Source organism: Podarcis filfolensis (genome assembly GCF_964270895.1).
Source record: "Podarcis filfolensis genome assembly, chromosome: 8".
Taxonomy (NCBI): Eukaryota; Metazoa; Chordata; class Lepidosauria; order Squamata; family Lacertidae; genus Podarcis; species Podarcis filfolensis.
The window spans coordinates 73297636-73367132 of NC_139611.1; the positions used below are offsets into that span (position 1 = coordinate 73297636).

Here is a 69497-nt window from a genome sequence, read left to right on the forward strand (position 1 = left end):
TGTACATCAGACTTTATCCATTCAATAGCTGCACATGCAGGCGTAAATAAGGATGTGAAGTCTCATGGAGCAACCTCGAGTTACATCAGTTAGGAAATTTGGCCCCCTCTTCCTCTGTGTGTGTGGAATATGAGTTTCTGATAAAATGTGATAAGCCTATTGACCTGTTTGCTCAAGAGTTATCTCATCCAAACGTGTTCTTTCTTGGAACACAGGCAATTGGCTGATTCCAAGCTGAGGAGGGACTCTCAGGCATTATAAAAGTAGCCCTCTTCTTTGCTTGGGAATAACACATTCTAGGCCTATCAGAGAGAGATCGTGACAGCCTGAGAGCGGGGAAAAGAGAGAGAAAAGTGATTGAAAAGAAAGGGACAGGACCCATCGCAAGAAAGGAAGATGAAACTGCAACTAGTCTGCGTGGTCTTCATTCTTCTCAGCGCTGCCACCAGAAACACTTGTGCCTTCAAACTTCAGGTGAGAATCACATTATAAATTATGAGGCGGAATTTATGAGACGATCTTCCTAGTCAAGTTCATCCAATGGAACTTAGGAGGCTATAGGAAGTCATGGGACTTCATAGGAAGTCAGATTATTGAAACATCTGGCTAGGGAACATCTGCACTTGCTGGACGTGTCTCTTCAAGGTTTTAGGCAGGAGACATTCCCAGTCCAACTTAGACATGCCAAGGTTCGGACCTGAGACCATCTGCTTGCAAAGCAGATGCTCTGCCAATGGTCTTTTGGTGTCGGCCAGTTTTGTATCATATAACTGAGCAAAGGCCCCCTTAACTAGGATAGAGCAGTCTATTTGTGAACCTCGTCACTTTTACATGTGTTCACTCATAAATCTGTTCCAGCCTGTTTCCATATATCATCAGCATCTTATATTGTTAGGTGTTTTTTTTGTTTGTTTTAATCTTTCAAAAAATCTCTCTCTCTCTCTCTCTCTCTCTCTCTCTCTCTCTCTGTGTGTGTGTGTGTGTGTGTGTATGGGATTGTTTGAAAAAGATATAAGCTGTAATTATTATTATTATTATTATTTTTAAAAAAATCCTTAGGAAATTTCACATCTCAGTATTATGTTTTGGATGCATTTTCTCTTAAAATGTGCATTTGTGGGGTTCTAAGGGACTCAGGTGGCGCTGTGGGTTAAACCACAGAGCCTAGGACTTGCCGATCAGAAGGTCGGCGGTTTGAATCCCTGTGACGGGGTGAGCTCCTGTTGTTCAGTCCCTGCTCCTGCCAACCTAGCAGTTCGAAAGCACGTCAAAGTGCAAGTAGATAAATAGGTACCGCTCTGGCGGGAAGGTAAATGGCATTTCCGTGCGCTGCTCTGGTTCGCCAGAAGTGGCTTAGTCATGCTGGCCACATGACCCAGAAGCTGTCTGCGGACAAACGTCGGCTCCCTTGGCCTATAGAGCGAGATGAGCGCGCAACCCCTGAGTCGGTCACGACTGGACCTAATGGTCAGGGGTCCCTTTTATGCACACTTACCCCACTGAACTCAGTGGAACCTACCTGAGTAGATATGGATAGAATTGCGCTGTGAAAGTATTTTACTTGACAGTAAACATTTATTCCTGTACATCATTTAAAAATACACTTTGGAGTTCTTTTTTCGAGCCAAGAACTATGAAATCTCACAGAAAGCTTCGTTCCGATCCACATATTAGTCTAGCGGTATGACTCAGTGGCGCATAGCTTCACAATTAATTGTTTTGAGTTGCGTCGGACTCCATGAACTTGCAAGCTGATGGAGCTACTCTTAGGCCAAGCAGGGATGCCAACTTGATTAAAATATATATTTTTTTGGTGGGGGGGGGAGGTAATCCCCATCCCGCATAATTGACCACAAGACAAGGTACATGCACACCATTTGAATGGCAATGCCCATCAGCTTTGTGGGGGGGGGCGGTCCTCAAAAATATTTGGGGGGGGGCTGAAGGGACCTTGGCCCTTAGGAGTTGGCTCCTATGAGGCCAAGCCTGGTGGCCACTTGTGACAGATCTGGGGTGCCATGAAAGATAGCAAATTGTTACTTTTTCTAGAAAAAAATGCCTGAACTCACCACGAGCACCTCCCTTGTTATCTTAGAATGGCAATGGTGCCCACCTGAGAGGTGCCGGAACTGAGTTCTGGAGAGTTCCTGTCCTGCAGAGCTACAATTCACAGTTTTCTGGGACGAGAGAGATTGATTGCTAACCCTCTCTGGGCACTGTAGCTCTGGGACAGGGGCTGGGATGGGGTCTCCTAAGAACTCTCAGCTACTGTTATAGACCTCAGATCCCAGGTTTCTTAGAAGGGAGCCAGCACTGCTGAAGTGGTGTAGTCGTGCTTTAAAGGCATGCTGTGAATCTGGCCATGGCTGAACCAGGGTACTCACTACACTGATACCAAGGGGAAGGCGCTGGCCGCTCCATCTCAGAGCACCAAATGTCTTGGGCTGGCTTTGCTTGAAGATAGCCTCACTTTCCTCAGCTTTAGCAACTTATCTACAATAAACGGGGACTGTAACTGGCTTTTGCAGGGTTTCGGCAAGGACTTCGGTTGTCCCAAGTCCTTGTTTTCTAAGATCAGTCCCTGAACAATCACAATTCTCTCCTCCCCCCTCTCCCCCCCCTTTCCTTTGAGGAAAACTTCATTTAGTTCTGTATTTTCAAGGCTGTTCCACATTCTCTAACTAGCCTTTCTCAACCTGTGGGTCCCCAGATGTTGTTGAACTACAACTCCCATCACCCCTAGCTAGCAAGGCCAGAGCTCAGGGATGATGGGAGTTGTAGTCCAACAACATCTGGGGACCCACAGGTTGAGAACCGCTGCAAGCAGTGGTGCAGGAAGGTCCTTTCAGACTGTGGACTTAATGGCCCCTCTCTTTAGATGGAAATGGATATTTAGGAACATAGGAATCTGCCTTACACTGAGTCAGACCATTGGGTCCATCTGTCTCAGTATTGTCCACATTGACCAGCAGTGGCTTTCCAGGGATTCAGATAAGGGTCTCTCTCCCGGTGAAGGAAATTTCACTGAAATGCATTGAGTTGAATAAACAGTTGATTATCAGAAACAGTATTTATCTTGGCTGCTTTTGGCTTCTCTCTCTCAGCCTTACCTGGAGACATCAGGGATTGAATCTGAGACGTTCTGCCTGCAAAGCAGATGGGTCCCACTGACCCACCGCAAAGAGAGAAGGGTGTTTATGAAACCTGATTCTAAACCAGGGTTTCCCAAACTTGGGTCTCCAGCTATTTTCGGACTACAAATCCCATCATCCCTGACCACTGGTCTTGCCAGCTAGGATGATGGGAGGTGTAGTCCAAAAAAACCAGCTGGAGGCCCAAGTTTGGGAAACCCTGGTCTAAACTTTCCTAACTGAGCCACTGTGCTGAGGGAGGGTGGGGAGAACAAGGAGGGAACCAGAGTTGAAAATGTGCCAAGTCTGGCTTTTCCCTAACCTGTGAAGTTTGGAAAGATTTCTCCCCTTCAGTAACAGATGAGCTAAAACAAATCCCCTCCTTCTTTCTCTTCACAGACAGATGTTGAGAAAGACCTCACGAGCTTGGAAACGTACAAGACAGAGCCCAGGGCGAATACCGTTCAGGTGAGACCTATATCCCAGTGGTGCTTGTACTACTCCAGTGTGAAGGCAAGGGGGCAGCATGGTGCAAGGAGAAATAGATGTCTCTCTCAGCACCACACTAAGATCCTTTGGTGTGCCAGGCTATATTCCTGAATCTTGCTTTAGAGTAATGCAGCCTCGAAGGAGAATGCAATTCTGGCTTCTCCTGCCCTTCCTTTTGTCCCCACTCCCCACTTAAATCCCTTAAAAACAAAACAAAAAAAACAAAATGCCCATTCAGAAGAGAGGTTCTCTGTACAGGCTCAAAAGCATTCAGCTTGAGATACCTAGATTTAGTAAAATAAAATAAAATAAATTGTGGCAGTCCTACCTAATGACAGCCGATTAGGACCCTGAGAAGTCTAATTTGTCCTGGAATATAGAAAGCTCTCTTCTACTAGATCAGATCTGCCTGACACCAGGGTGTCAGAATGATCATTTTCTCGTCATCTTTTTTAACAAAAGATGCCAGTGGTTTGAATCAGGGATCTTCTAAGCTATGGCTCTTCTCTCAGGGCTTGTCCATACTTCCTCAGTCTCACACCTAGAAAGCCTATCAGGTTTTGTTTCCCCCTCTGCTTTCCCTTTCCTGAGAGAAAACAGTAGCAACTCTTAATTCCACTTGTTTCAATTACACTATCGGTATTACTGATTTATTTTTTATTTATTTATGCTCCCGTGCTTTATATTATCTGTTGTTTCGTATCCGAGCCTAGTTGTAAACCCCCTTTTAACCGCATTTGGGAAAAAGGAGTATACAATCTGTACCTCTTTCCTTAATAAACAAAACCAGGCCAAGCCCGGCTCGCAAACTTTGGCCCGAAAAATGCCCGTAGACCCTTTTCTGAAGTAAACATGAGTGACTATTAATTTCGTTCATTTTAAATTGCACTAGTGAATAGACCATACCCTCCGACCTTTCTCCAATGGAAACAGAGATGTCCCATTCCATAATGATCATTTTACTATTTATAACCCCACACATCTGACTGGGTTGCCCCCAGCCACTCTGGGCAGCTTCCAACATATACAAAACATAACAAAACATTTTTTAAAAGGATTGCCTTCAGACAGCTCCGGAGTCAAATAACACCATACCCTCTGATATTTCTCCAATGAAAATAGGAGAAGGAAAAGCGGGACATCCTGGGATCAAATCAGAAACCGGGACGGCTTCTCTAAATCAGGGATGTCCCTGGAAAATAGGGACATTTGGAGGGGCTGCTATAGGTCTTACTGGTTTATTTATTTATTATTGTTTTACTTTATTTGCGCTTTGTATTCAATCCTCATTGTGAGCCTCATTTTAAGCATATATGGGGAGGGCAGACTGCAAAACGAATAAATGAATCCATTAATAACGGGCTCTTTCTTCTCGCCACCACAGGCATTGCTACGGAGAGCCAAGCGCTTCAACAGCCACTTCCCCACCTGCCGCTACTGCTGCAATTGCTGCAGAAACAAAGGATGTGGCATGTGCTGTTGGGCCTGAGGGCCAAGGATGACTTTGGCACCACCGGGCCGCGCCCCGTCTCAGCACCACACACACACCAGGCTCCCCAATCTTGCCCCCCACCCCGTACTGCTCCCTACCACCTTCAACAAATTTTTCCTTATTTATTAGTTTGGCACTGTTTTTTTCGTTTGCTCGCTTTGTGGGCTCTCATTTGTTACTGTTGGGAATTAAAGTGTTTTTACCACACGACTGTCTGCAAGGTTTTTTTTACCTCACGGAGTGTTTGCGATTACTTTTTACCTCACAACTGCCATAGCAGGGGAAGGTGGGAGTTTTAGTCTCAAGCGCATATGGGGAACATAGGTTGTCAAAAGGCTTGTGTCCTCTGCCGTCCTCTGGTGGCAACTCTCCAGGGCTCCAGGTGCAGATAGACTCGTCTAAATAATTCTTATTTTTTCTTCTTCTTCCTTATCTTCTACTGGCTGATGCAAGCAATCTACGACCATAGCCTCCCTGATAGGTAGCCATCCGTTTTTTGCATAAAAAAACCCTCTAACCATGAATAACTCCCCATCTCCCAAGGATGGTTGTTTCACGGTCGAACAGCTAAAGCAGTCAGCAGGTCATTCCTAACGTTTAACCAAAATCCTCTTGTAAATTGAACCCAGTGGCTGGGGTCTGGCCCTTCAGAGCATCAGAACATACACTTGCTCAATCACCCATATAAAAGCCTTTCAAATATTTGTAGATGAGTATCACATCACCTCTTAAGAATCCCTTCTCCAGGTGAAATGTTATTGAGTCTTTCAAGCTAAGGTTTGGTCTCCTCATGAGGTTTTGGCCTCCGGTGTTTCAGCTCAGGATACACATGTGATGAAGGCTGGCGTTAAACTAATGTGAGATTTCTGTGCGTTTGGATGAAGATATTTATACAACTGGATTCTGCACATTACCCCAATTGCAGTGCACTAGAAGTTTGAACTTATGGGGAGGGGGGGAGGGGGCTGCATACCCTCCAACATTTCTCTGATGAAAATAGGGACGTCCCATTCCATAATGAAAAATTTACTATTTATACCCCGTATATCTTACTGGGTTGTCTCAGCCACTCTGGGCAACTTTCAACATATATAAAAAACAATGAAACATTAAAAAACCCTTCCCTATACAGAATTGCCTTCAGACAGCTGGGGGGGGGGGAGAAACCTCCATACCCACCAACATTTCTCCATTGAAAATAGGGGCATCCTAAGGAAAAGCGGGACATTCCAGGATCAAATCAGAAATTGGGATGGTTTTTCTAAATCAGGGACGTCCTTGGAAAATAGGGACACCTGGAGGGTCTGGGGTTGTACGTGTAGTGCTGCCTTTCTGTATATCATAGTATTGCGTGTGAAAATGTTTCAACACCCTAAAATGCTTCATAAATTTATGAATACAAGGGAGATGTAAGCATGAAAAACCAAAGTGGGGAAAAGGGGAATTTCATGCATAGAGGCCCAGAATAAAGTGTACTCAGACCAGTGGGGGGGTTCCAGGCTTCCAAACCTAAGGTCACCCTGGAGGAGGTGCACAGAAAGAAGACTGAAGTGGGGTGTTTCTGTGTGCTCAAAAGGTAACCATTTAGGAAAACTTTAAACACAAGGTGCTTCGTTCTCAAGAGAACGGTGTGCAACTTTTGTCATGTACATTGCCACTTCGTGGAAAAAACCACTTACCAAAACGTTTGTCCATGTGTACTTGCACAAAAAATAGCAGATCTTGCTGAAAGGCAAGACATGGAGATCTGCACTGATTGTTGCAATGAATTCCTTATTGTTGTTGTTGTTATTGTATCATTATAATATTATTGTATAATCTTAGAAGGGGCGTGAGGGTGATTATCAGAAAGAGACCCTAAACTTCTGAATTTTCCACTGCGCTACTGCCGATGGGGACGCGGGTGGCGCTGTGGGTTAAACCACAGAGCCTAGGACTTGCCGATCAGAAGGTCGGCGTTTCAAATCCCACGACAGGGTGAGCTCCCGTTGCTCGGTCCCTGCTCCTGCCAGCCTAGCAGTTCGAAAGCACATCAAAGTGCAACTAGATAAATAGGTACCACTCCGGCGAGAAGGTAAACGGCGTTTCCGTGCACTGCTCTGGTTCACCAGAAGCGGCTTAGTCATGCTGGCCACATGACCCGGAAGCTGTGCGCCGGCTCCCTCAGCCAATAAAGTGAGATGTGCGCAGCAACCCCAGAGTCGGTCATGACTGGACCTAATGGTCAGGGGTCCCTTTACCTTTACCTTACTGCTGATGAGAGCAGTAGTTTTGGGAAAGTCCTGATCGCTGGGTCTAGAGGGACCTGGAGGGTGACATTTGACCTGTGTTATGCAGTGGCAGAAAGGGAACTGCTTTATTTCTGACCGTCCTGTAGCTGTTCAGACAGGAGCCTGGTTGGGAAAGGAAACACAGCAACCCCTAATCTTCTGTGTGCTCGAAGAAGTCTTCTCTTTAAGTAAGCCTCCTGCCGCCAGCCCCGCTGAGAGATCTCCATGGCACCCTCCCTGCCACCCCATTCCCAAATTAATCACAGTAATAAAAGCCACGGATTCATGCTGAAAGTACAAAAATAGAGACATATACTTTGAAAGTCTTGACAGTAAAATCCACTGACACAATGGGCTCAGCACAGCAGGAAAGACCTCAGCCATAGAAAGAAAGACGGGATTAGAACAGCACAACCCTCCAAACACCCTTCAGTCTTGGAGAGGCTCAGTGCCATTAGCTATGCTCCTCGCAGCAAGAAATCCCAGGGGTGAGGATCAATAATACTTCCTCAGAGAAAGGAGCCTCGGGGGGTAAGGTCATAAATATTCCCCCTCATGGACTGGGAACTGGGGTTCTACACCCAAGAACATATCCCTGGACACACACAAAAAGAGCAGGAAGTCCTGAGAGTTAATACTAGTATTTTGTTTTCCCTGCAGCAGGGAGTCCCGAGGGTTTATACTAACAATACTCCCCCAGGGAATTGTAGGAGGTAACCATTGCATGGAGGGAGCCTCAGAAGATTTATTTGGGTGTACGAATTTGACACCATCCCTCCCTCCCCCCACGGCTCTCCTACTCGATCACCCCCATTGGTCTAGCTAGCATTACTTCTAGTTATTATACAAGCACTTGTTAAATAGAAAAAAAAAGCAAAAGGAAAGCATTTGGACAAAAGTTCTCTCCTTCCTCGGGTCAGACGTTGGAGTAGATCTGGTCGGTTCCAGAGGTGGGCTGCCAGTTGCCCAGGTTCCCGTAAAGTCCAGTCAGCTCACCGGCTGATACATTTTCATAATCTTCAGCCACCGCCATGGATTCGTAGGCCTTGGTGCTCAGATCCTAAAAAGAAAAAAGAGAAAGGAAGTTTTAGTCCATTTGAAGCACGTGGCTTCCACTAAGAAGACTGGGAACTGTGGTTTACCCTTCTCACGGGGCTACAATTCTCAGCACTCATAACAAACTACCTTATATGAACATACCCAGTCCCTTAGATCACCTTTGGAGGCCCTTCTCCAGTTCCCCCATCTGAGGGAGGCTCAGAGGGCAGTGACAAGGAAGAGGGACCATTTTAGTTGTGGCTCCCCATTTGTGGAATGCGCTTCCCCCAGTGAGGGCCACCTGGTGCCTTTGTTGACATATGTTTTGGCAACTTATCTCCCCTCCTCCCTGTCCAGGCTGTCGATAGACTAAGATGGGCACTGTTTTGTTACTAGTGTGTTGCCCAAGCTTCCTGTGGTAGGGTTGTTTTGATCTGTTTTCATGATATGATGGTCTCAAATTAATAATAATAATAATAATACGATTGCTTTGGAGAAGCTGTATATTGTCAGTGGCAGACCTACACTTGGGGGGCCTTGAACTGCCATGGGGGCCCCTTCGCAACCAGCAACAAGGTCTGGGTAACCTCTATTATCACCATCAGTGAGGTTGTTCCACATCAGATCACCAAACCTTTACAACATCTGCACTACTGACTCTCAGACTTTGGGATTGTTGAAATATATACAACAAGTCATCTCCTTTTACAAGATAGCTCAGTTGGTAGAGCATGAGACTCTTAATCTCAGGGTTGTGGGTTTGAACCCCACATCAGTCATTGCAGAGGGGTCAGACTAGACCCCTTCCAACTCTAAAGGTAAGGTAAAGGACCCCTGGACAGTTAAGTCCAGTCAAAGGCGACTATGGGGTTGCGGCACTCATCTCATTTTGAGGCTGAGGGGAGCCAGTGTTTGTCCACAGACAGCTTTCATGTGGCTAGCATGACTAAACAGCTTCTGGCGCAACGGAACACCGTGATCGAAACCAGAGCGCACGGAAATGTTGTTTACCTTCCCGCCGCAGCTGTACCTATTTATCTACTTGCACTCGCATGCTTTCAAACTGCTAGGTTGGCAGGAGCTGGGACAGAGCAACGGGAGCTCACCCCGTGGCAGGGATTCAAACTGCCAACCTTCCGATTGGCAAGCCCAAGAGGCTCAGTGGTTTAGACCACAGCGCCACCTGCATCCCTAACTCTACAGTTCTATGATTCTATGAAAAAATAATAATCAATCTGAGTCATGCAACTCATATGGGGTCTCATAGTTTTTAAGCAATGTGGACGAAAGCAGCTTCTGGGGCTCCTCCAGAATTAGAAGCCCGAAGCTTAAGTTTCATTATAGAATTATAGAATTGGAAGGGACCCTGTGGATCATTTCATCCAGTGCCCTTCAATGAAGGAATATGCAGCTGTCCCACACAGGGAGCGAACCGGCAACCTTGGCATTATCAGCCCCACACTCTACCCAATTGAGCTATCAGGGCTGAGCTACTTTCACAGTAGACCCGCCCCTGAGTATTGAACTGCCCTGAGCCTTCCCCTACATTGTCAGCAGCTGGGCTCTCTCCTCCCTTCGACTTGCTGTACATGTTGAACTGCTCCTCTTTCTTCTTGGACCTGGAGGGCTTCTCTACTTTGAGCGACGTCTTCTGCTCTCCATTTTCATCAGTGACATACAGCGTAGGGTCCTCCTGCTCCTCGTCTTCCTCTTTCTTCTGCCCCTTTTTTCTAGCGGCAGAAAGGGAGGGGGGGAAGAAAGCCGTGATGTTATAAGTGGGGTGTAGGGTGTACTGGTTTTCCCAGTAGTGATGTATGGAAGTGAGAGCTGGACCATAAAGAAGGCTGATCGCCGAAGAATTGATGCTTTTGAATTATGGTGCTGGAGGAGACTCTTGAGAGTCCCATGGACTGCAAGAAGATCAAACGCATCCATTCTTAAGGGAATTAGCCCTGAGTGCTCACTGGAAGGACAGATCGTGAAGCTGAGGCTCCAATACTTTGGCCACCTCATGAGAAGAGAAGACTCGCTGGAAAAGACCCTGATGTTGGGAAAGATTGAGGGCACAAGGAGAAGGGAACGACAGAGGACGAGATGGTTGGATAGTGTTCTCGAAGCTACAAACATGAGTCTGACCAAACTGCGGGAGGCAGTGGAAGACAGGAGTGCCTGGCGTGCTCTGGTCCATGGGGTCACGAAGAGTCGGACACAACTAATCGACTAAACAACAACAACAGGGATAAGGTTGTCAACCAATAGCAGTGGGAGAATGTAGCACCGTTCATGGAAGATTGATGCAGGTGAAGCTTCCCCAGCCGTGGGGATCAACTGCTCATGTCTGCAGATCAGGCTTCTCTGAAAGGCGCAGGAGCGTCAGCCCGTAAAATAGTTGGCAACCCTCCACAGTAATGGAGACGGGAGAGGATGGGGGAAGAGGGTACATAAGCTGGTTTTTGCTAAATAATGAAAGCCAGCATCTACTTGCTAACAGTGTTGGGGATGAATCCAGCTGCTCACCTGCTCTTCGTCACCTTGTAGATCACCGTTCCCAGCAGGGAGAAGAAGAGGAAGCCCCCAACGGCACCCCCAGAGGCCATGAGCAGGAGGGTGGTGTCCCCTGCAAAAAGAGATGGTGAAACCTGGCGGCTGTCCTTTGCAAAGAGGCCGTCTGCATGCAGATGAGATGCAAGGTCCCTTCTAGCAGTCAGCTGACTGGCAGAAATCCAGGTGGTACCTTCTCCATGACAGCTTCACCTGTTGGATGCTAAGCCTGCCAGAAAGGTCAGCATCAGCCCCTAGTATCCTTGGCCATCAGCCAAGCCCTCCAAGTAACTGGTGGTTCCTGCCTTCAGTCCTCCTTTTTGGTCCAGAATTCCAAAATGTGTCCGATGGCTTGATTTAGCCATCCTTCTCATTTCCCACAATTCCTCTGGCTTACTGCCACTCTGAGGCATCGTGGGGAATAAAATGAGTGTCTAGACCAGGGGTAGTCAACCTTTGTTTACCTACCACTCACTAATGCATCTTTTTTGATGGTCAAATTTCCTTACCGCCCACCAGTGCTCGATGGAAGGATGATTCAGCTTGTGCCGTGGAACCCCCTACCGCCCACCTAGAATCCTGAAACACTCACTAGTGGGCGGTAGGGACCAGGTTGTCAACCTCTGGTTTAGACCTAGAGCACAGAGCACTGCCATTTCAGAAGTGCAGGGGTTGGGTGAGGGTGGGGATAGATCTGGATCTCAACCGTGGCATGGAGAAAGGGTTTTATAACTCTCCTCTGATATGGATTGTTCCCCACACCCCCCAGGTCCTGTGTCCCTCGTTTAGTAAATCAAACAGCTAGGAAGCAAAGGCCCAAACCCATCACATGTAGTTCAGCCCTTACATGTGGTGAATCTACTTAATTCGCACATCTTGAAACCATGTACTGTAACCCTTCCAAAATTCGCACCCTTCTGACTTTTGCAATGTAGTACTCCAAACAAGTAATGTGAGTAATAATAATAATAATAAATTATAAATTATAAATTTTATTTATATCCCGCTCTCCCCAGCCGAAGCCGGGCTCAGGGCGGCTAACAACAATAAAATAGTGCAACATTCTAAAAACATTTCATTATAAAAATTAATTAAAATCAAATTGATGGCAACCATTAAGCTAAAGCTCTGTGAAGATTGCCAAAGGAGGGAGTCAGGCTGCGCCCTGACCAAAGGCCTGGTGGAACAGCTCTGTCTTACAGGCCCTGCGGAAAGATGTCAAGTCCCGCAGGGCCCTAGTCTCTTGTGACAGAGCGTTCCACCAGATTGGGGCCGCAGCCGAAAAAGCCCTGGCTCTACTTGAGGCCAGCCTAACCTCTCTGTGGCCTGGGACCTTCAGGATGTTTTTATTTGAAGACCGTAAGTTCCTCTGTGGGACATACCAGTAAAACTGCATATACTAGTTAAGAGGGGGAAATGCATTCTATGAGGGGAATTTGCTTTCAAAAATGTGCACATTGGGACAGATTCATACTAATTCACACTGACGTATCCTCATACCAACTTTTTTTATATAATTGTGAAGTGATGTGAAGAACTGAGTATTGGAAAAACAAGAAACAGAGAGAAACCAAAAGTGACAGATTTGTCCCCATGTCTCATGGAGATAATTTGTTTTGCATGCAGAAGATCCCAGGCTCAGCCGGCATCTCCATATAGTGCTGAGAGCTGCTGCCAGCCAGAGCTGACAATATTGAGCCAGATGGACCAATGGTCTCACTTGGTTTAAGGCAGCTTCCTATGTTCCCAGATATCTCTTATTAGCACTTACCTGCCTGGATGGTGGGCAGTGTGATTTGGCTTGGCCCGTGTTGGTTGGTAGCTGTGCAAGACACGTTGGTGAGGCTGGAGGTGGGGCCTGTCAATATCCCAATGATGGCCTGTCCCCAGGAGACTGAGGCTGCCTGCAGCTCAGAGCTGTTGAACTCCCCAGGAACGGTACGGTTTGGTAGGCGCCACTCGATTTCGGGTAAGGGGTTTCCCTCGGCTATGCAGTAACACGTTACTATTTCTCCAGTCCGTGACAAGGTGCAGTTCCCTTGAGGCAGGATCACTGGCTTATCTGCAAGGATGGCAGAGGGATATTTTAAAAACTAGAACAACCAGACGTCACAGTGTGTGTTCCCATGGTCCAAGCTGCTACACTTCCAAAAGCTTAAAGGGTTTTAAAATGTGCACTTAATGCAGCCTTGCAAATAAGTACTAGCCTGCAAGAGGTTTTTTATACCAGTTTACGGAGGCTAGTAGAGCAGGGAAGAAGACAGAGACGTGAAGGGCTGAAAAAGTGGGTGGGGAAATAGTTTTCCCCATTCCCCTGTCCCATCATTCAAATCTCTAGACAGAGATTGAATATACCACACACCACACATTTAAAGCACAAAACTTTTCCTCAAAGAATCTTGGGAACTGCAGTTAGGGGTGCTGAGAACTGTAGCCCTGTGATGGGTAAACTATAGTTCTCAGGATCATTGGGGGAAGTCATATGCTTTAAACTGGAGCGCCCCCCCCAATGTTGGGCGCATCTCGATGCCTCTGCTTAACATGCATTATTGGGCTGTGCCTGTTGGGCAGAAATTAATCCGGCAAAGCTTTCTCAGGCATGGAGATGCCATAACAGCAGCAACAACAAAAATCACCCATTGTGTTTTTACAAAAGCATAGGAGCTCCAGGCGAAGGAAAAGGTGGCAACTTGACGTCATAAACATGAACTTGGTGTGACTTGCCACTAAGCCATAAGTAGGCCACAGATAAATACGGTGATATTGAAACAAGAAATCAAAGCCTCTCCTTACACTCCACGTTGAGGTAGGTGGGCGGCGAGTCTTCCCCCATCCCGACATCATTCTCTGCAACACAGTGGTATGGCCCCGAGTCCCTCCGCACATCTGCCAGGGTCACCTCTGGCCCCACACCTGCTGCCCGCAGTGGTGCTTTGCGAGGCCCGAAGAACCACCGGTAACTGACAGCCGGGGGGTTGCTCTGGCTGCTGCATCGGAGGGTGACGCTGTCTCCTTCTTTCAGGTTGGGGTTCCCCATTACGGAGACGACAGCGTTTTTGGGAGAATCTGGAAGAGTCCGTCAGAGTAGGGCAGAGGTCAATGGAAACCCATTTTTGCTGCTAAGGATGCACACTTCATCCTACGCCTCACCTATTGATCCCAACGCCTCCGTCTGCACCTGCTGAATTTCTACCTTTTTTCTAGGAATTAAAGGTGCAGGATCACCAAAAGGGGGATAACACCATATAGTTGCAACGGGTGAGAGGGGCCACATACACACCATGTATTGAAAGCACACAGCTTTCCCGAAAGAATCATGGGCTGCTAGGAATTGTAGCACTGTGATGCTATAATTCTCAGGATTGTTTGGGGGGGGAGCCATGGGCTTTAAACACACGGTGGGGGTGTGCTAAATTGTGCTATAAACATCTTGTTTCTATGCTTCAAGTGGTTTAGAAAATTTGTTCAAACCCCTCCACCCTTTCCCAGACTTTCCTAAACTGCAGGAAGCTTTTCACCTTAGACTAAAAAACTTGCCCACTTTTATTTATAAAGTTAGCAAGTAACTAGTCCTCATGGTAGCTGGAAGAAACCGTCTTAACAATTTAAAATCAGAGCCGACTTTCAAGGGCAGAGCATCCATTGCTTTGAAGTGAAGGGGGCATTCTGACCGAATTTCCACCCACAGTACTGTGTCCAGACACTCACATTTAACCTGCAGGTAGATTCCATTGCTAGACTGTTGCTGGTTTGGGAAGGTGGCTGTGCACTGCAGGTATTTGCCATGATCTTTGTGCGAAGGGATGTAGCTGAGCCCCGATTCCGTCCGCCAGGAACCCCCAGCAAGACGTTCCTGGACTGTGGCAGCCTTGCCTCCCACAAGGTTCCAGGTCAGAGTAGGTGGAGCCAAGGGGCAGGTGTGCAGGGTTGAACAGGTGATCAGGGTGCGGTCGCCTTCGGTCAGTAAGCCTGGGTCACTCATCTCCAGTTGCGACGGAGTGTCTGCAAGCAAAAAGGCTACAAATCAGCCCAAGGACCACATTCCATTGTGAGAAATATTTCAGGGGGCACATGCCAGCGGTGGACGGGGCCAGGCCAGAGGCAAAAGTGGGCGGAGCATTCCTCTCCCACACCCTTCTCAAACTTGCGTCCAGGCACGCAAGAGGCATGATCAGAGTTCAAGGACATATTCCAGCCAGGCAAAATCTCTCAAGGAGGGTGGGAAGAAAGGGCAGTGAGGGGTGTGACCTGAGGATGGGGTGTGGTCTGGGAAGAGTCCTGAGGGCCAGAAAGAGATGGCAGGGCCAAATTTGGGGACTGGTCATGAAATTCCTCCACGAGCAAGCGAGAGACCAGGATGCAGCAGGGATGGGAAGGCAGGGGCCAGGAAGGCGGGCCGAGAGTGAGCCGGGCAGCAGGATGGGAAGGGGGTCTTCCAGGAGGAACTATAGTCACGTGACGCAGGGAGGGGGGAGGCTGAGCTCCCACCTAATCCTCCCCACAAAAAGGGGGTGTCGAGACCCATGGGTCATGTGACATGGGCAAGGAGAGCTTGGGGGGTCCTGGCCAGGTGGGGGGTGGAGATTGGGTCAGGTGGCCTGAGATGGGGCAGCTTGTAAGGTGAGGCCCCTATTTCAGGGTGGGGGTGATACCGGGGGGAGCTTGCCTCTTAGCAAAGTGGGTGGGGGGCGTTGGAGGGGAGCCCATGTGGGGAGAGGCAGGAGCCTTTGGGGAGGGTTGAGTTTGGTAGGAAGTTCTGAGGGTGGAAAGGGGGAGGAAGAGGCTCAGGGTAGAGCGAGAGGTTCTTGTTTTCATTTTTACTATGCATTTTGCGTTTTTATGTTGTGAAGCTTCCTGAGACCTGCGGGAATAGGGCAGTATGCAAGTTTAAATCACCATCATCATCAAATCACCATCACTACTCCCTGGCCTGGATGCACGGGTCCACCTCACCTGCTACGTCCACCCGGACCGTGACGTCGTAGAAGCGGTGTTTAACCGAATCGGGGTTGATCCAGACATAGTAGCTCATGGCATCCTCGCTGCGAACGGGGTTGATGCTAAGGGTGCAGTTCCCCATCTCTAGGTCTCCCAGGACCTCCGTCCGCCCTTGGTAATCCGACAGGACGCTGCCCTGGCTTTTGCTGTTGTAGATTTCAGGGTACCCTCTCGACCGGTACTGGTACCAAGCCACGCTGAACTTGCCACCCCAGGAATCGCGGGAACCCGGGAAGGTGAACGAGCAGGGAATGACCACGCAGGAGCCCTTCAGGGCTTGGATGGAGCTAGGCAGCATGGACGTCCAGGCATCAGAAACAGGGCTGTAAAACAGAACTGGAGAAAAAGGTGCGGGGATCAGGGAGAGAGTCTTTCAGTGGGTCTTTAAGTGGTTGTGGAATACTCAAGAGTACACAACACCAGTACCACTTTTCTTAGAAGGAAAGCATTGCTAAAGACCCAGTTCTATATTGTGCGACATGGACTTCCTGATAAGACCTGCCAGCAACAAGGAACCTACCTAGGAGACATGCCAATGGGAGACCGTTGCCGGAGAGTCTCATGTTGTGAAGCACCTCTGGGTTCGCAGCCCTGAGAGAGGCTCAGGGCTGGGGGAATGGGAAATCCGTCTCTTCTCCGTCATGCACAGCGAAGCCCGCGGGTGAGTTGGAAGAAGGAAAAGCTGGAGGAAATTAAAGAGAAGTCAAGAAAATCAGATGTGCGCCAACTTTGATTCTCCATGGGAGCCAGCATGGTGTAGTGGTTAGAGTGTTGAATTAGGACCTGGCAGACTAGGGGATGGAAGCCCCTTCAGAGCTCTCTGTCCCTCTTTGGTCTGCCGCTAGCTGGGCTAGTAACTTCTTCCCAGGCTAGTAACTTTAGTGAGCTTATTTGCAAGGCATGACCAAGGAACAGATTTGTTAAATGTTCTGGATTTTCTGAATTGCTGCCACGATGTTCAGACTGAGAGCTGTGTGTGTAAAGAAGCGTAAAGAGGCAGCTTGTCTTTAATGGACGTCCAGGATTTCACAAACCTTTGAAATACACAGTTGGACTCATACTTTGGCCTCTTTGTTTGGCCTAATTTACATGGCCTTTCCCCATTTTTTCTCCTGCACCGAACACACGTCTCAGCTGTCTTACAATGCAATCCAAGCCATGTCTGCTCAGAAGTAGGGTTGAAGGAGAAATTCAACCCAGTTTGCCTTCACAGGGGAACCTACATAATGCACAGTTCCCAAAACAATATGCAAACTGAAGCAGCCGTCCTTCGAAATCTGCCCTTTGAATTTTGCAATGCAGTTCTCCATCAAAGTATTGCGTACAAAGATGCATATACTGGGGTAAAGGGTGCAGAAAGATACAAACAGAAGCAAAAAAAGCATACAAAATTACAGAAAACCGCTTTGCATAAATATGCATAATAGGCGAAAATTGCACACGGAAAAGGTTAATATTAGGAAAAATTCGCACTAAAATGTGGGCGAATCCTCACGATAATTTTTAAAAATGAAGGTTCCCGGCTAATGAGGAAATGCAGGAAACTGGATTTAAAAGTGGGCAAATTAGAACCTGAGAAAAACCAAAATGGACAGATTTGCCCATCCCTACTCATAAGTAGGGACGCGGGTGGCGCTGTGGGTAAAACCTCAGTGCCTAGGACTTGCCGATCGTATGGTCGGCGGCTCGAATCCCCATGGCGGGGTGAGCTCCCGTCTTTCGGTCCCAGCTCCTGCCCACCTAGCAGTTCGAAAGCACCCCTAAGTGCAAGTAGATAAATAGGTACCCCTTTATAGCGAGAAGGTAAACGGCATTTCCGTGTGCTGCGCTGGTCTGGCTCGCCAGAGCAGCTTCGTCATGCTGGCCACGTGACCCGGAAGTGTCTTCGGACAGCGCTGGCTCCCGGCCTCTTAAGCGAGATGAGCATGCAACCCCAGAGTCGGTCACGACTGGCCCGTACGGGCAGGGGTACCTTTACCTTACTCATAAGTCCTACTAACTTCAATGGGGCTTACTCCCAGCCTTAGCTGGATATCCCAGAGGTGGAAAAGGCACAAAGAAGGGCAGTCAAAATGATCAGTTCTTCTATGACTGAAATATTACAATTGTTGGGGCTTTTTAATTTAGAGAAAAAAGTGAGGAATGGGGGAGCTTGGTAGAAGTGTATCAAACTAGCTTGATGTAGAGAAAGCAGACGGAACAAAGATTTTCTCCCTCCCTCATAATGCTAGAAGCTGCAGGCATCCAATTAAACAGAATGGTAGGAGATTCAGGGCAAGAGAACTGCAACAGAGCATCTCTGTCTTGCAAGGACTGAGACTGTTTTCATGCAAAAACAGAAGCTCTAGCACTGCCCTATGACCCTCACAAAGTAAGATTTAACCGCTAGTCGAATCAACTTTTGTATGTGGATTGGTGAGGTGGGGCAGCATCTAATCCTTTGCCTCAGGCAGCATAATATTTTGGGCTGCCCCTAACCACGAGGGGTGAAGCTCTGTGTTGCTGGATTCCTGCCCATCTCAAGGCTGTTGAAAGCCCATCCAAAAACCCCAGTTAAAGGGTCCCCTTTAACTTCCTTGCTGCAACATGAAGATGTCGAAACGCCAGGCTCGTGGCAAAAGTCTCCAAGGCCTGGAGAAACTGGGATAAAGGGCCTTGCAAAAGACTAAAATAGCGCAAGAAAGCACACCCCGCTGGGCTCCCTCCCTCGCCAGGAATTGCAAATTGATGGAAAGCAAAAGCTGACTATGGCAAATGTGTTGTGCAATGGGGCACTTTGACTCCCATCATTGCAGAATGCACAAAAAAGGATACATTTCCTACAAAAGAGACACAAAACTTTTGATTCCTGAATATCCTAAAGCATGGGTAGGCAAACTAAGGCCCAGGGGCCAGATCCGGCCCAATAGCCTTCTCAATCCGGCCCGTGGACAGTCCAGGAATCAGCGTGTTTTTACATGAGTAGAATGTGTGTTTTTATTTAAAATGCATCTCTGGGTTATTTGTGGGGCATAGGAATTTGTTCATTATTATTTTTCCAAAATATAGTCCGGCCCCCCACAAGGTTTGAGGGACAGTGGACTGGCCCCCTGCTGAAAAAGTTTGCTGACCCCTGTTAAAGCTATCCAATATTAGAAGCTGGAAAAGCCAGCCGTATATATATATATTTAAGCACAGGTTTTTATGGGCATTTCTTTTCTACATATTGTTTCCTCCTTCTTTGTATTCTTGCCCTCGCTTCCCTGTCCCCCACTCCCAATATTTGTACATTTCTAAGAGTAAACACAGCTTTTTTCTTTTTCTTTTTAGCAGGGGGGATACAGCTTATACCAAGTAAGCACATCTTGGGTGGGTGAGTATAGAAGTGTTTGTTCTGCGGTGCTTCCTCAATGTTACTACTGTCTGGAGCGGCACTCACTATAGCAGAACAACATCCCACCCCCCTGCACACACAAACCAGAATATTTGTAGGGCAAAAAGTTGCAGTATTTCAGCAGGATGTTATGGAGAATTGGAATCAAAGCAGTATGCCGACCACAAACAGTTACTGAATGCAGGACTTTTACACCCTGATGCCATCAATACATGTGGGCTCTGGGCACGTTACTACCTTAAAATTCAGCGCCACGTTCAGACCCTCCAAGTGTCCCTATTTTCTAGGGGTGTCCCTGATTTAGAGAAGCCATCCTGGTTTCTGATTTGATCCTGGAATGTCCCACTTTTCCTTAGGATGTCCCTATTTTCATTGGAGAAATGGTGGAGGGTATGGAGTTATCTAGTTAGCTAGTGATGTATGGAAGTGAGAGCTGGACCATAAAGAAGGCTGATCACCGAAGAATTGATGCTTTCAAATTATGGTGCTGGAGGAGACTCTTGAGAGTCCCATGGACTGCAAGAAGATCAAACCTATCCATTCTTAAGGAAATCAGCCCTGAGTGCTCACTGGAAGGACAGATCGTGAAGCTGAGGCTCCAATACTTTGGCCACCTCATGGGAAGAGAAGACTCCCTGGAAAAGACCCTGATGTTGGGAAAGATGGAGGGCACAAGGAGAAGGGGACGACAGAGGACGAGATGGTTGGACAGTGTTCTCAAAGCTACCAGCATGAGTTTGACCAAACTGCGGGAGGCAGTGGAAGACAGGAGTGCCTGGTGTGCTCTGGTCCATGGGGTCATGAAGAGTCGGACATGACTAAATGACTAAACAGCAACAACAACAACATGGAGTTATCTGACCCCCGAGCTGTCTGAAAGCAATCCTGTATTAGGGAAGTTTTTTTAGAAAAATGTTTAATGTTTTATTATGTTTTTATATATGCTGGAAGCTGCCCAGAGCGGCTGGGGCAACCCAGTAAGATGTGTGGGGTATAAATAGTACAATTATCATGATGGAAAGCGACGTCCCTATTTTCATTGGAGAAATGTTGGAGGGTATGCACATTCACGACACAATGATACCACTTTAAACAGTCAAGGCTTCTCCCCCAAAGAATTCTGGGACCTGTAGTTTGTTAAGGGTGATGAGAGTTGTGACCAGTCCCCCATTCCTCTCACAGAGCTACAATTCACAGAGCAGTTTAACAACCGATGCCTCTTTTTTCAGCGTGCTCTGGAAACTGTACATCTGGAAAGAGAACGGGATGTGTGCGTCTGTTAACAACTCTCAGCCCCTTTCACAAACTACAGCTCCCAGAATTCTTTGGGGGAATGCCATGACTGTTCAAAGTGGTCTCATATTGCTTTAGAGCAGGCATCCCCAACCTGCGGCTCTCCAGATGTTTTGGCCTACAACTCCCATGATCCCTAGCTAACAGGACCAGTGGTCAGGGATGATGGGAATTGTAGTCCAAAACATCCCGAAGGCCGAAGGTTGGGGATGCCTGCTTTAGAGGCATGGTGTGAATCGGACTCACATTTACCAACTTTGGCACAATGTTTTCCCATAATATTTTGTTCTATAGCAGGAGTCAGCAAACTTTTTCAGCAGGGGGCTGGTCCACTGTCCCTCAGACCTTGTGCGGGGCCAGACTATATTTTTTGTGGGGGAAATGAACAAATTCCTGTGCCCCACAAACAGTGGCGTAGCGTGGGGGGTGCAGGGGGGGCGGGCCGCACCGGGCGCAACATCTGGGGTTAGGGCAAATCCATGGGTTAGGGGGCGCAAATCCACGGGTTAGGGGGCGCAAATTACTTGCCTTGCCCCGGGTGCTGACAACCGACGCTACGCCACTGCCCACAAATAACCTAGAGATGCATTTTAAATAAAAGCACACATTCTACTCATGTAAAAACACGCTGATTCCAGGACCATCCGCGGGCCGGATTTAGAAGGCAACTGGGCCGGATCCAGCCCCCGGGCCTTAGTTTGCCTACCCATGTTCTATAGGGAGGGGAAACATTCTTTTTATCGATTCGGATTGGAACTGGCTTTGGGTGAAATGCATCGAAATGCAGTATTTCGGACAGGATAGAAGCTGGCTGTGTGTGCACCACTTCCTAAGCGAGTGGTGGGAGCACACTGGGTGTGGTGAGAGCCACCTCAAACCCCAAGCCGCCTCTGGATAGAACAGGTTTGCTCTGGAGTTCATCCACAGGCTCACTGGGATGCAGCAGGCACACACAGAGAGACACACACAGAGAGGCGCGTGAGCCAGTGAGCGCTTGGCCCCCGAAGGTGCTGGCAGGCTGCCAAGTCCCAGCTCCCAGCCTCTGTGGGGAGCACCAGAACCTCAAACGCCAGGCAGTCACCTCTAGCACGGCTCAGTTAATTGTTGCCTGCAGCTGAGCGCCCCCCAATCCTTTGAGATAGCCCACTCCCCTCCACAGAAAAACACACACAAACCAAACAGCAGCTGCCCCCTCCTCTCTGCTTGCTGCCAAGTGACAGACATCTGCCCCCTCCCCTCGCTCAGGCCTGCAGCCCACCACAGAGGCAGGGCTCTGTGTCATCGGCAGCATCACCACCAAGAGCGCACAATGTTCTAGCGATGCACGGAGAGGTGGCCTCGGGGCGATCTAGCTGCTGTCCACACCGATTTGAAGCCGCTGCCTCTCACCCCCCATCCCCTCCCTTGCTTGCACCCCGCCGGCTAAATGGTGCTTAATTTCTAAAGCAAAAGGGGGGGGGGGGAGAGGCAGTTGCAAAGTTACGCCTTCCCATCTGAAAAAAAAGAGGTTGCCCTGATGAGTGGAGGCTGTCTATGACTCATTGAGGGCGCTGCACATGTTGTGTGTTCTCTCCCTTCCTAAGCGAAGTCCGCCGCTTGTGGCATTCGCATTCTCCAACCCCATCTACATACAGGCCGGGAGCCGCTAGCTGTGGCTTCCCAAAGGACATGCGCTGTGTGGGGGCGAGGTTGCCAACTGACCGGCCTGGCCTATTGTTGCTGTGCTTTTCAAAGCAACTTGATGGCCCACAGACTGTCTCGCCAGAGTGGTGCATGCTTTAGTTATCTCTCACTTGGACTACTGCAATGTGCTCTACGTGGGGCTACCTTTGAAAGTGAGCCGGAAACTACAATTAATCCAGAATGTGGCAGCTAGACGGGTGAGTGGGAGTGGCCGTTGAGACCATATAACACCAGTTCTGAAACACATTGGCTCCCAGAATGTTTCCAAGCACAATTCAAAGTCTTGGTCGTGACCTTTAAAGCCCTAAATGCCCTCCGCCCAGTATACCTGAAGGAGTGTCTCCACCCCCTCGTTCAGCTGAGGTCCAGCTCCGAGGGCCTTCTGGCAGTTCCCTCACTGCGAGAAGTGAGGTTACAGGGAACCAGGCAGAGGGCCTTCTTGGTAGCAGCGCCCACCCTGTGGAACGCCCTCCCATCAGATATCAAGGAAATAAGCAACTCTCTGACTTTTAGAAGACATCTGAAGGCAGCCCTGTTTAGGGAAGTTTTTAATGTTTGATGTTTTATCATGTTTTTAATATTCTGTTGGGAGCTGTTCAGAGTGGCTGGGGAAACCCAGCCAGATGGGCGGAGTATAAATAATAAATTATTATTATTGTTATTATTATTATGGGTCGAACTCCCTTGACCCAGGGCAGCTGGTGGCGCAATGGGTTAGTGTGTGTGGCTATTAACCAGAAGGTAAGTCATTTGAGCCCACCCAGGGGTGGCTATGGACAGGATTCTTGGGTTCCATGGGGTTAGGCTAGATGACCCCCCAAGGTTATCTCAAACTCAACAATTCTGTGAGTTTATTCCTCTTTTTTAAACCATCTCCTGCTACTGTCTGCAGATTATCCTGTTGTTCAAAGGCAAAGGGGAAAGAGCTGGGCAGGGAGGTTGGCATCCCTAACACTCTATGCATGAACTCGTGTCCAGAATAGGCATACATACCCAAGGATCACATGTTCTGAATTTTAAATTGCTGTCACCCACTATTGTGAAGAGCAGTATAATAATAATTAATATGTTGAGCTGTATGTGGGTTGCAAGCTCATCTTATGCAGTGTGTGCTTTCTGGATAAGAAATGGGCGAGGTGCAAAGTAGCCATAGGGGAGGGGATACTCTGTACATTCTCAGGAGCACCCTGTACTTTAGTATCCTCCCTTGTTCCAGGGATGGGTGCGATTCAGTTTAAATCTTGCCACTCAGCTACAACTCCCTACAAGCAATCCTTTATTCATTCAACAAAACGTAGATGCCGCTTGGTTGTAAACAGAAACTCTCGGAGGTTTAGAAAAACAAACGTTAGCATTGTCGATAAAAGACAAATGCTAAAAATGGATATTTTGAAAATTGGAAACATAATGAAAATCAACAATAAGCTAATGCAAAATACAAAATTAAAATGCATGCCAGCACCCTACATGTCTGGAAACAAAAATGCTGCAAGCAGGCACCAAAACGAGTGCAGGGAAGGCAATGTCAATAGGCAGAGAGTTCCGAAACGTAGGTGCTGCTATGCTAAAAGGTCAATTTTTTTGAAGAAAAAAAAATCTGTAAGAGGACCAGTCCTACAGACTGAAGCAGCCCTCAGGTAACCTGGTCCCAAGCTGTTAAGGGCTTTATATACCAAGAGTAACACCCTGAACGTGGTTGGGTATCAAATGGACAGCCAGTGTTCTGCGTGCCCCTTTCTTTATCCATCTCTGCCCACGTCCTGTCTGCTTGTTTCTTACTCCTGTCCTCTGCAGCCCTCAGTGTGTGCTGGCTTTCTAGCCTCAGCCATTTCCTGCACCCTGCCTTGCATGTGCGTAGGCCCTTTGTGAACAAGAGGCTCATGCAGAGGTTTCTCCCTTGGGATCGAAGCAGCCGGCTCGGTGGCCGGTGATCCCCAACATCTCCAAGTAGGGCTGGGGGAAAAGATCCTGTCTGAGATCCTGGAGAGCTGCTGCTAGTCAAATACTGAGAGATGGACCAAGCTGCCTCCAGAGCAGGGCTGCTGCTTCCTCTGCATCTCCCTGCTTCACATCAGCCCTGCTGCCCACTCTATCCAGCCCCTGAGAGTTGACAAGTTTTGGCAGGCTTCCAACCATCAAGCGATATGCAAATTCAAAGAAATATAGGTGGGTGTGCTCCTGCACCCAGTCTTGTATTTAACTACTTGCCTGGTCGCCACAGGTGACCAGGAATTCCATGCAAGCGAGTAAGCAGGCTGGTAGAAGAGGGACCGATCACTTCAGAGCTGCCATTGAGGGTCAACCTAGTTGGTCATCTGCTTGGAGACCACATCCCAGTTGCGGGCTCACTGACCTGATCTTTCTCTTCCCCACTGCAAGCTCCTTGTCCACCATCCCTCGTTCTGGCTCAGTAAACCAAGGAGGATCAGTAGATGCCTCTGCCTACCTGCTCACTCGTTAGCTTTGGTTTTTTGCCTGCCGAGGAGCAGGGTGTGATGATAACAGCAGGGGAGACCAAGGCTCATAGTGAGAGGGGGCAGGTGAGCTTGTCCCAAGGCACTAAGGGCTTTATATACTATTTGTGACACCTTGAACAGGGTGTGTGGTGATCTGTCTCTGCTCCACCAGCCCTCTTGGTGGAAGTCGGTTGTTGACGTTGTTATGAACCTGCTCAGCATGTAGAGCAAGGATGGGCAACCTGTGGCCTTCCAAAACATTCCCATCAGCCACAGCTGGCATGGCTAATGCTCAGGAAGGATGGGAGTTGGAGTCCAGCAAGAGACATTTTGCCTTGCAACTTCATGGTTGATTCTTCAGTTCAGATTCTCAGGGCTTCTGAATTTAAAGACCTTGCGAGCATTTCGCAGGCTGTTCTCCTTTCTGTTTGGATCCTTGGGGGTTACATACCAACAACATCTGGAAGGCCACAGGTTCCTCTTCCCTGGTCTAAAAGTTCCTGCTCAAGTCCTGCTTGTGTAAGCAATAACACGCAACACGGTGGCTAATAATTTGTTTTTGTTTAGTCGTTTAGTCATGTCCGACTCTTCGTGACCCCATGGACCAGAGCATGCCAGGCACGCCTGTCTTCCACTGAATCTTTATAACACAATATTCTTTCAAAGTTCATAAACAGAAGAACTATATATATAAAGGAAAACACAAAGAATGAGATTCAAATGAATGTTAGGCTCAGTCAGTCTCTAAGGTGGAGGCAAAAAGCCTTTCCAAAGTCAATGTCCTACAATTGTGTGATGGTAGGCGCTCTGGGAGTACTCCGAGCACAGCAGCAAACAGAACAGTTTTCCCAGATAATAAACTGTTTCAAAGATTATTCTTCATCAGCAAACAACTGCCCTAAAAGGTACAACAAATAGCCATGTATCAGCAATCACCGAAAAGTGTAGCAAGCTGCTGCTGAAGAATCATATTTGAACAGTTTACTTATTTGTGGTTTCCTATCTATCTATCTATCTATCTATCTATCTATCTATCTATCTAATTATTCTGCTTACGAACTTTGAAACAATATTATGTTATAAAGATTCAGTTAGCATATTATTAGCCATCGTGTTGCGTGTTGTTGTTTAGGCTGTTCTGTTTTTGCACACAAGTCCTACTTGTGGGCTGGCCTCCGTGAGAACAGGATACTGGGCTAGATGCTCGGCTGCGAAAGTTCTAATAGCGAAAGGATGGAAGACTGAAGAAACCCCAACTAAAGAATCATGGCAAGAAAAATTGATGGACTATGCAGACCTGGCAAAACTGACATATAAGCTACGAGACAAAGATAACTGTGACTTTAAAGAGAATGGGAACCCTTTACAAGACACAACAAAGCGAACTGGACTCCTTGGCTGGCTTTGAATAAACATTCACAAACTTTTTATTGATAATAATCAGCTAAATAGTTTGAGGATCTATACAACTGCGTAACATGCAGAAAACAGCATTCTCAGAGAAATCAAAGACTGGAACTGAGGGAAGCCAGGGGGTGGGGGAGGGTGGGGTGAGGGAGGAAAAATGGGGGAAAAAATAAGGATGATATGTTTCTGGATAATATGTTTTGTTTTAATTATGAATAAAAAAGAGTTTTTATTTTTTAAAAAAATATATGTTTTTTGTCTTTGGTCCAGCAGGGTTCTCCTAGCTGCAGGAAATTAAAATGTCAGTCACCCAGCTGAAGTGTCCTTCCAGCCTGCCATTCTGACCAACCCCAGGAGGCGGGATATAGCCACCCTTTTATTTTCCCACAATGCCCTAACTGTAGCACCACTCTGGGGCATTGTGGGAAATTAAATGGGTGACCACTTCCTGCCTCCTTCTGCAGCTTAGAGAGCTGCTACCATAGCCTGGTAAACCTGCCCACTGACCGAGGAGTGGGGACATCAGATGGCATTTCACTCAAGTCCCTCCCTCCCCCCCCCCAAAAAAAAAACCCCACACACCCTGGAACAGGACCTGCCTAGTATTCTGATTAATGTTAAAATTATTTTTCTGGCTTTTCTGGATGAAGAAGTCGAGGGGAGGTTGGGGCTGCTGGCTTTCAGGAACCACAACCCATATTTGCTAACATTGAACATGGATTTGGAAATCTGCCTGGACATTTTCAAATGCACATGAAATTTTCGGTTCAGTATCCCATTGCTGACAAACCTACTAATGGTCATCCATATAAATTGCAGCACACAGACTAGCACTGAAAAAAACAACAAACGATTGAAAGGCAAAAGGCCACACACAGGCACACTTTCAAAAAAACAAAACAAGTTATCTATGCAGCTGTAATTACAAGCCCTTCGATCTGTTCTGACACACCCCTCTCTCTTTCTCTGCAAAACTCCCTCTCTCTGTCCCTATGGGCTCCCTCTCCCAAACCATTCCTATCTCCACCCACCCTGACCTTATCTGTTCATCTCTGCTCCTGGCATACATTGCTCCCTGGACATTTAAAACTATCTGTCTCCCTGCTGTGGACATTCATGTGCGCCGGCATCACGGATCCTCAAATCCCCATCTCCCTGCTTATTTTTCTCTCCCCAACATCTTCCCACCTCAGGCAAGAGGTTGGGCCAAGAACATGGGTAGGCAACCTAAGACCCGGAGGCCAGATCCGGCCCAATCGCCTTCTAAATCCAGCCCGCGGACAGTCCGGGAATCAGTGTGTTTTTACATGAGTAGAATGGGTCCTTTTATTTCAAATGCATCTCTGGGTTATTTGCGGGGCATAGGAATTCATTTCCCCCCCCAAAATATAGTCCGGCCCCCCACAAGGTCTGAGGGATAGTGGACCGGCCCCCTGCTGAAAAAGTTTGCTGAACCCTGTCCAAGAGGATAACAGTCCAAGGGCCAATGTGGCATAGTGGTTAGAGTGTCAGGACTAGGACCTGGGAGACCAGGGTTCGAATCCCCACTCAGCCAGGAATCCCACTGGGTGACCTTCCTCAACATCAGCCCTCCAGATGTTTTTGGCCTACAACTCCCATGATCCCTAGCTAGCAGGACCAGTGGTCAGGGATGATGGGAATTGTAGTCTCAAAACATGGGCCGAGGTTGAGGACTCCTGCCTTGGGCCAATCACGACCTCTCAGGCTAACCTTCCTCACAGGGTTGTCGTGGGGATTAGATGAGGAGAGAGAGAACCACGTTTTGCCACCTTGATCTCCTTAGAGAAAAAATATGGGATGTGAACGCAATAAATACATAACACAACCTGACCAGGGTTGGGCAAACAGGTCTACTTCAGTTTCTCATTTTTCCAAACATCCACATTCCCACATCAGTTTGCAATGTATTTTTATTTTTTAGTTCAGCATTTTAGTTGCTCCTAACATACGCATGCACATATGTAATTTTTGCCTAACGTAACACATTTTTCCAAAGCAGCTTCCACAGCAAAACCAAACTTCCAGTTTGGGGGCAAGCAAACCTGACTATGGGCTTCTCTAAGGTGGTCGTTCAATTAAGGCCGAAATCCTACAAATACTTTACCTGAGAGCATGCCCCATCACTGGCGCCAAGTCCAGGGGGCCCAGACATTCAAATCCCCCCCCCCGGTACTTTCCATATCTTGGAAAATATGGCATTGTCACAGTCCAAGACCACATGCTAGCCAGCCAAAAGCACTCAAGAGGGGCCAGAAAAAGGGTGTGGCCTGGGAAGAACTCCAGGGGCCACACAGAGAGACCTTGAGGGCCATATCTGCTCTCCTTAGGCCTGTGGCTCCCCACCCCTGAATTAAACAATGAAATCTGCATACCTTTACATACTTGAGGGGAGGGGAATCATTCTAAAGAAATGGAGCATAGTGCGAGACCAGGGTTCAAATTCCCACTTAACTGGGAAACTAACTGGGAGACCATGGGCTAGTCACTACCTGTCAGCCCTGCCTACCTCACAGGGTTGTTGAGAGGATTAAATGAGATGGGGAAGAAGCACCTTCAGCTCCTTGGAGACAAAGGTGGGATATGAATAAAACAAACAGCAAACAACAACAACAACGGCCCACACCCCCTACTTTCTTGTTCATGGGTCAAATACAGCAGGCATCCTCTTAAGAAGAGGCAAAGACCCCTGTTCAAAAAATGTGGGAAATCACCATTTCATTTTAAAGTATTTTCAGCCACCCACAACATTTCTCATCGATCCATCCAACCGATTGACCGTATTGCAGCCCTGGAAAACTCCCTGTTTTTGTTTGAAGTGTGACTTTCTCCGAATGTCGTGGGCATGGGAGGGAAGTAGTGGCTAGTGGCTAGAGGCTTAGAGCAAAGGGCAGAGTTCTTCTGGGGCCTTTTATCCCTCCGCCTGAGAGGGCAGCAGAGTCTTAGCAGCTTCTCTCCTGTTGTTGTCCTTATCTGTGGGAGGGATCTGGGGGTCTATGCTGGTTTTTCCTTTGAAGGCGGTGGGGGAGTTAATCCAGCCCAGGATTCTCGAAACGGGGTCCTAGAGGGGCGAGGAGAGGATTCTTTGCAGACTCGAGCTGGGAGTTTGAAAGAATGCGCTTTCCCTAGCTCTCAAAATCTCCGCAGATTTGAGGGCGAGGGAAAGCCTCTTGGGTTCTGCCTTCAGCTACAGGAGGGGAGCAGCGGTGTGGGTAGGGGGTAAGAGAAGAAGAAGAAGAGGAGGAGGAGGAGGAGGAGGAGAAGAGGAAGAAGAAGAAGAAGAAGAAGAAGAAGAAGAAGAAGAAGAAGAAGAAGAAGAAGAAGAAGAAGAGAAGAAGAAGGGCTAGCCTGGCAAGGTCCCCACCTCGGACTCCTGGGTTCTTTCCTCTAGTAAACAACTAGTAAACACTTCTCCCTCTCCCAAGCTTTGCTCCCAAGCGACCCCCAACCGAGATAAGAATGCCCCTTCCCGACCCATCCCAACACACATCCCTCCAAAGGACTCACCTATCACAGACCAGGGGGGTCTCCAGCTGCTGCCCCCCAGCACCTCCAAGCGGGGCAGCTTCCTCCTCACGCTCTATTTCTTCCTCTCTGTGTGTCATTCTCTTTATCATTTCATCCCTCCCTCCCTCCCTCTCGTGTCCTCTCCCCGCTCCTGCCAACTATAAATAATCACTTCTCTCTCTCTCCCTCATTCTCTCTCTCTCTCTCTCTCTCTCTCTGGCCCAGGGCGCTGCAAAGTTTCTGCGCTCCGCTGCTTCCAGCCTTCAGCACCAATTGGCCTTCACTCGCCAACCTGCCTCGCTACCTGCTGGTTTTACCGGCAAAGAGGAATGTTTGGCTATGTGCTCCCGGAGCCGCTGTCCTTTTGAACGCGCACGTCCCCGAACCTTGCACTTTCCCGGTTAAGGAATGTGTACAAAAAAGCCACGCTCTGGGGTGAAAGCGTGCGTAAAAATGCACGCATGGTTGTGGCAACGGCGTGCGAAGGTGCATTATACGAGGGGGAATTTCTTGCAGGCAGATATGAGGCAGAAATGGCGTGGAAACGTGTGTTTATCGGGAGAGATTTGGGCTAAAACGCTGAAGTTTCATGAGGAAGAGAAAGCGAAAGAGAGAGAGAGAGATCTGAATTTAGGATTGAGGAAATTAAAAACAGAGAGAAACGGAAATTGACACATTCGCAGATCCCTCCACTCACCCTTGGCTCAATCTACCTGGAAGGGTTGTTGTTGTGGGGCTAAAAGGGGGAGAGGGAGAACTCTGTATGCCACTTCGAGCTCCTTAAAGGACAAGTGGAATATAAACAAACAAACAAATTCACTCAGCATTTCTAAAATGTGATTGGGAGCCGTGGCTTCCAGCCTTTATGAATCTAGCATCCAACACAAGTCTAAAGCATAAGACCCTGCCTGGGGAGATGGTGGTCTCTCCTTTACTGGTGGTATGTAAGCAGAGGCTGTGCGGCCATCTGTCAGCAATGCTGTAGGTGCAAGATCCCTGCACTGAGCCAGGAGTCAGGCTGCATGGCCTTCTGGGACCCCTTCCAGTTCTGAAAGGCTATTTATTTCCCTTCTGTTTCTCCTCTCCTCTCTCCTTCCTTTCCCTTTTGCTCCATTCTCATTTTCTGATGTCGTTTCAGCACAACAGGGACCCTCTGTTAAAGGCCAACGCCGATAGAACTGGGATCAGCCTGGAGTTCAAATCATGCATTTTTTTGATCCGGGTTGGCATCCCCTGTTCAGGGGAGACTCACTGAAACAGCTAAAGTCGGCCCATTAGTTTCAATGAGCCTACTCTGAGCACGATTTGAGTTGGCCAGAACCCCCATCTGTTTATTTTGTAAAAACCGTATATATATTAAATGTTTCTTACTGCTCCTTATGGTGGTAGTGATGCTATTGCAGCTCAGGCCCAGCTCACTCATTCAGGGGAATCTGTGGGTCCTCCGAATGCCGCTGGACTGCAACTCCCAGTGTAGGCCCCTGCCTGGTGTCAATCGGCAGTGAGTTCCAAAGTATAAGTGCTGCCACATCACTTTCTCACAAAGGCGGAACGAGGATCACGTGGTGCCCAGAAGCAGTGCCAGCTCTGCCCATATGACTGTGAGTTCTTACCCACCACAGCTGCAACTTCCTGTGGAACAAAGTTTTGGTGCCACTCACATCCTCAGTGTAACAGCTTCGATACATCATTTCATTCATGGCCTTTGGAAGGCAAGCATCTGCAGAAGTGCTAAAAAATGGACTGTGCCACTTCAAGTTAGAGTTGAGCACATTTTTTAAAAAATGCTCGTTTACATTTTTTTTTTTAAAAAACTAACCTTCGTCCAGATCGAAAGGGCTGGCAAAGGGCTATGTTAGTTTTCTCCTTCCAGGGAGTGGGTTTGTTTTTAAAGGTAGGGGAGCATCTAAACTTGTTTCCCCCCACCTCCAGCCTGAAGTGGTACAGTCCATTTCACCCTCCCCACATATCCTCCTCCGACCAGACCTGAGAGACAAATCATCAAGTGGTCAACACCCATCTGTTCACAAGCATCCTGTGGCATGGCTAGGCAAGGCCAACTGCGCATGGGGTTGGGTGGGGGAGAGAGCATATGCTTCACATCTAGGAAAAGAGGCGACAGTGCTCAAAGGCGTGATGTCTGATCTGGATACTTTTCTCCCTAATCCACGATGTGAAAATTATCCATAATTATCCCCCACGGTAAGGGAGACGCACTCTGTACCTGCACAGAGGTGCTGTTGTGTATTCTTACTCCCTGCGTTGCTAGCCTGACCCCGGCATTGAAGACTGATGCAGGAACCAGCCCCTGGCAACAAGTTAAGGACCAGTGCAGGATGGTGATGCTGGCAAATGTGGGTTCAGGTTGGCTGCAGGTTTAAGATTTGACTCAATGTGCAAAGCCGAGCCAAGAGCCAGGAATTTAACAGGGAATTCCAATGCCGTGTTTATGTGGCAGCAACCCTCCTGTATATTCAGTGAGGTTTATTCCACAGACCCTAGTAAGTGTGCCTAGGATGGCATACCCTCCAACATTTCTCTGATGGAAATAGTGACGTCCTATTCCATAATAAATAGTAATAATAATACCCTGCTCATCTGACTGGGTTTTCCCCAGCCACTCTGGGCGGCTTCCAACATATATAAAAGCATAATAAAACATTTAAAAACTTCCCTACACAGGGCAATGTCTTCTAAAGGTTGTCTAGCTACTTATCTACATAGCTTGGAGGGTCGCATAGCTCCATACCCGCCAACATTTCTCTGATGAAAATAGGAATGTCCTAAGGAAAAGCGGGATATTCTAGGATCAAATCAGAATCCGGGACGGCTTCTGTAAATCCAGGACTGTCCCTGGAAAATAGGGACACTTGAAGAGTCTGGGATGGCAGCCTTCAATGCCCATGGCATTTTTGTGTGCTTCACTTTGGCTGGCTTGTTCCCGCTGCACACAGATGCAAGAGAAATGCAAGTGATTTGTGAAATACAGTGGAAATCCCTATACACTTGTTTACAGAATCAGAGTCATGTGGGACTCCCTCTAGTGGTTTTGTTTTTTAAAAAACAAAACAAAAACACTTTGTGGGCATTGATCTCTCTTGGTCTCGGTCTCTCTCTCACCGCCAAACACTCACTCTCGCTTCTCCATACCAAAACTTCCCAATGTCACTATTTTCTAGGGCAAGCCCCCATTTCCTGATCTGGGGAAAAAACATCCTCTCACTGCTGCTTTTTGGGGGTTGAGGTTAGAGATGCCTTTGGGGGGATAACATACTGTGCCTATGTCTGCACTAGAATCAGGCAAAGGCAAACAAACACACACCCTGGAAACTCTAGCTCACTGGTCTGCTGTTGGTGAGTTAGGACCCACTAGTCCACTGTTGGAAGGACAGATCATGAAGCTGAGGCTCCAATACTTTGGCCACCTCATGAGAAGAGAAGACTCCCTGGAAAAGACCCTGATGTTGGGAAAGATGGAGGGCACAAGGAGAAGAGGACGACAGAGGACGAGATGGTTGGATAGTGTTCTCGAAGCTACCAGCATGAGTTTGACCAAACTGCGGGAGGCAGTGGAAGACAGGAGTGCCTGGTGTGCTCTGATCCATGGGGTCATGATGAGTCGGACACAACTAAACGACTAAACAACAACAAGTCCACTGTTTCCCAAACTTGGGTTTCCAGCTGTTTTTGGACTACAATTTCCATCATCCCCGACCTGCTAACTATGGATGATGGGAGTTCCAGTCCAAAAACAAGCTGGAGACCCAAGTTTGGGAAACCATGGACTAGTGGATCACAGCCTGATCCAAGGTGGGTCGCAACAGGGACACTTCCCACCATGCAAATATATGGTAAAAAGATGAAGCGATGGGTCCCCAAATGCATGTTTAAGTTAAAAGCGGGGCTGGATCTGGAAAGGTAGGAGACTGCAGCTCCAGAAGACGGATCTCTGAGAGAGGGAGTGTGGCAAGAGATGCATTTGGACCCAGGACTCCTGCCTCTAGGCATGGGGCCTGCTTTTTTTTAAAGCACGGCTGGTTTGTTGTGGTTGCATTGTTATTGTTTATCATGTGGTCATAGGAAGATGTCGCAAGCAGGCAGGGCCGGCTCTGCTGTTAGGCAGAGCTAGGGCTGGTCCACACTTCCTTTCGTCTCGTGATTTCTAGCCACGGGTCCAAGAGATTCTATTTTTTGTCCCACTATTTTGTTCCCTTGGAAACCAACAAATGGAGCCATCAAGGCAGGACTTTAGTGCAGAAACCCAGAGCCCCATTTAGCAGGGCTGCCTTACCACCGGTGCTTTTCATCTAGGTAAAAACAAAGTGCTGGTATTCACTGGCCAGAAGAGTGTTGACTTGCTCCCCCCCCCCCCACATGGAGGGAGCACAGTCATGTGATGTGTTGATGTGCTGCCCCCTGCCAAAACATATTGGGGGAGCCGAAGCCCCCTCTGCCCCCTATACCCAGCACCGCTGCCAGCAAGCAGGTGGAGGAGGGGCGTGGCCTGAAGCCAAGGCTGGGCAGTGAGGTCAGGCTAGCCGCTTGATGCTCCTTTGCCCACCCACCCAGGTGAATAGGCCTCCCCTGCCCGGCTTTGAGAAGGAGGCAGCAGAGCTCCAGGATCCTGTCATAGCATTGCACCCCTAAGTGAGGCAAATGCTTCCTGGCCTTGCGGAAGGAGATGCGATGCTTTGAAGGGGTCAGAGAGTCTTTCCACCTCCCCCCCCCAAAAAAAGTGGTGGTACTGTGTATTGCTGCATTCCGCCAGGAAAAAGCACTGCTTCCCACATTTTGAGGTAAGATAAGCAATGCCCATTAGTTGCTGGTATGCGATTGAATCCCACCACTTCTAAAGCGAGGGCTTTCCACAAGACTGTAAAGACTGGTGTCTAAGGGCCTTGCCAGACCGTTGCTAAATTTGTGCAGGATTCAATCACATGATTTCAGGCCCTGCGATTCAAGTTGTTTTGGTGCTTTCGTGCAAGAAACCTGCTTGCACACACCCCCCCCCCACACACTCCAGGACTCTTTTGCAATAAAGAAATGGAAAATGCACTGGAAAGTGTGAGAGAACAGCAGCTTGGCACAATGTTGTCTAACCTCCCAGCAAGCAAAATGGAACGAATGCTCAATAAACAGCCATCTAACCTCCCTGCGAAGTTTGTGCAAACTGATCAGGATGAATGCTCAACAAGCAAGTCACCTGGAAGTGAGCTAAGATTACTTAAGTGCACCTCTGCCCCAGAGTCATTATAGAGGATCACCAGGGGCAGTTTCATTCCATGGGAGAACAGAGGTGTGAGTGTCAGGCAGTCTTGCCCTGCACTCCTCAAGCCAGAGTCTGCTAAAGCTCCCATCATTCCCAGCCAGCATGGCCAATGAGATGGGCAAATCAATTGATTTTGGTTTCTTTCAGTTTCCCAGCCTTAAATTCAGCACTCCATGTTCCCACATCAGTTTGTGTGTTTTTTTTTAAAAAAAGTCCTCATGAAAACCTGCCAGCATTTTAGGGCAAATTTATCCTAATAGGCACATTTTTGCATGCAATTTAATAATAATAATAATTGTGCATGATATACACACTTTTGCAAAGTGCTCCCCCCCCCAATATAATGCATTTTTAATGTCCCTTTCACCAACATATCCATTTTTATGGACACTTTGCCCCAGAATATGAAGTTGGCTGGAGGGCTGCATTGCAACATTTGGAGAAACGCTGTGCAGTATTTGGAAATCCACAAACGGCTTGATAAATCTCTGGTGGCAATTAAAATGGGGACATTTTCATCCCCATGAAGAGTTCACATATTGCTTCAGAAAGTGTGAAATGGGTAGATTTTCCTTTAAATACAAACCAATAGGTCAGGGATGATGGGAGCTGAAGTCCACAGCATCTGGCTGCTGCCACATTGGCCACTTCTGCCTAACACGGGCCTTCTGCCCTCTGAGTGATTTGAAGTAGGTCACTGAGGCTTGCTTAACAATAGCAAATACACAAACAAACCACCACCACCAAAAATGAGGCTGCCGAAATTAAAAAAAACAAGCCTGGGGTAAGGACCACAAATGGATTTTGATGTGGAAAAACAAAACAAAACTGCAGGCACTTCCAGACTGGGTGGGATTCAATCAGCAAACTCAGGTTGCATTGCTGAAGTAGATTTGATGCTCTTATGCCAGAAATCCCAGTGTCTCTCCACATCCCAGAAAAATGATGGAGAACTGCACTGGAAAGTGTGGAATGACAATTGCTTGATGGAACATTTTCTAAAATCCCTGCAAACAAACCCAGAACGAACGCTGCATCACTGATGTCATCTAACACACCCTGCAAACTTTCACAGAATCACAGCATTGTAGAAGGGATTCTGAGGGTCATCTAATTCAACACCTGGCAATGAAGGAATCTTGATTAAAGCATCCATGACAGGTAAAACCTCCACTGTCAATCAGTTCTTACGGTCAGAAAGTTCTTCCTGATCTTTAGTTGGTATCTCCTTTCTTGCAACTTGAAGCCATTGGTTTGGGTCCTGGCCTCTTAGAGCAAGAGAAAACAAGCTTGCTCCATCTTTCATGTGACAGCCCTCCAGATATCTGAAGATGGCTATCATATCTCCTCTTAGTCTCCTCTTTTCCAGGCTAAGCATACTCAGTTCCCTCAACCATCCCTCATAAGGCTTGGCTTCCAGACCCCTGGTCATCTTGGCTGCCCTCCTCTGAACACGTCCCAACATCAATATCTTTATTGTGGCACCCAGAACTTTGTGCAAAACAATCGTGATGAATGCTGTGCTGGTTAGATCATGCTATTAGAGCTGGTTGGGAGGCCTCGTTCGCACAACAAGCAGCTCCTCCAGAAGTCTGGACCTCTTGCAATAAGGAAATGTGCCAGAGAATGTGGGGGTAACAGTGGCTTTGATGCCATGAAATCTGGCCTCCCCTCAACCAAATCAGAATGAATGACCTGGAACCCAGAGATGGACACAACTCTCTCTTCCTCAATTACAAGAATACAAGGGTCCCCATTTTGATCATGACCATTCTGCAAGACATGTGTGCCTAGCAACACAAAGCATGGGAGAAAGAGAGAGAAAGAGGAGGAAGGAGAAAAGGGAGAGGTAGATGGCTCTCTCCTCCTCCTCCTCCTCTTTTATTTCTCCAGAAGCTGACCAATGCCCCCAGGGAACATTCTCCTCTGCTGCATTGGCTAATGCACAAACCAAAGCTTCCAGCTTTTTACTATTCCACACTGGCAGAAGAGGGAGGAGTGGTGGCTGCAGCTGAGGTTGTTAACTCAGTGGCAGCCCCAGCCCCATGGAAGGAAGAGAACTATTCCCCCCTCTCCTCCAGGCACAACTACTCTGACCTATGAAGGGATGTGGTACTAGGAGGTCAAGGGGAGAAGCGCTCATGTCTGACTGAGCCCACCCCACGTGAACTGACCAATGGGTTGTAGCCTAAGGAGTGGTGGGGTGTGTGGAAGGAGAGGTAGACGCAAGAATAGCTGGGAGCCCTTAAGGACATTCTAGTAAACTCTTCTGTGAATGTTCAGTTTATTTTTCTATTATTATTAAAAAAGACACTTCGTTTTTAAGAATATCACACTATTTCTGACTGTGGTTCTGGTCAAGAGGTTCCAAGTGCTTTAAAAAAATTATTTAATGCACCTTTGCCACATCTTTCAGGACAAATTACTCCCACAAGGTGGCTTACAGGATTATTCTTTTTATTTTAAACCATGCAAAATATCAAAACACTGCAATGAGTTTCCAATACACTATTTCAGTGTTAAAAACCAGCAGCAGTTAAAAAGTTCACAGCACAGGAAGCAAATTCGCCACAGACCACCGGAATAAAAATAGAAAGCGCAATTCAAAATCGCACTTGCCCAGCTGCCCCCGCAGCAATTGAAATGCTTTCAGCGCAGCTGGTTCATTAAATCCAGCATCCTATTCTCACAGTGGCCTACTAGATGCCTCTGGGAAGCCTGTGAGCAGGACCTGAGCACAAAAGCAACTCTTTCATGTTGTGGTTTCCAGTGAGTGGCCATTCAGAAGCATACTGTGTTTGACAGTGGAGGCAGAATGTAAGCAGTAGAATTAGTAGCCATTGCTAACCAGGTGATTTTGTACGCTTGCCATGCACTGCAAACTGGCAACTTCAAGGCCTTGTTCCCTCTTGCACCAGCCTCTGATATTTTTCTTTTTCGCACCTGATCACATGCACTTCTGCCGTAGCAAAGGTAGCTACTGGGGTGAGAGCGATTTCCTTGGCTCATTTCTCTCTTTCTCAAAACCCTTTCCTATGGAGCAGAGGTGGGAAGTTACGTTCCCTTTCCCCTCCAGATGTTGCGAGCCTACCAGCCCAAGAACACCAGTCAAACAGCATCTGTCACAGGAGCCTGTCGGTCAGTAATCAAGCAGATCAAAGATGGAGTTAACTCCTCATTAGCACAACCTCCACAGACTTGGCTGAGTGTCAGGCTTAATGAGCAGAGAAGCTCATTCCCGGTGATCTTCCTCCATGAAAATCAGTTGCTGAGTCTGAAATCCCTCCTCACCAGGGATTTCCCCAAGGAATTGGGGACGCTGCCTACCTGCAGCCAATGTCTCCTCTACCCTTTTCATCCCTCTCCGGGTCCTGGGAGACCAGTGTGGAGGGGAGCATGTTGCAGCAGGAGGGGCAGAAACCCATGCTTCTTCACCAGCCTGATTCATCTCTGCCTCTTGGCCTCCCTCCTCTCCTGCTTCAGCTTCTGCCTCCGATTCTGGACTGCTCTCCTCCACAGACTCCCCCCTCTCACTAAGCCCTGTCACCTCTTCAGTTTCTGACACGCCCTCTTCCCAGTCTTCTCCCTCTTCTCCCTACGACCACTGTTTCCTCCCACTGTCCCTCTGCATCCAACAAGTCCAGGACAGCAACTTTTTATAAACTTACCTGGCAAGATGTCCCACTGAGTTAAACGGGGATCGCTTCTGATGGAGCAGAGCGCAGGGATGGGGAACTAGAGACTCACGTCTTTATCTGGCCCCTGGGCCACACCCCTTTCACAAGCCACACCCCTCCCTCACCAGCTGTGCTTCACACCCTCCTTGAGTGTCTTCGCCTGGCTGGGAGGCATCCTTGGATGCAGATGGAGACTCCTGCTTGCTTGCATGGAGGATAGTGAGCAGGGAGGGGGGGTATGAGTGTGTTTAGAAACCTGCCCCCTGCACAAAGGCAAACTTGTTATTAATTCTCTTGCCACTTTGGTCTCTGGCCCCACCCACCTCAGGATGGGATACATCTCTCAAGGGCCCCCCTTTCCTGTGCCTAGGATTGCATTGCTAGCCTCAAATGGCCATCCCTGCAATGTCAGTGGGAAGAGTGGACTGCGTTAGCCGCAAACCTAAAGCATCATCACCATCAACATTTTATCTGTATGGCGCCTTTCCATAGTTGAAACTATGCTCCAGGGCAGCTTACAGCAAGACACGATTCACATAATTACAAACATAACAGAAGTCGTAAACAATAAATACAGCATATTAAAAAGTACACAACCTAATGGAAACAATTTCCACATGAATCGCAAGATCTAAAACTAAAGATACAACAATAATATCAATAAAGGCAACAGCTCTCTCAACCCCCCGTAAACAATACTCCAGCCCAGGAATCTGTTCAACAGCCTCAGCTTTTGTAGCTGGAGTCAGTCAGCACTCCACTCTCCCAGGCCAGATGGGAAAGGGAGCCAGTGTGGTATAGTGGTTAAGAGCAATAGACTCGTAATCTGGGGAACCGGGTTTGCTTCCCCGCTCCTCCACATGCAGCTGCTGGGTGACCTTGGGCCAGTCACACTTCTTTGAAGTCTCTCAGCCCCACTCACCTCACAGAGTGTTTGTTGTGGGGGAGGAAGGGAAAGGAGAATGTTAGCCGCTTTGAGACTCCTTCGGGTAGTGATAAAGCGGGATATCAAATCCAAGGGCCAGTCAGGCAGGGTGCAGGTCTTCCAGGGCTCACAGCCAAGATGGTCTCATTTGAAACAACACAGATAAAAATTAAAAACAATTGAAAAGAGGAGGCGCTAAGCAGCAGCCGCAGTACTTGTGAAGCCTGTCAAGCCCCGCCCCAAGCCAGGTGGAAAGGACCGAGGTGATGCTGAGCAATGTGTGGGCTGTCTATTGCAGAGGCAGCATTCTTAGTTGAGAACGGAAGCAAGGGTTGGAAAGCAGAAATAGCTCCGCTCTGGCTGTTTCCCTTTTCTCTAGCATCCCTCACGTGCTACTGTGCTCAAGTCATCTAAACGCCTCAATATGAGGGCTGGGCGAAGCCTTGCAGATGACTAATTACAGTGGATTTCCCCTGTCTGCGGTCACTCCAGATGTTGGCAGGCTCCAGCTTCCATCAGCTTTAGCCAGCACAGCCAACAAGCCAGGGTTGATGATGATGAGAGGTGGTCTAACAACAAATAGAGGGTGACCCAGAAGGCGGCTGTTTGGCGTCATTTGTAGTTGCAAGGATGAAGACAGGGCAGCATGCATGTGTGATATTCCATGCAAAGAAAAGATGGATTCTGAAACCTGCATGAAGGCTAAGCAGATGGATGGATAGTCTCACTGTATTTTTTATTTGATTTTAAGGATTTATAGGCTACTCTTCAGCTGAAAAAGACACACACAACAGCCTACAAATAAATCAGAATTCTGCACAAAGAAAATCTGGATCCTGCAACCAGCATAAATTATGAAAATAAGCAAATTTATTTATGTATGAATGCATAGATTATACATATTTTTTTCTATATGCCACTCTTCAATTAAAAAGTACCCTACAAATAAAAAAGAAAAAGCTGGGGGGCGGGTTGGGGTTGGGGGGGTATAAGCCATGAGGTTAATTAGGAATGGATCTGTCAGTTTCTGTTTCTCATTTTTCCAAGCCGAAGCACAGCAGTTCCCATTTCTCTTTCAATCCTCATGAAAATCCTGTAGCAATTTAGTGCAAATTTCTCCACATAAACACTTTTTTTTTGCGGTTTTGACTAACATACAACTTCCCTGCAAGCAACTTCCCCTGATGCAATTTTGTACACCAATAATATATATCTTATACATGCTTTCCCTACTGCATGCATTTCTGCAGCACGCTGTTTGGCTGTTTGTGTATCTCCAGAAGTGTGCATGCACACAAAAGCTCATACCAATAACAAACTTAGTTGGTCTCTAAGGTGCTACTAGAAGGAATTTTGTTTTATTTTGTTTGGCTGGAGAACTGCATCGCAAAATCTGAGGCAGTGCCAATTTTGAAGGCCAGCTGTGTTTCAGTTCACATGTTGATCCAAGAAGTGTGAGAGAAGTAACTTCTCATTAAAATGCAAACAAAAATGGAACCCACCCACCTCCCATCACTAAGCGTAGTGCACACACAGTTTGCAAAATCTCTCCTGCCTCTGCTTTCAAGCAGTGGGCCAAAATTATACAGTTAGGTTACGCAGACCTCTCCAAATCTTTACTGTGTCCCTCCTCTGGCTTAAGAACTTCAGAGGAACCTGCTGGATCAGGTCCTATCGAGTCCAGCATCCTGTTCTCGCAGTGGCTACCCTCAAGCAAGACCTGAGCACTCTCCCCAGCCTATGATTTCCACTGACTGGTATTCAGAAACATTTCTGCCTCTTACTGTGGGGGCAGAGTGTAGCCAATGACAAATGAATGTCCTGCTTTGCCCGATACTTAAAGATAAAGGACCCCTGACAGTTTAGTTCAGTCGCAAACAACTCTGGGGTTGTGGCACTCATCTCGCTTTACAGGCCAAGGGAGCCGACATTGGTCCACAGTTTTTCAGGGTCATGAATGGCCAGCATGACTAAGCCACTTCTGGCGCACCGAAACCAGAGCAGTGCATGGAAACGCCATTTACCTTCCTGCCGGAGTGGTACCTATTTATCTACTTGCACTTGGATGTGCTTTCAAACTGCTAGGTTGGCAGGAGCAGGGACTGAACAACCAGAGCTCACGTTGTTGCGGGGATTCGAACCGCCAACCTTCTGATCGGCAGGCCCAAGAGGCTCTGTGGTTTAGACCACAGCGCCACCCGTGTCCCTTGCCCAATACTTAGGGACCCTCAAAGTCCTCTGAAGCAGAAATCCTGCCATATCCAGGTCCTTCAACCACTTCTCTGCCCTGGTATTTTTCGCATCACCTGTGATGGTGAATGGGACATTGCTACAAGTTACCTGTTGTAAATATTTGACTAGAGCCACTCCTTAGTAACTATTGATTGGCAAACGTGCTAAAGATGCCAGTCACGCAGAGAAAAAAGCTTGCATATCGCTTTCCCTCGTGTTTGAGGTTGCAAACATTTGGCTGTCCAGCTTGGCCTAACAGGTAAGGTCCTCTGTTGTGCTTGCTAGATTCTGGGATGGGGAGGTAGGTTACCGAATAGACATCCATTTCCATTTTTTATGGTTTTAAACTTATTTCCAGTTGTTGCTTTTCTACTGTTTTGAAAAGTGTTTTAGCTGCTTGCATGGGGTAACTGGAAATCGCCTCGAAACACATATGTACACGGCAATGTGAAATTAATTGATTAAAACAAAGGTTAGGCTGGGAACATAGAAAATTTGGGAACCGCTGCCTGATGGGGTGTGCCTCACATTAGTCCTTCAGATGGACTGAACAATGCAATCTGCTGACCACAAGAAGAGCACGAGGGCTTTGAGGCTGAGCTTAGCTTTGCCTTCACCGCCCCTTACTTAAATCTGAAATTTACTTCTTCATTTTACAGGGCGTGATTTGTCTGTCAGCTTGCCCGCCTCTCGGGCACACACAAACTGCAGTGTAAGCTACTAAAGAATGTGCAGTCTGCTCAGCAGCTATTCTTCCTGACACAACTTTTATCGTTTTATGATTATTATTAATCAATCCTCTGGCACTTTTTGTGTCCCAACGCGCTTTGTAATTCTTATCTTGTTTATCCTTCCAATAACCCCCTGAGGTAGTTAAGCTGGAGAGATACAGGCCAGTCAAGGTCATCCAATGAGCTCCCCGGATGAAAAGGGATTTGAGCCAGAGGCGCCTGAAGCCCAGATGGCAGCAATTTCCTCTCTCCACCCCCCGCCCTGCCGACCCTGCTGTTGTTTGTGGTGCTAGAATACAGAGGACGCTTCTTTTTGACAGCTCCCTCCATACCCTTTTAAAGGCTGTGTGCCGTTCAACAGGTGCCTCTTATCCACATGCTTGGTTCACGTCCTCACCATACATTTAAATTACTCTTTAAAAATATATATTCCGGGAACTGTAGTTTAAGGGTGCTGGGAATTGTAGCTCTGTGAGAGGTAAACTACAGCTCCTAAGACTCTTTGGGAGGAAATGGCTTTTATGTATCCAGCAAAGGATGAAGTGATGTTTGCGTGGGATGGGGCTGCCCACCTCTCAAACAACTATTACAAAGGAATGCTCTTTCAGGTCAGGATTCCTTTCTGGGCAACTTTCCGGGGGCCGGAGGGCCAGTGAGATAGGGCCAGAGGCAAAAGCAGGCAGATCAATTGATTCATGTTGTGTACAGTAGGCTAGTTGATACACACACCCCTCTCTACCAACCAGCCAAGCATGCAAGCAAGCAAGCGGCTTATAATCAGAGTTCAGGGAAACATTTCAGCCACACTCAAGGGATGTGTGGAGCAGGGGCAGAGAGGGGGTGTGGCCTAGTGAGAGGGGGCGTGGCCTGCAAAGAGTTCTGAGGGCCAGGTAGAGAGACCGGGGGCGTACGCCAATACAGCCTCTGTTGCAGGAGGAAGGAGAGCAAGAATGGCAAAATACCTGTAATGGCTAGCAAGTAGGGACATCTCCTTCTGCATGTACCTGTACCCAGAAGTGAAGCTGCAAGGAATATTCGGTGTTATGTTGGAAGGGGATGCCAGGAAACCGGGACTTATGTTCACATGTAGTGGCGGTGCAAATATGTATGGAGGCGGGGAGGTGTTTAAGGAGATAACAGAAACCACTGGGTTAAAGCCAGCCAAAAGTCCAGAGGTAGCATTATTATCAATTTACAATGGGGCGGAAGGTTGGCAGGCTAGGAAGGACTTCCTCACCAATTTATTGACAGCTGCACAAGTTATTGTAGCTAGGAAGTGGAAGAGGCAAGGTGAATATAAAATGGAAGAATGGTATAAAGAGGTGTGGGATATAGCGACTAATGATAAATTAACATGTGCTATTAAGGTAAGACTGGGAATATGTAGGAGAAATGATTCTGAGGAGATACTGAAAGTGTTTGTAGAATTTGTACAGTTAAAATGAAAAGGGGTCAAAGCATAGCAAGAGGTGCTGAAAATTTGGGAGGTTGGATAGTTACAATGGAATGGTCTTGGGGGCAGGGTGCACATTTGTATTCTTATTTATTTATGATTATTGCTTTGTCAAAATAAAATAAAATTAAAAAGAAATAAGGAAGGGAAGCTGAATGATGAAAGTGCATTTTCACGCAGTGCATGGTTAAAGTATGGAACTCACTGTCATGATGGGCACCAACTTGGATGGCTCTGAAAGGGGATTAGACAATTTCAGGGACGACAAGGCTATTAATAGCTAGTAGCCAGAATGGGTGTGCTCTCCCTCGACTGTCAGAGACAATGTGTCTCTGAATACTAGTTGCTGCGAATTGCAGGTCCATAGAGCCACTGATGTGCTGAGGTTCCGCTTGCAGGTTTCCCATGGACATCTGGCTGGCCCTTTCCCAAAGGATTCTCCATCTGCTCTTATGCCCTATTGTGTTCAGTGGGGTTCATTTTCCTGAACTGGATCAAGGTCAAAGATGGCAGCCCTGGGAGAGTACAAGGCATGACCTCAACTCGCTAATTTATAATAGATTCATATCACGTTCTACACCCTCGCTGAACCTCTGGGCTTGATCAGCAACCAGCTCCCCTTATTGCTGACTCTGCCCAAATGAAAGGTCGAGTTCATAGCTTCCGTTATCAGACCTACCTTTGAGAAAGGAGGTGATAAAGGAGAGCTATATCCTGTTGCGTTAACAGGTTGTGGCCCTTTCCCCAGCAGTAGCTGCTTATCTGGCCGCTGAAGAACTGGATCCGAGCCCAAAATGATTTTCCCTGGTCCCTGCTAGCCCACCAACATTTTAATCCAAACATAGTAGTAAGGAAGAGAGTTGTTTTCAAAGATGAGAGACGAGGAGATTCTACATTGTAATGCAAATTTTCCAGCTGTGTAAATTTGTTGCAGCAAAAGCACAACACAGGGTCCTTTCAGATGACCAGTTTTGTTGAGTAGCCATCCTGATTTGCTTGCACGAAGGTTACGCAGAGGAAGGTTACGCAGAGGTTAAATTCCGGTTTCTTTGCAGGCAGGTTGCATGACAAGGAGCATTGGCCCTGCATTCCTCCTGATATGCTTGCAAGGAATTTATTTATACATCTTCCCACCCATCATTCATTCATCCCAACTTTTTAAAGTGCAATTCCCCATTAGTCCTCCATTGCTGCACCCTGGCGCCAATCTCCCCCTCTGCAATTTTGCACCCATCTTTCTTGCCCTCTGCTTTACGGCTGCCTCTATCCTGACATACTTTTCTCCTTGTCAGCTTAACCCCCGTTTTCCCTCTTCCTTGAAACAGGGATGGGAAGCTGTAGTCCTCCAGATGTCACTGAGCTGCAACTCCTTCTACCCTGGCTTGTGATGGCCATGCTGGCTGGGGCTGGGACGAGTTGCAGCCCTACAACATCTGCAGGGCCACAGATTCCTCATCCCCATCTTGGAAGAATATGCTTTCTGGCTTTAGTCACAGCTGATGCAAGGACACAATCAGTGAGATGGAGGGGAGAGGGGCTTGGTGTTCCATGATGTTGCAATGCAAACCCTCCAGTAGGTGGCAGTACAGCACGTTTTGGCACGCTGCAAATGTGTCATTCATATGGAGGCCACAACAACTTTGCATTTGAGCCAGTAAAGGTAAAGGGACCCCTGACCGTTAGGTCCAGTCGTGGATGACTCTGGGGTTGCGGTGCTCATCTCGCTTTACTGGCCGAGGGAGCTGGCGTAAAGCTTCTGGGTCATGTGGCCAGCATGACTAAACCACTTCTGGTGAACCAGAGCAGTGCACGGAAACACCGTTTCCCTTCCCGCCAGACCTATTTATCTACTTGCACTTTGACGTGCTTTCGAACTGCTAGGTTGGCAGGAGCTGGGACCGAACAATGGGAGCTCAACCCGTTGCAGGGATTTGAACTGCCGACCTTCTGATCGGCAAGTCCTAGGCTCTGTGGTTTAACCCACAGCACCACCCACATCCCTGTGTGAGCCAGCAGGTGGAAGCAAAAAGGCTCTGGCAGCAAACAGGGGCAAAGCAGCCCCCTTCTCACTCCATAGCTCCTTCGGTCCTTTGCAGCCAAGCACCAAAAGGATCCCAGATGCTGGTGCGGCTCACAAACCTCCCTTTCCTAGTAGTGATTTCCACCAGAGAGGACAGAGCCGCCTCGTAGCTCAGTGGTTTCCTTAAGGTCCTTGCTGAGATTATGGATAGTTGAACCCGTGTCAAGCTCCATGTGGCATGGGCCCCCCTCTATCTGTACCTCTACATAAATTTTCTCTACGTTGGGGTGGGGCAACTGGTATACCTGGAAGTCCGTGAGCTCCGTCGAGTTGCCTTGGTGCGTTGGGGCTCTTGGATTGGTCATCTGATGCCCGACACACCCGGGCGATGTGTCCCGATTTTCTGCACTGCCTGCACTCTGCATTGTGGAAATGGCAGGTCCTCCTCTCGTGACTCTCCCCGCAGCTTGCGCAGTTCCCTCCTTCTCGTCGAGGCAGCTGTGGTCTGTGCGCTGCTTGAGTGTGCTGCTGTACTCGGTGCACCTCCTCCCTGTCGGATCCTGAGTCGTCGGTGAGGTCTTCGTGGTGGACCCTCGGTTGGGACGGCAGGCTTGGCTGTGCCTCTTGCGTCGACCTCTCGGCAGCTTCCGTTGCCAGGGCCTCCTCAAGAGCGACCTGGAACGTTATGTCCTTCTTAGCGTAGAGGCGTCGTTGCAGCTTCTCATCCTTTAGGCCACCGACGAGGCGGTCACGAAGCATGTTCTCCACCTCTGAGAAGTTGCAGAACCGGGCGGCTTGGCGGAGAGAGGTCACAAACCCAGTTATGGTTTCCCCAGGGGCTTGCCGCTTTGTGTAGAAGGCATTTTGACGAGCCACCACTGAGGGCTGCGGCGAAAAGTGCCCCTTCAGCTGTTCCATTCTTGTTTTGTATGGAACAGTAGCGACATCTTCAGGCGCAAGGAGAGCCCGGGCGATTTCAAACATCTCCTCTCCGCAGACGCTGAAGAATATTGCCCTCTTCTTGGCGTCTTCTTCGTCGGTGACCCCTTTGGCTTCTAGGAGGAAGGTGAAACGGGAGGCGTACGCTTCCCAGTCTCCAGATGCTGGGTTGAACGGTGAGAAGCTGCTGTCGGCTGCCATTCTGAGTTCCTTGTGTCCCAGAGCTGAAGCCTGGATACACGGTGCGAGGCAGCGGTGCGGCAGGTGGTGGTGCTGCGGTGCTGTGTGTGGCCGTCAGCTCAGCGGGATCCCACCTTCGTCGCCAGTGAAATATACTCAGAGTCGCAAAGTGATTTCATGCTCTTTATTCAGCTCATAGTGGTGAGGAATGAATGAAAGTCCCCTCACAGTATCTGCTTTATATACATTGTTTACACAATGGGCTGCACATGATTGGCTAATTCCGGAATTCTACTGTAAGCCAATCAGGTTGTGGATTCACTTCTATCTGGAGCATGATTGGGTGGTTCCTGCCAACCAATCATACTGCTGCATTGTTCTAGGACCAATCAGACTGCTGCATTCTGAATCCTATTGTTCTAGGACCAATCAGACTGCTGCATTTTGGATCCTATTGTTCTAGGACCAATCAGACTGCTGCAGTTTGGATCTTTTTCAACTCAGTACATAACAGTTCTTTTCCCCCAATTATATTTCATTAAGTTTCAGCTTTTTAAACATATGCAATCAAAACACAATTTCGTATTTCCTCTTATTTTTGTCAACTTCCCACCCCCTTTCCCATGGAGTTGTTGTTTCTCCCCTTTTGCTATACCCTATTAAATCGTAACTACAATATTATAAGCCTAATAACTTCTGTTGTTCATAGTTCAAATCCTTCTCACAAGTTCATCATACTATAGTATTTCTGAAAAAAGGCATCCATTCTTCCATTCAAACACTCACCATTAGGTGATCTTAATTTTGCTGTTGATTTTTTGCCAGTTCTGCAGAGTCCATTATCCATTCTTCTTTGGTAGGAACGTCTTCCTTCCATTTCTGCACATAAAGAATCTGAGCGGCTGTTGTTACATACATCAACATTTTTTTTTGGGGGGGGGATTTCTGCCCCCTATAATCAGGGAACACTCTTCCAACCAAGCGACAAAATGAGATTGGCCTACTGCCCTCCTGTTCACCCTCTTCTTTCCCTCCCTGCAGATGGCTGCTTCCTTGGACTTCACTCGGCTCATCCAGGAGCACCGGGAACTTCTCCTGCGCTGGGTGGAGCCCAACCCAGCTCCTCTGCTCCGCCTACTCCATGACAGCGGGCTCTTGACCCAGCCGGAGTACTTTTCCCTGCTGGAGACCATCCCCAAGAGCAACCAAGTCATTGCGCTTCTGGACAGGGTCTGCAGCAAGCCAGAGAATAGCCAGAAGTTCTTGGACGCACTGCGGGAATTGCAGGAGGCCTACTGTCCTGAGCTCCAGCACTGGCTGGAAAAGAGCTGTCCGGTGAAAGGAAAAGGAGAACCTTCTCCAAGGCAGCCAGGCATGGCAGTGACACAACTAGCCTCGAGGGCAGGAGTGAGGAGGGAAGGGCCACATTCCTTTCTTGGCAAGCTTTTGGGGGCCATGTTCCGGAGGTGGAAGGGGTCAGGTGTAAATATTTGCCTCTGTATAGTGGGCTAGTTTCCCCACTCCACACACAAGGTATCCTGGTTCGTAGACCTGCCAGTGGGCATCTGCTCTCACACTGCTTTGCCTTCACAGTGAGAGCCAGTGTGGTGTAGTGGTTAAGAGCGGTAGACTTGTAATCTGGTGAACCGGGTTCGCGTCTCCGCTCCTCCACATGCAGCTGCTGGGCGACCTTGGGCTAGTCACACTTCTCTGAAGTCTCCCAGCCCCACTCACCTCACAGAGTGTTTGTTGTGGGGGAGGAAGGGAAAGGAGAATGTTAGCTGCTTTGAGACTCCTTCGGGTAGTGATAAAGCGGGATATCAAATCCAAACTCCTCCTCCTCCTCCTCCTCTTCTTCTTCTTCTTCTTCTTCACAATCCTTCTCTTTCCCGTTTCAATCTAGAGCCTCTTCCCAAAACTCCCAAACGAGCTTTGCTGAAATTCTGGAATTCGAAGAAATACAAGCTCCCAGCAGTGCCTGCAGGCAAGTCATCTCTCCCACCTTGCTCCATAGAAGGGCTTGCTTCTGTGTATATATTTGTATCTTTGAGTGGACGGTGGGGCAGTAGGGCTCATTTGGCGTCCAGCAGGTTGCTTTGCCGCTGCTTACCAGGTGGCAGAGGGGGAGGGATGAGACCGCGGTGTGGTCAGTACAATGTAAACGCATCGGCAAAACCAATCTGGCATTCCCACTGGTGCATCTGCGCATAGCATGGGCCTTGCCCCCATCTTGCTCTTTGCTCCTTTACCTCCTTGTAAGCAGCAATGCTTCAACCAGGAGGTCAGGTGAGCATCATCGCCTGTTGAAGACATGGTGTGGGTTGCAGGCTGGGGTATCTCTCTTTCTCTCTGAGGATCTGGTTTGGGGAAGCCTACCTGTTGCTTAATGGGAGTATGCATTGCTTGCCTTTTCTGATGCTCTACTGAAATGAACATTGCAAAAAGCATATTGTTCCAACACTTCAGTAGGGATATTAAGGGGGCAGCAATTTTCATTCTGACCTGCCTTTGTCACAATCTGTGCCGTTTCCTTTCTGCTTCAGTTTGGTTTCTGCCAAATACAATGTTATCTGTTGGCTATCTGCCGTTTACCGTAATTTATGTACTTATTTACGTTAAGTTACAAATTTATCATAATTAATGGCGTAATTATTCCCACAGTGTTCACACCACTGCAAAGGAAACACCACTGTAATGAGGGGGGGAGCCTCCCCAATTGCATATCATTTGCAGGCTGAAAACAACAATGGTGAATGCCGACATGTTAAAAGCGTGTCAGATTTACATGCCTGGATAGCTCTGCTTAGACAAAGTTAGTAGCAGGTTCCAAAAACAGTACAGTGAAGATGCCTGCCTATTGGGCTAGGAGTTCCAAAGTGTAGTTACTGCTACATGGAAGGATAAATTCCTTGCATGTGTGGGATGAACATTATGTGGCACTTGTAATGATGCTCAGATCTATTGACAGTATGGGGAAAGGGCTGAACAGGGAGAAATGTTTCCAGTTTTATGCGCTCTCGGAAATGATTGCAGAAAGAGCAGTGCATCAGTCTGCTGATTTGTGTTGCTTTGTGACAGGCAGGGCTGGTGCAAGTTTGGGGCCTGCCCTAACGTTAGGCAGAGTGAGATGATCGCCTCAGGCAGCAAGTGATGGGAGCTAGGGAACAGTGGCTAAGAGCTGGACACCAGGCTGCCTGTGCCCCCAAATCTCCCCTGTTGCCCTCAGGAGGACACTGTCCAGTCCCCCGTGTCAAAATAAGATTCCCCTGCCAGTTCAATCAGCTTCCGTATGGGAAATGTGGGAGCCATCTTGTCCTTTGCCTCAGGCAGCAAAATCTCTTGGGCTTGGAGGTCTCTACAGGGCGCCTGTTTCCTATGCATTAAATGTTCTCTTGTCATGGCAGATGAGGAAAAGAGCAACGACCTGACGTTTCGAAGAGCCCTGAGCCGACAACTCAAAGGTAACGGAAGAGGAGGAGGAGAAACAGCAATGACAGGATGTGCAAGCAGAATCCAGGACAAAGAGGGTGGGGAATTGTTTTCAGACTGAGGGCCACATTCCTTTGTGGGCAACCTTTTGGGGGCCAGAGACAAAACTGGGCTGGGCAACAGAGGCAACTCATAACTTTGCACGGCAGGTTACAGTCCAGCCTTACAGAGGTCAGAGATTTACCCACTCAGCTCCCTGCCTTTCCATCCTCTGTCCAAGCAAGAGGCATTGGCATTCTCACACTTGATTAAGCAGTATTTAAATCTTAATATAATAAAATTAATACATATATGAATACTAAGGAAGGCAGCAAGAATAAAGATGGATTGCTCAGCACATGAATCTTGCAGCTGCCAAGGAAACTTTAGCTGCAAGTTTCCTACACTTAGCAGGGGTCCCTTCCAGCTTTAAAAATTCTATGTTTTTATGGCCATATACATCTAAAGCAGTAAGGAACATGGGTAGTGCTGTGGGTTAAACCACAGAGCCTAGGACTTGCCGATCAGAAGGTCGGCAGTTCGAATCCCCACGACAGGGTGAGCTCCCATTGCTCGGTCCCTGCTCCTGCCAACCTAGCAGTTCGAAAGCACATCAAAGTGCAAGTAGATAAATAGGTACCATTCCAGCGGGAAGGTAAACGGCGTTTCTGTGCGCTGCTCTGGTTCGCCAGAAGCGGCTTAGTCATGATGGCCACATGACCCAGAAGCTGTACGCCGGCTCCCTCAGCCTGTAAAGCGAGATGAGCACTGCAACCCCAGAGTTGGCCACAACTGGACCTAATGGTCAGGGGTCCCTTTATCTTTACATCTAAAGCAGTATCATACTACTTTAAACTTCCCCCAGGGAATCCTCGGAAGTTTAGTTTGTTCAGGGGTGCTGAGAGTTGTTAGGAGACCCTTATTGCCCTCCCAGAATTACAACTCCCATTGTGGTTTAACATTCAATCCTTCTTCCCAGGGAACTCTGGGTATCGTAGCTCTGGGAATGGGGAATAGGGGTTTCCCTCAGCACCCTTAGCCAACTACAGTTCCCTGGAGTCTTTAACTGCATGGTGCCTAAGACGTCTGACTCAAAGCAATCCTGCCCATTGCAACAATTGCTGCCTCTCCAGTAAAGATCCCCAAAGTAATACATCTGTGAAAATGCATGCAAAAGATGGGTTCACACGGATGTGGGTCTATATAGATTTTTTTCCAAATGGGAGCTGCAAACTTAAGGGATGGATCTCCTTGCCCTACAATAGTCAGCCCTGTACATTCCATCAGGATTATCTGCTGTACTTCCTTACCTTTGCTCCAACTGCTACCCTCCTGCCAGCTGCTTTGCAGAACCACCACCGCTCCCTGCTGACCCGCACAGAGAAGCTTTGCACCAACGTGGACGACACTGAAACCTGCGGCCACATCGAGATTCGTTATACCGACCTGCTGCTGTCCGACAACCCTCGCTCCGCTTCCAGCAGCCACGACTACTTGCACCTGGCCTCCCGCCGTGCCCGCCTCTACTCCCTCCATGCCCCCCGCCGCCTGGCTCTGAGCCAGCTTTTCTCCCCACTTCCCAAGGAGAGCTCCCCACCTCGCCGGGTGATGCTGAGTGGGGCTGCCGGCATCGGCAAGAGCGTTGCGGCCCAGAAGATCATCCATGACTGGGCGTTGGGCGCGGCCTTCCAAAAGGCCCTTTGCATGCTAGACTTCTCCTTCCGGGAGCTCAGCCTCATCAAGACACCCCAGAGCCTTGAGGAGCTGATCCGCAGCAAGCATGTCCACCTGAGCGGGGTTCTCCCCGAGCTGCTAGATCGGCCTGGGGAACTTCTGGTGATTTTAGATGGCCTGGATGAGTTCCGGCACTCCCTGGAGAGCAAGAATCCCTGTTTCCAATCAGACCAGCCGGCTCACATCAAAGATCTGGTGCACGGCCTCCTCTATGGGACTTTGCTACCCGAGGCCACCATTTTGGTCACGTCAAGGCCTTCTGCTGCCCTTCCAGAGGACCTCTTTGACCGCCATGTCATTATCCTTGGCTTCCAAGAGCAGCAGGTGAAGGACTACTTCTTCCGCTTCTTCCGTAACCCGGAACGAGCTGCAGATGTGCTTGGTTATGTATCTGCCCACGAGGGCTTAGCTAGCCTCAGCTTCATTCCTCTCTACTGCTTCATTCTCTGCACAGCGCTGGGGGAATTCTTCCCATGGACAGGGGAGATGGAGTCCTCCCCACCAAGCACCATCACCGAGGTCTACCGCCAGTATTTGAGCACCATCCTCCGGCTGCGACGAGCAGGGGGAGCCGGCGGCGCCTTGGAAAAAGCCAAAGACTTGGTGTTGCAGCTTGGCAAGCTGGCCTACGCTGGTCTGCTGAGGGGGAAAGTTGTCTTCTACGCAGATGAGCTGCGGGATTTCGGCTTTGACCCGGAGAACCTACCCGGCACTTTCTTGAACCGGATCTTCTTCAAGGAGAAAGACGAGGTCTACGGCTTCTTCCACTTGACCATACAGGAGTTCTTAGCTGCGTTGTACTCGGTGGCTATCTTGGACCCCAGTACTGAGGAGTTAACTTCTTGCCTGGATCTCTGGTGGGATGGAGAAGCTCCAGAAGGTGGACAGGCCGAGAGACTTCTGCCCCCACCAGATGGACGTGCTGTGGCTGGACTTCTCAGCTACACTAGGGAGTTCCTGAGCGGAGGCCAACAGTGGGACAACCTGCAGATGTTCTCCAGGTTCTTCATGGGCCTCTTGAGCTCCAGGATGCAGGGGAAGCTGGAGAGCTTGGCTGAGGGCCTAACAGGGGACCCCCTCGTGCCTTTGGCAGAGTGGCTGGGGAAGAAAGCTCAGTACGAATCAGACCGGAAGCTGCTCTCCTTGCTGCATTGCTTGGCGGAGCTCCACCAGGACTGGGTGACGCAGAAGGTAGCTTCCAACCTGGATGAAGTGGATCTGTTCAAGGTGACCTTGAACCCAGCTGACTGTGCAGCCCTGGCCTACGTCTTGGGCTGCTCGGAGCATAAGAGGCTTCGGAACCTCAACTTGAGCTACAGCAACATGGGCATCGGGGGGCTGAGGCGACTCCGGGGGCTTCTCCATCGGTGTGAGACTCTCCAGTGAGTACCTGGTTGGCAGTGTCCTAGGCCTTGGCCATATGCTGTAGGCAGTGGCTGCAGGACGCCAGCATCCTATGCCCTGCTATCAATACGGGCAAGCAGTGGCATTCAGGTCAGGCGTCCAGTGCAAACTTGAATCATTTTAATTGTAATGTCTCTCCCAGGAATTCTCGGAATAGTTTGGCAAGGGTACTGTGAATAGCCTGTAAGAGCTTCAACTCCCACAGTGCTCTGTATGCAGAGGGAATAATGGTAATAACTAATAATAATAACATATTTATATGCAACTCATCTGCCTGGGTTTCCCCAGCCACTCTGCGTGGCTCCCAACAATTTCTTTAAAAATAAAAACAGATTGCAACATCAAATACTAAAAACTTCCCTGAACTGGGCTTGCCTCCAGATGTCTTATAACATACATATGCCCATAGTATTTAAAGGAGCAGGAAGAGATTTGGATGTCGTTGAATTTGGTTATTTAGATAAATTCTGTGCACCGCTTGCAAACTCAAAGCGGTTTACAAGAGGAGGAAAACAGTAAAATTAGTCTGTGCTACGTATTCAGACTTTTTTGGAGTGTTAGGGGAGGGGTAGTACTTCTGGTGGGGGGCACGCCGTGCTCCTTCTGGGGTAGTTTGTCACCTTTGGTCCTTTACATGTGCTCAGCTCTCACCTGCAATCTCCTGTTTTCCAGGTTGCGGTACAATTCTCTGGACTGTGAGGCGGCAGCCATAAAAGCTGAGATACTCAGGTCCCCAAGATGCCAGGTGAAAAGACTTCTGTGAGTCACCTTGAATGTGTGTATGTGTGTGATGTAACCTACGGTAGTCTTGACATCACTCCCACCAGTGACACAATTACTGTATTTTTCCGTGTATAAGACACCCCCATGTATAAGACGACCCCTATTTTGGGGGACTCAAATTTAAGAAAATGGGCAACCAATGGCACAGAGTTGTTGAGCTTTTTTTGTGGGGGATTGACCAGAGTTGTTGCAAAGTCTGCCTCTCGTCTGTCCCATCACCGGCAGAAGCTGCCAGTCACCCACCCAACTGCCACAGCGCCAGCGAATCAACACCAGCCATTGACACAGCAACCAATAACATGCACAATAGCCGCTGACAGCAGTGGCAGCAACCAATCAAACGTCTTCCCTATGCACCATTCCATGTATAAGACGACCCCCACTTTTTATCATAATTTTTAAAGAAAAAAACCTAGTCTTATACACAGAAAAGTATGGTATTTATTATTATTATTATTACTACTACTACTACTACTTACCGTATTTTTCGCTCCATAGGACGCACCGGCCCATAGGACGCATCAAGTTTTTTTGGGGGGAAATAAAGGGAAAAAAAAATATTTCCCCCCCCAGGCGCTTGTGGTGCCGGCAGCGGGGAGAAGCGCTCTTCTCCCCGCCACCCGCCTTCAGACCAGGTCCGGGGACAGCGGGGAGACGCGCTGCACCTCCCAGCTGTCCCCGGATCTTGCGGGGCTGGCGGCGGGGTCTCCCCTCTCACTCTGCAGGCTTCAGCTAAAGCCTGCATTCGCCCTATAGGACGCACACACATTTCCCCTTCATTTTTGGAGGGGAAAAAGTGCGTCCTATAGAGCGAAAAATACGGTAGGTGCTTTTTCTTTTTTTTAAGTGACTCAAAGTGACTTAGGATAGGGTTGCCATATTTCAAGAAGCAAAAATCTGGACACAAACAAATTGTTGACTCTCTTTTTTTAAAAAACCCCAAAGCTACTTTTTTTGGGAATTATCCCAAGCTGTTGAGTTTTTTTGGGGGGGGGGGGACCCGCAAAATGTCCAGGACGAATGGCAACTCTACTTAAGAACAATAATGCATCACACTGAAGGAGGCCACAGATAATTAAAAGCCAAAGACCTGGTGGGGAATAAATGATTTTGCCTGGTACCTAAAGATAAGTAACGATGGTGCCTGGTGAGCCTTCCTGGGGAGACCATTCCTCAAACAGGGAGCCACCACTGAAAAGGCCCATTGTGGTGTTGTCACCTCCCGTGGAGGAGGCAAATGAAGATGGGCCTCAGATCATGATTACAGGGTCAGTTCATATGGGATGAGGTGGTCCTTGATTTATGGTCATATCCACATCATGCATTAAAAGGAAATGGCCTTCCCCAAAGTGTTCTGGGAAGAGTAGTTTGTTTAAGGTGCTGGGAATTGCAGCTCAGTGAGGAGTAAGCTACAGTTCCCAGGATTCTTTGCCGAAAGCTGTGTGCTTCCAATGTATGGCAAAGCTTTCATCTATATCTCTTATCATTGTGGTTCTAGTCCATAGAATTCTTGTAAATTAAGACAGCTCCCCTGCAGCATGTGGCTTGGTTTATTTGCTCGAGTTCTCTAAAGAGCTTTAGTTTTCTAAAGATCTTTGCTTTTGTATAATATCCCTGCCTCCTCCTTGAGATGGCCCACTGCCTAGATTCCATAGGATTCTGCCTTTAACTGGGAGTTCAGACCTTGTGACCCTCTAGCCAGTTTCAGCTCTATGGAAGTAAAATCCTATTTACAGGAGGGGTGTGTTTTGATTCATTCATTCTGATGGGATAATCTGGAACTGGGGATTTCCTATACGGGAATTCACAATGTCTTAGTTTGAATTCCACTGATTACGGGAGTTCCTCTTTGCTTTAAGTTAAACTTCTCTCTCTCCCCACCCCCACTTTCTTAAGGTTTTGTGGGAACTGCCTGGGCTCTGAAGGGGTGAGGGGTTTATGGGATGCCCTCCAGGAGAACACCACCCTCGAAGAGCTCTATCTGGATATCACAGGAATCACAGATAGCGGCTTGGATAATATTATGGATTCCTTGATGGGCAACAGAACACTCAGGCTCTTGACGTAAGTATGCTCTGATGATATTGCATTATAATATTTTGCAAACTTCTGGAAATGAAATCACAAGCCTACCAGAATAGAATTTTGGCAGGAGGTATAATTGATTAGAGGCGATCACATTTTTGCAAAGATCCCAACACGAGGAAATACAACGCAGTGCAATGCAAGAGGAATAAGGAATAATATTGTATACATCTAGGAATTTTTACACACACACACACACACACACACACACAGAGAGAGAGAGAGAGAGAGAGAATACCTTCATAAATTTCTACAATTTTTATTTTCTTAATCCAACAAGTGTTGCAGTTTCTATAGTGTGTTTTGCAGAATATGTAATCATGAGTATAGTTTTCCCCCTCCCCAAAATTTAAATATTTAAAGTGTGCATACATATACTTATCAGATTTGGTTTTCCTTTCCATTGCATTTGTAAATAAAATAACTATATAATTTTAAATGTGGGGAGTGAATTTCCTCAGTTGAGCTGCAGTGAGGAGGAAGGGAAAGCCATTAAGTCAGAGGTGGGTGGGACACTTGTGGCCTTCCAGATGTTTGCTGGACTACGGCTCAAATAATCCCTGACCATTGGCCATGCTTCCTGGGGGTTTGAATGGGAGTTGAGCTGTTGGAAGTAAAACAGCAGGGATCGTTCAGTTTGGAGCTTAAGGGTTAATTCTGTTAAAGTCAACTATCCAAGAGGGAGACTGGTGGAGGTTTTGCTTTAGCAACCAGTCAGAATGGCATGACCTTTGCTGAGGTAGTACATATTCTGGCTGTGTGGTTCTGAGGGAGTGCTCCCCTTGTATGTTTCACCCTAAAACCCTCCTCACTTGTTTCTTGGGTGTGTGTGTGTGTGTGTGAGAGAGAGAGAGAGAGAGAGAGAGAGAGAGAAATCGATCTGCATGATCTCCTATTACAAGGTCTATATCTATCATGGGTTACATCCTGGCTGAGTTAATTACACTAAATTAGTTGTTAGGAGACCCCAATGCCCTCACAGAGCTACTATTCCCAGAGTTCCCTAGGAAGAAGGATTGATTGTTAATCTCTTCTGGGAATTGTAGCTCTGTGGGAGGAAAGGGGGCTCCTAACAACTCTCAGCTCCCTCAACAAACTACAGTTCCCATGATTCTTTGGTGCAGGGGGGAGTCGTGACTGTTTAAAGCAGCATCATAACGCTTTCAATATATAGTGCGCATGTGGCCTAACATAGCTTGGACCCAACCCCATGTCTATCCACATTTTCCCCCAGTGTACCTTTATAACACCTGTCTTCTTTTCTCAGCATTGTGGGGAACCGCCTGAGCAAAGCCGGGAGAGAAGTCCTCTCCGAGTTGAGTCGCAGGAAGCCGGAGCTCAAGATCATAAGCAGTTTCCTGTCCGACATGGGGCTGCTGCAGGCATATTTGGACTGGGTGGAAGAGATCAAAGCGGACCAGGAACAGATGGAGTCAGTCAAGAATGCTGACGCTTTGCGCTCTGTTCTGGAAGTTCTGGAGGAAACAGAAGATCCGGGAGCCAGCCAGGAAGCTCGGGAAAGAGCGGAGCTACTGAAGAAACAGATCACTGTCCTCCTGGGGGAGGAGAAAGCAAGAGAACACGGGACCCCGTGATGTCTACTTGGCTTCACCTGTCCTGCAAATGGAGGCATCTACTGGGAGGCCAAAGGACACCATCTCAACGGGTGTATTCTGCAACAGGTTGTGGATGCAATAGTAGGGCGTTAGTGGTAGATTTGTACTGGACCGTCCGCACATCATTCTGCTGTTGTTCTGTGATGCCTCATTAGTGTTACCTTGTTCTTGCTCTATAGCACAACATTCCCCCCGGGGTTGTTAGGTATGAAAAGTTACTGAACTTCCAACAGGAAGCTACTACAGGACGTGTAAGCAAATAGAAATGAAGCCCTGAAATGTTTGCAGGTGCAAACAGTCCTGAGATCAGGATCATGTGCCCCAACATTAGCAGAAATTCTTGTGGGTGCCTTCGTCTGCCCTACCTGCAATAGAACATGTCTCTCCTGTATCTACAGCCACAGCAGGCGCTGTGATTCTCCAACGGTTTGACTTCACCCCTGAAGGCACAATCTTCCATTGTCTTCCGGAGACAGACAGATGCCAACGCCGCATCTGTGGACGCACAATATAACGGACCTCTGGATGGGCACCTCAGCCTACCCACAGCTTTTTCTGCATGGGGAAATCTCCCTACCCTACTAAGCCCCTCGGACACAGGAAGCTGTCTTTATACTAGGTCAATTTATTTGTTTGTGCTCTGTGCTAGCAGCTGCTCTTGGGACCATGTCTCTCACATCACCACGGACTGCAGAGCAGGAGGGCACATCTGGGCCTCTGAGGTCAGAGAGGGGACCAAGGGCCACTGGGAGCCTGCGCCCACTGCCTCCCAGGAATAACATTTAAGGCAAGGGGGAGACCTCATTGGTCCTATTGATCAACTGGAGAAGGGGAAGCTGCGAAAAGGAGCTTGCTTCCTGAGAAAACACTGCAGAAGCAAAGGCGGTAGGAAGCTGTGACCCCATCCTTCAGCCCAAGCAGGGGCTGGGAGCTTCTTTCACCCTGAGGACCACCGTGGCATTTGCCCATTCTTTGGGGATACATTTGTATTGGGGGAGAGAAAGGGTTAATAGGTGGACCAATAAGAAAGCATGGGGGCAGAGCCTACCTGATTTTGAGGCTCAGCCCAGAGGTTTTGTCAGTTAGTTCAGTTGGTTATTTTGGGAGGGGAGATAGAGGAGTCAGAGTGAGTTAGAGACAGGGACGAGACTGAGAGGGAATAGAGTGACAGCGTTTCGAATATTTTAAAACTTGTTTGTGTTTGAAATAAACTTTAATCTTCATTGTTAACTCTACCTGACTGAGACTCAGTACAGTGGTACCTCAGGTTAAGTACTTAATTCATTCCGGAGGTCCGTTCTTAACCTGAAATTGTTCTTAACCTGAAGCACCACTTTAGCTAATGGGGCCTCCTGCTGCCACTGTGCCACCAGAGCACGATTTCTTTTCTCATCCTGAAGCAAAGTTCTTAACCCGAAGTACTATTTCTGGGTTAGTGGAGTCTGTAACCTGAAGCGTATGTAACCCGAGGTACCACTGTACTTCACTGGGGAGCCCTGGGTTTCCCCCCACAAAATTGGTGGCAGCGGAAGAATAAAGTAGTGGTGTACAGGTCAATAGTCCGTGAAACGACCGGGGGCTCTGTACGAACGCCACAACCACATCCCCTTCTGCTCAACCATCCAAGAGTCGCAGGGCAGTGGTGGGTGGAGCCAGGGGCAAAAGTGGGTGGAGCAACACATGTAAGCTAATACACGCACTCTCTTCCCTGTGCTCCATCCAGGCTAAAAGGGTGGGGAAAGGCACTATCTTTTCTTAAAGGCACAGCATTGTTATTCCTGCCACCTAATACTAATACAGTGGACGCTCGGGTTGCGAATGTGATCCGTGCGGGATGCACGTTAGCAACCTGCGATTTAGCACTTCTGCGCATGCGTGACCGCCCAAACCTGGAAGTAACCCGTTCTGGTACTTCCGGATTTCGGTGGTCCGCAACCCAAAAAAACGCAACCTGAAGCAGCTGTAACCCGAGGTATAACTGTAAACTGTTTTGCTATCATGAAATGACTGAACCCTTTGGGGGCAGAATAGCATTGGTTTGGGCAAAGCCTGTGCATAAATAGCCTCCTCCGCATCAGTTTCCGAACAGATAGTCTGTCGCAGGAGAAAGTCTTAAAGCCTAAGGGATTAATTTTGGCAAGATGCTTTTATGGTCTAGATTCCACATAATCAGATGTACAAAGTCTTAAACATGTCTACAGAATACACTAACTAGTGATGCCTGGTAATCATTAGGACTAGTGGGGTGGAGGGGAATGCTCAACAGAAAGTGGAGATGGAGCTATATGGGGATCCACTCCATACACTCAATGCATGAATTTCCTGGGAACTGTATTTTCCTCCTCACAGAGCTATAATAATAATAATAATTTATTTATACCCCACCCATCTGGCTGGGCTTCCCCAGCCACTCTTGGCGGCTTCCAAAAAAATATTAAAATACTGTAATACATCAAACATTAAAAGCTTCCCTAAACAGGGCTGCCTTCAGATGTCTTCTAAAAGTCTAGTAGTTGTTGTTCTCTTTGACATCTGGTGGGAGGGTGTTCCACAGGGAGGGCGCCACTACCGAGAAGGCCCTCTGCCTGGTTCCCTGTAACTTGGCTTCTCGCAGTGAGGGAACCGCCAGAAGGCCCTCGGTGCTGGACCTCAGTGTCCGGGTAGAATGATGGGGGTGGAGACGCTCCTTCAGAGCTACCATTCCCAGCACCCTTAAACTATAGTTCCCAGCTTTCTTTGGGGGAAGACATGTGCCTTAAATGTGCCTTGGACGTGCTTTGAATGCACTTTATGTAGGCAGAAACAGCTAATTCTAGGAATCCTGGTGGGCAGTGCCACCTCCTGGACTGGTTGATAAGTAACAAGGCAGGCGGGAGCCGGGTGGGGAGCTGGGTAAAGTGGGAGAACGGAGGATATCACTGGTATTAACTTGGTATAATACTTTACGCATGTCAAACCTCCTCGCTGTGCAAACTGTGTCTGTGTTTGCTTGTGCAAATTACAGGATTTTCTTGAGTTTAATCGCTATCGAATCTAATACACAGCTCAGTTTTCAGAACCTTGAAACCAAAAACAGTAAAGGTAAAGGTAAAGGGACCCCTGACTATTAGGTCCAGTTGTGACCGACTCTGGGATTGCGGCGCCCATCTCGCTTTATTGGCCAAGGGAGCCGGTGTACAGCTTCCGAGTCATGTGGCCAGCATGACTAAGCCGCTTCTGGCGAACCAGAGCAGCGCATGGAAACGCCGTTTACCTTCCCACCGGAGCGTTACCTATTTACAGTGGCGTAGCGTGGGGGGTGCAGGGGGGGCCGGCCGCACCGGGCGCAACATCTGGGGTTAGGGCAAATCCATGGGTTAGGGGGCGCAAATCCACGGGTTAGGGGGCGCAAATTACTTGCCTTGCCCCGGGTGCTGACAACCCACGCTACGCCACTGCCTATTTATCTACTTGCACTTTGACGTGCTTTCGAACTGCTAGGTTGGCAGGAGCAAGGACCGAGCAATGGGAGCTCACCCCATCGCGGGGATTCCAACCGCCGACCTTCTGATCGGCAAGTCTGTGGTTTAACCCACAGCGCCAACAGTAAAGGTAAAGGTAAAGGTACCCCTGCCCGTACGGGCCAGTCTTGACAGACTCTAGGGTTGTGCGCTCATCTCACTCTAGAGGCCGGGAGCCAGCGCCAACAGTAGTTGCTGGCAAATGTAAATGTGCCATCGAATCTAATGCACACCTTAATTTTCGCAATGTAATTTGGCAAAAAAGGAAAAAAAGGGAGCATTAGTTTCGAGTAAGTACAGTAATTCCCTCCCCTCTCGTCGAAGGCAGGAAGCAAACCCTCCCTACCCTAATGCAATGAATTAAAAGGATCAGGGCCATGGTGCAAAGATCTCTCCGTCCCCCCTCCCCCATTTCCCAATGTATTTTACAGGGAGAATAGTCATTTTGTAACAGACTACAAATCCTAGTCACAAAAAAATAGGATTTGGGGTGGGGGCTCAGCTTTATAGTTATGTTAAGAAAGGAAAATAATCTCTTTGCCCAAGAAACTGCGGTAGGGTGAAAACCTTGCTTTTTCTTGCTCCCTCATTGTCTTTCTCATTTCCCCAAATTTCAAGTCTTCTTCCTGTGATGTTTTTCTCCTTCTTCTTCCCTGCCTTTTTCTGTGTTACTGTAATTCCTATTTTCTCTTCCCTCTTTCATTTCCTTTCATTCATTTTGGGGATAGGCAGTATGCTTGCTGCTTGTGGGGGATGGGTCAGAGCTTAGAATAAACCTCACTTACACTCCCATATTAACTCCCCCCCCCAATGTACACATAAGAGTGCAAAAAGATGGTGACTTACAGCATCATCCTATGCTTGTCTACTCAGAAGCAAGTCCCGTTCAGTTCAATGAGACTTCTAGATAAGCTGATACAGGATTTCACAGGATTCAATCCCAAGGACATGCTTAATTGGGGCTGTGGAGCTCCATGGGGCTTACTTCTGAGCAATCCTCTACGCACTTTGGAGTAAGAACCGCTGAATTTAATGGATCAGACTCCTAAATATATATGCATAATTAACCAAGTAACGTGGAGAGGCAGGGTTTGAACTCTCTAACCCCTACACTAGCTGTCCACAGAAAGTTATTTACACTCTCTACCATTTATTTGGAAACCTGTACTTTTTTTCTGGGGGAATGCATACCCCTAAACATTTTGTGAATATCTGTACTTTTGTCCATTTACTGTATTTATTTTTCCCGATTTAAGCTATAAAATGGTGCTTCTCTTGAGTCAAAGTAAGAGTACCCCTAAACATTTTTTAAAGAAAAAAAGCACTGAGTATTACAAATGTTAATACATTATGCACTGTTAGTAGTATTATACTAGAAGTACTGCTAGTATATTTTTAACGCTACTACACCCCTATACTAGTAGTAACGCTATCCTAGCAGCATTGTTAATACTAATAATAAACATTGTTAGCACATAATAATAAGTATGCTACCTTCCCCGTTTTCGCGTTTTGCCTCTTGAAGCCCCGCCCCTTCTTCTAAGTTTCTAGGCCCCTCCCCCGTAGGCCAATTCCAGCGCTCCAATTGGTCTTCCCCCTCTATGTATAGAAATGAAGTCTCTGGGAGCCGCCCTTCAACGGGAGCAACTGCGCATGCCTGGGCGTTCTTTTGCCCGGGTCCTCGTGCAGCAGGAGTTGCTGTTGGGCGCGAGACAGCGAAGCGGATTGCAGGTAAAGCGCGGGAACCGGTCGCAGCCGGGTGCATGGGAGGAAGGCGCCCTGGGTGGGTTTGTGTCCCCAAGCAGAGGCTCTTCGGGGGGGAGGAAAGCATCCGTTTTAAAAACCTTTTATCGAAATACGCAGAGCGACACTTCTGTGCCCCTGTCTGACCCGAGCCCCTTTCCTCTGCAAGCCAGCAAATTTGATGCCTGCACGGCTCTTCCCAGAAACTTTGCTCCAGCGGCTGCTTGTAAGGAAAGAAAGGCCTTTTGCACGTAGGCATTTTGGGAATAGTCGCAGGCGTGGGAATGCACTGTAAGGAGGCGGGGTGGGCTGCTAAGGTGGGCTGCGTGCAAAGACAAACCCAAGAGGAAAGACGCTCAGTGCATGCCTAAAGGCGTTTTCTTTACTAATTATTGCATGGGTTGGTTTCTATGCCATTAGTTCCAACGGGATAAAAATGTTTTGTGGACACACGCACCTCATATGCAAGTGTGTCTCTTGCTACATACACCACTTAGAGGCTACTGTGATTCAGCAGCATACAAATTGTTGAAATAAATGATAAAATACAGTTTTTTAAAAAATTAACTTGGTGGTATCTGAATGTATTAAAAAAAAATATCAAAAACTTTTCCATCTTTGCCAACTCAATCTTTTGCCTCCTTCAACACAGATATTGTGGAGTAGGAGAGCCTGGTGGTCTGCTTATTCTTGTTTTCTGCATGCAGGGGAGTTAAACATGATTTCCTAGCAACCTGAGCTTCATATTGGGGTGAGTTGTCTTTGGAGGTAGAGCGACGTTTACACTGAACTCCTTGACATGTTTACTCAGGAGTAAGTCCCATTGAGCTCAGTGGGACTTACTCTCAAGTTGTCTTTGCAGGATGGGCGTCTAACCTATTTGGGTACTGAGAGGTTATCATCCTATTTCTGGTCAAGGACGAAGATTTGTTTCCCCATTAAGATGACAGGCTCCTGTCCAGTACTACTTTACCCAGTGTGGTGTAGTGGTTAAGAGCGGTAGACCCGTAATCTGGGGAACCGGGTTCGCGTCTCCGCTCCTCCACATGCAGCTGCTGGGTGACCTTGGGCTAGTCACACTTCTCTGAAGTCTCTCAGCCTCACTCACCTCACAGAGTGTTTGTTGTGGGGGAGGAAAGCAAAGGAGAATGTTAGCCGCTTTGAGACTCCCTAGGGTAGTGATAAAGCGGGATATCAAATTCAAACTCTTCTTCTTTTTCTTCTTATCCTCCCACTGCCGAAACTATTCTCCCACCATCTTCAGCATGAGGTGGCCAGAAGAATTTGCTGAATGGGCCTGAATCAGACCCCAAACTGGGGGTTAGCAACCTCTGTCTCATGGTCTCTGCCCTTCAGAGAACAGAGGCCAGAGAATTGGGATTCCTGCTCTTAAAATTACTTGCTCTAGCAAATAAGGGGAGGTCCCTAAACTTGGCTTCTTGTTTCATCCTTTGCAGTTTCTACATACCTGCAACCATTGCTGGGATCACACAGGCAGACCTCATGGCTGACGACAGAGTGACTAGCCGCTCGCCGGAGAGAAGGCCAGTTCTGGTATCATCTACTTCATCCTCCAATGAACCCACCTCTTCGGGGCTCTCCGGCAGCCTCCAGCCTTTCTTCCTGGGCCGCACTTGCGCACCAAGCAACCTCCTTTCCCTCACGGTGCCCGTACGCTTGGACATCCTCTATGTCCTCATTAACGCTGCCAGAGGGGCACAGTGCCTCCCTCCTCCAGCACCCATTCATGACGGCGCTCAGGCCTCGTTCTCCACATGTCACGAGCCACCTGCTCAGTGCGCCGTGAGCTGCTGCCACCGGTCGGCTTGTTGTTGTGTGCCAGGCTGCGCCAGCGGGCAGCAACAGCCTAGCGGAGCCCAGCAGTGCGGAGCGGCTCCTGGAGGATACGGTGGCCACAGAGGGCCAAACGGCGGAGTCCTAGAGCAACAAAACTATGGGCGCCATTGGAACAGCGCTGCTGAAAGAAACGGTGGGAGCAGCAGGTCTGACTACAGCCAGCCACACGCAGCAGGGGGTTGGAAGAGAGCCCAGGCCCACGCAGGCTGGAGGGGGAACCAAAGAGGAGGAGAGGGAGAGCATGGGAATGGGGGTCGTTGGCAAGAGAAGCGGCAGGATTTTGTCAGGGCTTGGGGCAACCGGAGGCAAGGCGCTGTTGAATCAAGCTCTTGGAACTCAGGGCCCCAAGGGTGGAGGAGAGGAGGGTCTTCTTTTGGGTCCAGCGCTAGCAGCATGAAAAGGAACCAGGAAGGGAGCCGTTGGCAGAATGCGCAGGATGCCCCAGAAGCGAAAAGATGTATGTTTGGCGCCTGTGAGTGGCAGAAAACCCAAGGCACTGGGGATTCTGCTACTTTTGTAGGCAAGGCTGTGGATGCTGGACCGGCCAAATCTGCAGCTCTGGAGGATGGGGAAGACTGGGAGGCTGAGTATGAGAGTGAGCCAGCAGTCCCTGCTGCTACAGAGGGTGCTCCGGATGCTTCCCACCAGGATGACAAGTCCGACTCTTGCAAAGTAAGCGATGATGCGGAAGGTGAATGTGTTACATCTGCCCATCCACCCAAACCAGAGCTCTCTGTTTCTCCCCTTCCAAGGTCTGATGTGAAGGACCAGGGAGCGTCAGATGGCAGGGGGAAGGAATGTGCTGCGGATTGGAGCAGCAAGGAAGACAGGTTTGCCAACTACCTGAAGAACCTTTATTCTGATGTTCCGGAGAAGTCCAACTCTGAAGGTGACGCAGATCTCACCGTGGGCACAGCTGTCGATCCTCTGACACTGGATGAGGAGGAGCAGTCCCGAGAGAATGTAGCTGGCTCTCCTTGAGGGAGCTGAGCAAAGCACACAGTACTCTGGGGAAAGGGGGCAGAGGAAGAGATTGAGAGCCCGAAATCCTGATTGACAGCATGGTGGCCACCAGTGGCCTTAATTCAGCTGGTATTGCAAACTGGAAATTCCACACCCATCATGGGTGTTGTACTCAAACTTCTACTCAAAAGTGGACACACTGGAATTAATGAGCCTAAGGTGGCCACGTCTATTAATTTCGGTGAGTCCACTGTTGGGTATGACTTGGGTTGGATGCATTGGAGTGCTGAGATGAGCACAGGCGATTTGTTCCCAAGATCCATTATTGCCCGCTTTAAGTTCAAGGGCAGTTGCCTGAAGTGGCAAAACCTCCTGGCAAGAACCCTGGGAAATCAGACTTTCGTATTTGTGCAGGGACCCTATTGGAGTGAGCCCCACTTCACACAGTAGCCCCCCGAAACTCCCAGCGAACTGTTGGAGGCGGGCAGACCCTAGTGTGCTTGTCCTCCTGCCCCATTTTTGGAATTCACAGGGCAAATGTGTCCAGCCATTCTAAACATTAACATCTTGGGCAGGTCTGCACCACTGCATCTGAAGTACACCCTGTGCACATTTAAAGCATATGACGCCCCCATCCAAAGAATCATGGGAATAGCAGTTTTTCCTTCACGGAGCTATAGTCCGCACCGTCTTTAAACTACAGTTCCCGTGATTCTTTGGGGGGGAAACTCGTTGCCTAAAACAGTGTTGGCCAAACTTGGGTCTCTAGCTGCTTTTGGACTACAACTCCCATCATCTCTTGCTTGGGGTCAGGGATGATGGGAGTTGTAGTCCAAAAATAGCAGGAGACCCAAGTTTGTGAAACACGGACCTAAAACTTGAGTTGGGTGAGGATCTTCCTATTGCGTGGGTGTAACTTGCAGCAGAGGTACCATTTTGCGTTGCAATTCCCATTGCAGTTGTAACATGAACGGCAACTCTGACATTGTAGTCAGATTCTGTTAGGAAAAGCCCCAGCAATGCAGCTAATGGACAGCATAATTTGCATCCCATTGAAGACTAAAGAATTGCAATGGGAGCCTCAGTGGTCCAGGGCAGAATTTTGCCACAACTTTACATTTTTGACTGGGTTGCAGCTGTTCAGTTCATCTTAACTACAAAGCATTAAGGTTTTGGTTCTGTTTGCATTTAACATAAGAACAAGCTACAAAGAAAGAAGAAAGCAAAGGGAACTTTGCTGATTTAATAACTGTTATATTGAAGGGAATCTGCTGTTTTGAAGACAATCAGCATTGCAAAGTTTTGATTTAGAAATCCAGAATGGGGAAAAAAAATCAGAGGGCGAGTCTATGTGCAGGTAAATCTCATGATTCTGAGACTGTGCCATTCCAGACTCCAGATAGGGGGATCCTATGCGCGAATAGCTTCCCTGTGTAAAAACTAAAACCCTTCCTGTTGGAAAAAATAAGTCCTGCATATTAAAAATAGAAGAGTCTAATCCAGTCTTCTCTCTAACATGCCAGTTTTTCGCAGGTAGGGAGGCTTATTTAATGCAGAAGAAGCATTCAAACATGTAGTTCCTCACCTGCCTTCTCAGTTAGCATCATCCCAAGAATTTGCCGGATTTCTCTGCACAAGTGTATCTGCTCTAAGATGGTGAAGGTAACTTAGTACCATGGCTAGGTGCATTAAACTAGCAGTCTAAAAACACTTAAGGGTTATGTTGGGGTTTTCTAGGAAGGTTTTATTTTGAAAAATCCGTATATATCTTGTATAGTGAACCTGGGTTACTTTTGAAAGCCTGAGATAAATGCCTCTGGTGAGTTTGTGATTTAAATCACATCATTGCTTCCAAATAGTTCGATTTCTGTTGGTTCAGCCTTCTCACCCTTTCAAGTTGTCTGTTTGTTTCAGTTGCATGAGGTTTTTTTCTTAATTTGTTGCAATAAAAAGGAAGTTTACAGCACTTTACAGGAGGTTGGGCCATTTTGTTTTGTTTCAACAAAGCAGGTGTGGTTCTATCACTCGACTCCGTAAGTGAGCTTGGCAAGGGATACCATTTTTAAAACATTGGAATGGAAAATCATGAGTGAACACCAGGGCTATATTTGGATACACACTGACTTAGGAGTTGAGTCCATTGAAATCTTGGATTTATTTCTGAGTAGTTACTTGTTCAAACCAGTTACTTTCTTAACGTGAGTTCTGAGGCATCTGGAAAGATTATCAGGGATTCCTCACTTGAGAAGATGAGGAGTGGAAGCCAAGTTTTTTTAAAAGAGAACCAGAGTTTAGATGAGGTCAGCCATGCTTTTTTTCTGTACAGTTCTCTCCAGAAGCAACATTATGTTGATTTATGTTTATACATGGCACACTCTTGACTTAGGCTGTGGGTGGCTAGACAACACTTTCAAAAGGTTTTGTTTTTTTAAAAAGATTTTACTAAAGCTTTTTCATAATGCAATAAGATAAAAGAAACTGATCTTAAAAAAAAACAGAGGAGAAAAAGAGAAAACACCAAAGGAAAACCACAAAAAAGAGAAGAAAATGAAAATAAAAAGGACTTCACATTTTCTACCAGTCACATAAAATACATTATTCAAAACATTCACTCATTATTCAAAACATCCACTCATTATTCAAAACATTCACTCTAGAATGACATCCAACTGAGCTGCTTTACGTTAGGCAAAATTTTCCCCAATCATCTGACTGAAGTAGATGAAATCATTTCCCTTTATGCACAAAAATTCTCTATTTTGTGCATCTTGACCTTTGTTTTAGGCAGACTTGCACATCACTTTTAAGTTGGGTACAACTTCCCATGTTTCTCACTTAAAACAAAAATGAGCCACCAAGTGCATAGTCATGACGGTATCAGACAGCAGTTGAGACAAGTTTGCTCTGCATACCGGTAGAGTGCAATTAATCACTAAAACAGTATGTTATTACAGTAACTTAACAAAACAGAAATTTGAAATGCTTGCAGCAAAACATTTTGGCTTCTGCCAAAATGAACGAAGCCCTTCTGAGTGTTTCTGTTCTCCAAGCTCTGTGCCTGCCACCTTGGAAACGGCGTCATTTTCATCAGAGCAACTATTGAAGGTGAAAATAATACAATGGTGGAGTTGGAAGGGACCCCGAGGTTCATTCAGTCCAACCCTCTGCAACGCAAGAATCTCAACTGTTTTGCTGTAAGAATTTAAAGCTTCTGTGTGCGCA

At 47.9% G+C, this 69497-nt stretch overlaps 4 protein-coding genes across 10 annotated transcripts; 3 read left to right on the top strand and 1 right to left on the bottom strand.

The window, feature by feature from the left end:
• Positions 1 to 283: 283 nt before the first annotated feature.
• Positions 284 to 5319, top strand: HAMP (hepcidin antimicrobial peptide). Its single transcript, XM_083628240.1, has 3 exons — positions 284 to 474; positions 3531 to 3599; positions 5005 to 5319. Exons 1-3 carry the CDS (start codon positions 397 to 399, stop codon positions 5107 to 5109), a joined length of 252 nt encoding a protein of 83 aa, XP_083484366.1. The 5' UTR covers positions 284 to 396; the 3' UTR covers positions 5110 to 5319.
• Positions 5320 to 7671: 2352 nt separating this feature from the next.
• On the bottom strand, positions 7672 to 38718 carry LOC310768708 (B-cell receptor CD22-like). 5 transcript variants are annotated; one of them, XM_083627386.1, is made up of 9 exons: positions 38634 to 38718; positions 16480 to 16641; positions 15915 to 16295; positions 14670 to 14963; positions 13755 to 14027; positions 12733 to 13023; positions 10938 to 11037; positions 9967 to 10150; positions 7672 to 8442 (listed from the first exon to the last, which is right to left on the bottom strand). In XM_083627386.1, exons 2-9 carry the CDS (start codon positions 16520 to 16522, stop codon positions 8299 to 8301), a joined length of 1710 nt encoding a protein of 569 aa, XP_083483512.1. In that variant the 5' UTR covers positions 16523 to 16641; positions 38634 to 38718; the 3' UTR covers positions 7672 to 8298. The 5 variants fall into 5 exon arrangements, with proteins under 5 accessions (XP_083483512.1, XP_083483511.1, XP_083483513.1 ...); XM_083627385.1 differs by lacking the exon at positions 38634 to 38718 and adding an exon at positions 31116 to 31232; XM_083627387.1 differs by lacking the exon at positions 38634 to 38718 and adding an exon at positions 29697 to 29810 and having other exon boundaries at positions 10010 to 10150.
• Positions 38719 to 43534: 4816 nt separating this feature from the next.
• Positions 43535 to 59442, top strand: LOC310768143 (NACHT, LRR and PYD domains-containing protein 12-like). The gene is made up of 9 exons (XM_083625858.1): positions 43535 to 43897; positions 48164 to 48633; positions 48716 to 48731; positions 48764 to 49106; positions 50527 to 50583; positions 51930 to 53706; positions 54401 to 54487; positions 56408 to 56575; positions 57864 to 59442. Exons 1-9 carry the CDS (start codon positions 43574 to 43576, stop codon positions 58189 to 58191), a joined length of 3570 nt encoding a protein of 1189 aa, XP_083481984.1. The 5' UTR covers positions 43535 to 43573; the 3' UTR covers positions 58192 to 59442.
• A 3791-nt stretch (positions 59443 to 63233) lies between these two features.
• Positions 63234 to 68246, top strand: LOC310768186 (uncharacterized protein). Of its 3 annotated transcripts, XR_014551200.1 has the most exons (4): positions 63234 to 63443; positions 64108 to 64206; positions 64913 to 66871; positions 67121 to 68246. XR_014551200.1 is itself a non-coding variant. In XM_083625935.1 (3 exons), the coding sequence occupies exon 3, from the start codon at positions 64959 to 64961 to the stop codon at positions 66291 to 66293; it is 1335 nt and encodes a 444-aa protein (XP_083482061.1). In that variant the 5' UTR covers positions 63477 to 63495; positions 64108 to 64206; positions 64913 to 64958; the 3' UTR covers positions 66294 to 67165. The 3 variants fall into 3 exon arrangements, 2 of the variants coding, with proteins under 2 accessions (XP_083482060.1, XP_083482061.1); XM_083625935.1 differs by lacking the exon at positions 63234 to 63443 and adding an exon at positions 63477 to 63495 and having other exon boundaries at positions 64913 to 67165; XM_083625934.1 differs by lacking the exon at positions 64108 to 64206 and having other exon boundaries at positions 64913 to 67165.
• The last annotated feature ends 1251 nt before the right edge of the window (positions 68247 to 69497 follow it).

Excerpts from the sequence above, each read along its gene's own strand:
- HAMP (XM_083628240.1), top strand. The coding sequence starts at position 397 with ATGAAACTGCAACTAGTCTGCGTGGTCTTCATTCTTCTCAGCGCTGCC. Across the intron at positions 475-3,530 it reads CTTGTGCCTTCAAACTTCAG|ACAGATGTTGAGAAAGACCT; the intron begins GTGAGAATCACA and ends TTCTCTTCACAG. Across the intron at positions 3,600-5,004 it reads CCAGGGCGAATACCGTTCAG|GCATTGCTACGGAGAGCCAA; the intron begins GTGAGACCTATA and ends TCGCCACCACAG.
- LOC310768708 (XM_083627386.1), bottom strand. The coding sequence starts at position 16,522 with ATGAGACTCTCCGGCAACGGTCTCCCATTGGCATGTCTCCTAG. Across the intron at positions 14,028-14,669 it reads AATCTACCTGCAGGTTAAAT|ATTCTCCCAAAAACGCTGTC; the intron begins GTGAGTGTCTGG and ends GGACTCTTCCAG. Across the intron at positions 11,038-12,732 it reads ACTGCCCACCATCCAGGCAG|GGGACACCACCCTCCTGCTC; the intron begins GTAAGTGCTAAT and ends CTCTTTTTGCAG.
- LOC310768143 (XM_083625858.1), top strand. The coding sequence starts at position 43,574 with ATGTTGGAAGGGGATGCCAGGAAACCGGGACTTATGTTCACATGTAGT. Across the intron at positions 49,107-50,526 it reads GCTCCCAGCAGTGCCTGCAG|ATGAGGAAAAGAGCAACGAC; the intron begins GCAAGTCATCTC and ends TTGTCATGGCAG. Across the intron at positions 53,707-54,400 it reads CATCGGTGTGAGACTCTCCA|GTTGCGGTACAATTCTCTGG; the intron begins GTGAGTACCTGG and ends CCTGTTTTCCAG.
- LOC310768186 (XM_083625934.1), top strand. The coding sequence starts at position 64,959 with ATGGCTGACGACAGAGTGACTAGCCGCTCGCCGGAGAGAAGGCCAGTT.